The sequence below is a fragment of the Quercus robur genome, chromosome 6 (assembly GCF_932294415.1).
Source record: "Quercus robur chromosome 6, dhQueRobu3.1, whole genome shotgun sequence".
Lineage (NCBI taxonomy): Eukaryota > Viridiplantae > Streptophyta > Magnoliopsida > Fagales > Fagaceae > Quercus > Quercus robur.
Genome location: NC_065539.1, coordinates 31,646,638 through 31,707,585, shown reverse-complemented (window position 1 = coordinate 31,707,585; position 60,948 = coordinate 31,646,638). Strand labels below are relative to the sequence as shown.

The 60,948-nt window shown below is 35.9% G+C and overlaps 3 protein-coding genes across 3 annotated transcripts; 1 reads left to right on the top strand and 2 right to left on the bottom strand.

Annotated features, from left to right (window-relative positions):
• The first annotated feature begins 769 nt into the window (after positions 1 to 769).
• LOC126688438 (glutathione reductase, chloroplastic) lies at positions 770 to 21,719 on the top strand. Its single transcript, XM_050383136.1, has 17 exons — positions 770 to 1,115; positions 1,936 to 2,101; positions 2,584 to 2,648; positions 4,307 to 4,376; positions 4,978 to 5,049; positions 7,861 to 8,064; positions 15,288 to 15,361; positions 15,455 to 15,538; positions 16,070 to 16,157; positions 16,275 to 16,356; positions 17,252 to 17,325; positions 17,894 to 18,001; positions 18,119 to 18,183; positions 19,135 to 19,248; positions 19,838 to 19,937; positions 20,655 to 20,708; positions 21,344 to 21,719. Exons 2-17 carry the CDS (start codon positions 1,961 to 1,963, stop codon positions 21,437 to 21,439), a joined length of 1,491 nt encoding a protein of 496 aa, XP_050239093.1. The 5' UTR covers positions 770 to 1,115; positions 1,936 to 1,960; the 3' UTR covers positions 21,440 to 21,719.
• Positions 21,720 to 30,248: 8,529 nt separating this feature from the next.
• On the bottom strand, positions 30,249 to 37,303 carry LOC126688437 (protein disulfide isomerase pTAC5, chloroplastic). Its single transcript, XM_050383134.1, has 7 exons — positions 36,776 to 37,303; positions 35,802 to 35,897; positions 35,514 to 35,651; positions 34,236 to 34,482; positions 30,716 to 30,753; positions 30,506 to 30,595; positions 30,249 to 30,370 (listed from the first exon to the last, which is right to left on the bottom strand). The coding sequence occupies exons 1-7, from the start codon at positions 37,250 to 37,252 to the stop codon at positions 30,308 to 30,310; spliced, it is 1,149 nt and encodes a 382-aa protein (XP_050239091.1). The 5' UTR covers positions 37,253 to 37,303; the 3' UTR covers positions 30,249 to 30,307.
• An 8,763-nt stretch (positions 37,304 to 46,066) lies between these two features.
• On the bottom strand, positions 46,067 to 52,989 carry LOC126688436 (uncharacterized). Its single transcript, XM_050383133.1, has 11 exons — positions 52,720 to 52,989; positions 52,529 to 52,612; positions 51,241 to 51,336; positions 51,083 to 51,155; positions 50,881 to 50,982; positions 50,687 to 50,760; positions 50,426 to 50,533; positions 50,164 to 50,301; positions 49,199 to 49,304; positions 48,577 to 48,785; positions 46,067 to 46,587 (listed from the first exon to the last, which is right to left on the bottom strand). Exons 1-11 carry the CDS (start codon positions 52,786 to 52,788, stop codon positions 46,519 to 46,521), a joined length of 1,128 nt encoding a protein of 375 aa, XP_050239090.1. The 5' UTR covers positions 52,789 to 52,989; the 3' UTR covers positions 46,067 to 46,518.
• Positions 52,990 to 60,948: the final 7,959 nt, after the last annotated feature.

Below are 60,948 nucleotides of genomic sequence, written 5' to 3'. Positions count from 1 at the left end.
CAATTAATTTTTTTAATTTAAAAATTGATGTTATTTTAATTTTGGTCCTTAAAATTTGGAACTATTTTTATTTTGATATTTTAGGTTTTAAAATTTATATTTTGATTCTTCATGTGTCGATTTTATTTTCGTAATGACTATTACTTATTTCTCTTAGTAATTTAATTTATTTTTTTGAGAGAGTTTCAACCTATGACGTTCGCTTCTGATGATAACTTTTTATTATTAGACCAAGACATCGATCAGTTTTTGGTGTAGGCGAGGATTGAACCTCAGATCTCTTATACAACCATTAGAAATTTTACCAGTTGAGCTAACCGGAACTCACTTAGTAATTTAATTATTAAGTGCTCTTCATGAATACCTATTTCATAAAATACTATATTTAAAATGATATAGAATTTAGAGATTTCATTGGTTTAGCGGATTACTAAAAAAAAAAAGTTGACATAACAGTAGGGCCAATTGGAATACATAATCAAATATGAAGGACACAAATAAAATTTTTAAAATTTAAAGAGTCAAAATATGAACAATTTTAAACTTGGCCAAAAAGCAGTATACTATGGGGAAAAGTAGGGCCATATCTCGAAATATAAGAAACAGCAGTATTTTCTCAAAAAAAGAAAAAGAAAAAAAGAAACATCATTAGCAGTTTCGGCAATTTCTCAGAACAAAAGGACTGAAAAATAAAAAGGAGAAAGCAGAAGGGCATAAGAATAATAAGATAACCATTAGTCAGACAACTAAACTTCATGCATAATAGATTGATTGGGCTTTTGTTGAATGTGCCATCTGTATGACTGACGGTATGGAATATTTGAAATCAAAGCCCCAACTTCGCTTTCTCAACCTCCTTTCAAACCCCGAGCTCCATTCAAACCCCATAATAAAATATTAATATTCAGCAATTAGTGCCATTTTTTGCTAAACTGCAATTAGTGCCATACCTTTTGCTTTCCTAATCACCCACTTTATTTATATATATATATATATATATATATATGTAGAATAGAGAGATTTCATTTCATTTCCTAATCACACGGGCACAGCACTCTGTCCGTATAAAAACCTAAGAGCAACTATTGCTTTGCCATCTCCAACTTCGCGCACAGGTGAGAGAGATTTCGCGATTTTTGATCCGTTTGGTTGCTTGGAAAGTGTTGGAAAATGACAAAGAAATTAAAAAATTTCCTTTCAGAAAATGAAAACTGTACACTTTCCGTTTTGTACTGAAAGCTCGGTTGATGTGCTTTTATTTTTGGTTCTGATTCGGAAAAGTAGGATAGAGTTTTACCGTGTGATTTAATTTTCATTCAGTTTTCTCGGCAACCAAACAGGGCAAATTTAATCAAGTATGAAATTTAGTTGTTTGTTTTAGATTGCGCAGTGAAAGCACTTGAATGCTTAGTTCATCCATTGTTAGATATGCAGATTTTCCATGTGGAGAAGGAGAATGTATATATAAAAGTAATTTTTGAATCTTTCATTTTTTGGTTGAGCTCGGAGATAAAATCTGGTCGAAAACATTTTATTTTTTGGTTCTGATTCGAAAAGTAGAATAGCGTTTTATTTGTATAAGTTAACATTTTACTGTGTGATTTAATTTTCCTTTAGTTTTCTCGGCAACCAAACAGTGTAAATTTGATCACGTATTAAATTTAGTGGTTTGTTTTAGATTGCAGCGAAAGCACTTTAATGCTAAATTTATTCATTATTAGATATATGCATATTTGACAAATTCAAGAATTTCTTTATTTATTTTTTAATCTTTAACATTTTGGTTGAACGCCAAAATATAATCTAGTTGAGGTGCTTTCTGATTTTTGTGAACCAAAGTGACAAAACGTGTGTGATTTTTCTCTGCAAAACAGAGTGTTATGCCTTTTTGTTTCATGTGGTAATGATTGAACATTGATTTTGTGATTGGTGTAGATTCAGTTCAGTTTGTTATATAATCATGGCAAGAAAGATGCTTATTGATGGGGAGGTGAGCCAACCTAATGAGGAAGAAGCTCACTATGACTTTGACTTGTTTGTCATTGGAGCCGGAAGTGGTGGTGTTCGTGCTTCTAGATTTTCAGCTACTTATGGAGCCAAGGTATAGCCCTAGGATATTGAACAACAAGCTGTAAGAATAATTATGGTTTTGTACATATCAAAAAAAAAAAAAAAATTATTGGTTTGTCTTGTCTTTTGGTATTTTAGGTATTCTAATTTGTCTTATTATTTATTTATTTATTTTTTTTGACATTGTTTTTTTCATTGATGTTATAGCGTCATTAACTAAATGGGCAGGGAGAGATTTGAATGTTATTTGTTACATTAGTTTATTTTATGAGATCTAAAAGAACCAGTTATAATTTGTTTTTATAAAGATTCTTGATTGACTTGTTTGTCTTATTGTTGCTTATTGTGGTGGTACTAATCGATCTGATTGTCTTGAATTCTTGTGGAATGTAATTTTAGTTGTATCTGAATTCTACTTTGCTCTTCCCTTCGTTGTCACATTCATTTCCCTTTCTAATGGAAGCATTTGATAACTAAATGATGACTTATAACTTTTGGTAATCCTGTTGCAAGGTTGGGATTTGTGAGCTTCCATTTCATCCAATCAGCTCAGAAGTTGTTGGAGGAGTTGGTGGAACGTAAGTTGAAACAAAATCTAATCTTTAATGCTCTTCATTGGTTGCCCAACTTAATTTGTAACCCATGCACTGCAGTTCCTGAGTTCCAATTTTACTATTTTAGTTGTGATATTTACCTTGCTTTAACCACTTTGTTGATACACAATTTCTAGTATCTTTATTAACAATATGGATTCACTTTTGTCTGCAATAGGTGAGAGATTTAACTTAAAGCATAGCTTTGTACATGACATTGGAATATAGAATCAGTTCATGTAGCAACTTTATCTGTTTTCCTTTTCCTAATGTTTCCCACATCAATCATCGTGAAGAACTTTTTCACTGGTTCTAGGAATTTTAGTAAGTTGATGCAGGAATCATTAGTGAGTTGTTTGCACTTTTATGTTATTTAGTTATCATTTTCTTAGTGAAGTAGGTTAAAAAGACTCTGTAGGTGGGCATGTACAAATCTGATACTATTTTCTAATTACTAGTATCAGGACTTTTAAGGTGGTGCTGCCGACTGTTGATGTTGGGAAAATTTTGTTTACGCCCTTGTAGTTCATTCTCTGTTGAGAGGTTTACCTGGTCATGAGACAATGTTTCTTAGCTATTTTTATGTCCAACATGTTGCAGGTAGTAGCTGCTGTGTGTGTTTTTTATTTTGCATTTTCTGAATAAGACTAACCAATTTTAATTTGATAATGATGAATTGTTGATTGATTACCTTCCTTATAATAGTGATTGATTTGAGTCAAAGTAAATGAGAAATCAGCTTCTCTAAGTTGTATATAAATTTTTGGGTGGAGTTGCCAATGAGATTGAGCTGAAATGGCACCACCTCCCTTTGTAAGAGCAAGGTAGAGGGCAAGGTCTTGGGTTCGAAACCTATCAAGGATTCAAGGTGCATGTGGAACTTACCAATTAAAAAGATTTCTAGTTGGAGTGGTTGATTTGGATGTTCAACATAATTGTAAAGGTGGTATTTGTATATCAGGAAAAAAAAAAAAAAGAATAATATATGAAATTGCAGATATCTTACATAAATGGTTGATGTTATGCAGCTGAGAATCCTAGGTGTCAATTCTGGACTCATATTGTTCTAATGGCTTATGAATCATTGGTTTGTTAAATATGGAATAACGTTGGTTGAAAGTGGTAATTTATGTTCAGAAAACCCTCATTAGACTACCTAGTTCTGCTGCATTTTTTTACACATAGTGAAGTTTGAATAATATTGCTAGTCAGATGTTTAGACTTGATGTTGAAATGTAGTGACTTCTATGTTTAGACCTTATGAAAATGATTTCTCCCTAATAAATTACCAATTTCCCGGAAGGTTAAACTGTTAGGAAATGATGGTTTTAATCTTTTAACTAATATTTTAATACTCTACCTCACATGTGGGTTCAAACTCCCCTTTGATGAACATATGGGATTTTGTAAATTTTAAATGAGAGGCAGAGTGGTAATAAGGTTTGAACTAGACTACGTACCCAAGAAGTATGGACATTTCATTCGGGGTGCTATACCTGTTATACAGGTGTCGTACCCGCTATGTCATGTTATAATTTTTCAGAAATTGCTTGTGTTGTCGTGTCATACTTGTACCCGTACCTGTGTCCGTGCTTCCTAGCTACCTACTCTAATATTCTAACACTCATCTTTTGGTTTTCTAGGTGTGTCCTTCGTGGTTGTGTTCCCAAAAAGATTTTGGTGTATGGAGCATCTTTTAGAGGTGAAATTGAGGTGAGAATATAATATGTATCAATAGTACAATGAATTAATGAAAACTCCTGCTGAAATCATGTGTTCTTATATTGATTACTCATTTTAGTGGCAAAACTTTAAATGAAAAAAAGGTTTGTGAAATATTTTCTTTTGACTGTCTTCATTGCAATCATCATACTGTATCTAGACAATTAACTTATCAATTTTTCTATCAACATGGATCAAGTTCAATTTCTTGAATTTTGTTTTATTATTAATAGTTATTATAAAACAATCAGCTCTCAACCTCCAGAATTGGTTTGGAGTTGTCTGATGTTCCTTTCTGATAGGGAAACTTCAGTAGAAGGGTGATATGTGCCTTTAGGATGTAATGGAAATTTCATTTGTTCTTGGATTCATCAAGCTATACAATGGCTCCAAGCTTTTCTAGAAAGTGTGCCATGGAATAAAATTTTTGTTTGGCACATTGTGCTTCCTCTGTTTACTATTTATAGGAAAAAAAAATCCCCATGTTTGTGATGTACCAATTTTTTTGTTTTAGTATAATGTTATCATGATTTTTATTTTGTTTATATGTTGACCTTAATTGGTTTGCTGAATCCACTCTTTGGCTTTGTAGGACGCCAGGAATTATGGGTGGGAAGTGAGTGAGAAAATTGACTTCAACTGGAAGAAGCTTTTGCATAAGAAGGTATTTTTTTTGCTCTATTTTTGGTACTGTTTTCATGTTTCTCTTTTACCTAATGAAACTAACAGTTACTACACCAGTCAAAAAGTCAAGATGATTGCTAGTCAGCTAGAGAGCTAAGCTTTGGTTTGGTGTTATAGAACTTGCTATTATATATGGCAAATAAATTTATATTGGCAAGCTTGATATGACAAGTTAAAGAACTAGTTGGCTTTTGAAAATGTGAAACTGGGTCTGTTGATGGACCAGCAATGGATCAGTGAAAGATTGCCAACTGGCCTACTTCTGTGACTGATTATATGATTTAACTTGTGATTGCCTGGCTGCAGCAAAGTTTAGGTTTGTTTGAACATTTGTTGAGATCATGATTTGGTCAGTTTGCCACCTTGCCTCTTGATTGTTTAGATCGAAGTTGTTATTGTAGTCTCAATGAAGAAGGGGAAAATCTGTCAGTTTTCTTCAAAAGAAAAGAAAAGAAATAAATAAATAAATAAAATAAAGAATGGGAAGATTAGTTTGTATTGATTCATGCCTTTCACTTTGATTGATTCCCTGTTGCTTTGACTGCTCTTTTCATTTTTCCTCTGTTTAACCCAGTTTAGTAGAAAATGTATAAAATGTGTTTCTTAAGGGATACTTGACTATTGAAAAATGCTATCCTATACTATTATACCATCCCAAAAAGTCACTTTATTACTTATACCATCCCATTTTACAATACCTCCCACATCCTAAAACTCTATTCTTATTAAAATATTATTCTTTAATCTTTTTTTATTATTTCTTTTTAACCAATTTTTTTTTTCAGTTCTACTTTCCTACGCTTTCCAACCGTTTCTTTTTTTTTTTTTTCCTCAGCCTCCCTCAACCTCTAGCACCAGCTCCTCTCACAGAACCACACAAACCCATCAACAGAGCCACACACCGAGCAACCCACAACCCACCACCGATCAACCCACCGAGCAACCCACAACCCAACAACTACCCAAACACGACCCAAACCCCGGACCCAACCACCACCCACAACCCCTTTAAGCACCGGTCATAGCCAGGGAAAAAAAAAAAAAAAAAAAAAAAACAGAGAACCAACACAGTGACCCACACACAGCCGCACACAAACCATCAAACCAAAGCCAACAACGGCCACCACACCCACCACCGATCCGAATCCACACCGCCGATTTGAAACCCAGCCCATTTGAAACTCACCGGAGCAAACCCATTCAAAAATATCATCAACCCACCACCGATCAACCCACTGATCAACCCACAACCCAACCACTACCCAAACACGACCCAAACCCCGGACCCAACCACCACCCACACCCCTTTAAGCACAAAAACCACAACCACAACCACAACCAAAAACACCGAACCCACGCCGGACCCAACCAAAAACCACAACCACAACCTAAAACACCGGACCCAAGCCAAAAACAACCAAAAACACCGGTCACAGCCAAAAATCCACTTCAGCCCACTCCGATCTTCGATCTCCGTGACCCACGCCATGACCCACTCCGATCTTCGATCTCCGTGACCCACGCCATGACCCACTCCGATCTTCAACCCGGTTGGTATTGGTCGATGTTGGGGAGTTTCCTTGCTTTCACCACTTGAACGAATAAGTAGTGCATCTTCTCGACGAGATCGAATGAGGACTTCTCTATTGTCATGCTTTCTGTTGGATCCAACGGAGTAAAGTTGCTTCCATGTCCTGTAAATGGCCTCTTAATTGGTTGTGGACCTGCGATTCTCACTTCGGGCATTGATTTAGAAACAGATGCTGGATGATGTTTGGGTTTGAAAGAGGAAAGTGAGAAAGAGAGAATGAAGAGAGCGGAGAGAGCGGAGAGAAAGAGAGAAAGAAGAGAGAGAATGTAACCGAAATTTATGGGAGGAGAGAGAAATGTCTATTAAAATATATATATATTTTTTTTACAATTGTGCTACAGTACAATTCTAAAGATAGAATTGTACTGTAGCACTATTGTATAATTTTTTAGCATTTCTGTGTTTAGCATCCTTTGATGCAGCTCATTTTGAGACATAAAATGCTAAAAAGGACTGAAATATAGCATTAGCATTTTTCAATGCTAATGCTCTTAGGGAGAAGTATTTTTAAATATTCTATCTGAAGTCTGATATGGTTGTTGTAAGCTTTACCCCAGATTCAAATAAATCTGTATTATAGAACTTCAACTTCTTGAGTGTGGTTTGCATATGGATGATATGAAAGGTGCTACAAACTAGTCCAATCAGTTATAATGTTGGGCTGGGTATGATATGAGTGCTTGCTATATTTCCTTGGTTTACCTAGTACACAACCTGTGTACCTGGCTATCCCCTATTATTTTTATTAGCAATTTTTTTTACTTATTCAAAAACAAAATAGGGGTATTGTAATCTGGTGGTTTTGGAAATTTGCATATTCCATTTGTAAGCTATTTTGCTAAGGATATAGGTTGGATAGCTCATTAGTGGCCAGCTTCCTATTATTAATGGCTCTGGTTAGTTTTGTAGCTGTGATGATTTCCTGTCTTGGGGTTGCTTATATTTTGGTAACAATTCTTCCTTTGTGAAGCTATGTGTGGAAGTTCTTCAGGGATGGAGGAATCATATCTTTTAATAGGAAGAATTTAGTGTTTATACACACTTTTCCCGTTCATTTATTATTCTTTCCTATGATTCAATTGTATATCAAGTCCTGCTGATAGTTTGGATAACAATAGCAGTTTGTTGTTTACACGTATACTATTATAATTATATATATATATATATATATAATTTTTTTTTTCTCTTTTAAACTTGCAGACAGAAGAAATAGTCAGATTAAATGGAATTTACAAGCGGTTATTGAATAATGCTGGGGTTAAATTGTATGAAGGAGAGGGAAAGATTGTTGGTCCTAATGAAGTTGAGGTGACACAACTAGATGGCACTAAATTGAGCTATACAGCTAAGCACATACTGATTTCAACTGGCAGTAGAGCTACACGTCCTGCTATTCCTGGCCAGGTATTTTGTTCTACAATGGTTTTAATGGATTCACAATAGTAGACATTAATTGGCACTTTGTGACAATGCGCAGCTAGAGTAATAGGTTTAGTATTCTTTTATATGTTCTGTGTATTAGTCTGTTGAAAATGTTATTAAAGACTTAGTCTCTGTTAACTGTGAATTTCAAAAATGTTGCATGTGATCTGAGTTTGTAGTTTGATGCATCAGCCTCTAAGGGTCATACTTTTTTCCTGTCTGTTCTGCTTGATTTGGAATTCTTTTAATGTTATGTCACATCAGCGGCTGTTATTTACATGTTACCTAACTTATAAGTTGAACTAGCTTTGGCAAACCAGGTTGGTTCCGAATCAATGCTAAAATAGAAAAACTAATTCAACTTGGAAGTTAAGAACTGGTTTTAGTTTCTATTTGGTGTTTTTGAACTAGACATAGCAAATTCAATAACTTAAGAACTAGTTTGCGAAACATCCCCTTCATAAGATTTGTTTGTTTCATGTATGAACCACTACTTTGAATTAGCAAATTCTGCAGTGTAGCACCCAATTAAGTTTCTTCTAACCATGAAATTCCAGTAGATTACCATTAAATGTATGGTTTTCACTTCAGCAAGTAGGGTCCTTTCCAAATCTCCAACTTTTTTCTAAACCTGTGTGGAAAATGTATAACTACACCTAAGTTAGGTTAGGAGAACATAATTTGTATGGACACTTCGAATTTTGGGTCTTCAATAAGGAAATTAATGGAGATAGTAGATACAATGATTAAGAGGAGAATAAACATTTTGTCTACAAGAAACTAAATGGGTAGGTGAGAAATCTAGATAAATTGAAGCTCAGAAATTTTTCAGAACATTGTTTGAGTGGAGGTTTGCTCCAGGAACATATCCTTTCTCTAAATTATAATCACTGTAATCTTAGAAGTAAGCTTAGCTGTGTTGTTCATCTAGTATACCCCGTGTATTTGATGCATTATATTTTATTTGCAAACCTTATTACTTACTACAAAAAGAGAGCTACAGAAGCTTACCTAGATGTTTAGATAATACTGCTTATGAAAATTTTAAAGAGTTGAAGATGAGCAGAAAAGGCTGTCTGGGAGGTAAAGGCTTATGATGGGGTGATGAAGGATGGAGAGAGAATATTTATAAAACTTGCTAAGACAAGGGAAATAAAAACAAGAGAATTGAAGTGTGTCAAGTGCATTAAGGATGAAGATCAGAGAGTGTTTGATGCATGAGGCAGTGAGAAGACAGATTTATTATATTTTATTTGATTTTAAGTATCAAGGGCAATTTTGTAATTTTATAATACTCTGTAATGGGCTATGCCAACAGTCCATTAGATCTTCTTTTGGGTTATATTTAAGTTTGGTTATATAGTTGGTCTTAGTAGTAAAAGCCTAAGGAGTCCAAGTCCAAGTCTTATTAGGTTTTTAAGAAATCCTAGTTCAACTAGGATTAGGTATTAGTTTTCTATTTAAAGAGTTATAGTACTTTCTATTGAAGTGATTAATAATAAATGTTTTCAGAATTTAAGAGATATGAAGCTTTCTTTTATGGTTTGTGTGATGCAACCTTCTCCTAGGTGTGATGCTTAGGAAGTCTAGGTGTGATTCCTAGAATTTATCTATTTTCTTTAATTTTACTATTCACGGTTACTGTTCACATCAACCCAAATCTTGAATTTCACCTTTTGATTTCATTCCTAAAACCCTATTAATCCTTGTCCCTTTGGACACCCTATAATCCCCATTATTTTCTAGCCTATTCCCCACCAAAAACTAACCCTAATTCTTCAAAACCCAAGATATACCAGATCTGTCCCTAATGTTCTAAATCAGATTACCTTGTTCCCCCTTGTCCTACATTAGTGTTAGTAAAGGGACTTGTCCTACGGCAGTGTTAGTAAAGGGAGATGAGATTATAGAAAAAGGAAGAGTTATTGATGGCATAACCATAGCACGGTTTGAGAAGCAATAACCTCTTTGGAAACTTATGGTTGAAGCAAAGCCCAAAATAACAGTCCATGATAGTTAATTAGGTTTTTATATTTTATTTGGTTATTCTAAAGTCAAAGGGAATTTTAGTAATTTTGCGATTGTTGGGCATGGGCCATATTCGTGGGCCTTGGGTTTTGCTTATATTATTAAGTCTTATTTAGTTTATGGGTCTTTTATGTATGAGCTTTGGTTCAATTAGGTTTGGTTTGCAAGTCAAACTCGGAGTCCTAGTTCTATTTGGAGAAGTTAAGCTTTGGGTCTTATACAAGTTGTTATTGTACTCAAACAAGATAGAGCTTACCAATAAAATATTGAGTGCTTTGTGTATTAAGGCACGTTGACCTTAGTGTTCTTTTTCCTCTGTTCCTCTTCTCTATTTTTTTCTTTTGTGCAGTTTTGTTCATAGGTGCTATTCATTGTTACTGCTCATGGGCACAAGTAGACAAATTCTCCAATTTTTCCTATGATAGTTATTTTGAAAACTTTCTAATGTAAGAAATTGGAGTGTATTGAGTAAGTAAACTGAGGATAGAAACTATTAGGGGTGTGCATGTGTTGAGTTTGGGGTTTTTGTCAACCCAACCTACCTCATTAAGTTGAGAAATTTCCAATCCAGCCCAACCCAACCCACCCCAACTCGTAGAGATCAGGTTCGGATGGGTTTAGTAGTTAGGTTGGGGCTATTTTGTCAAGCCCAATGGTGTTGGTCCTTATGGTGTTGGTTTATGGAAAAATATCAGTCAGGGATGGCCTTCTTTCTCTCACCATATTATGTATGATATTGGCGATGGATCTAGAGTGAAGTTTTGGCAAGACCGATGGTGTGGAGAGACTTCTCTTGCTGTTAGATTTCCAGACTTGTTCAGATTTTGTAGGAATAAGGATGCTAGTGTGGCTGAGCTTATGATGTTCGCTCATGGTGTCCTCTTTTGGGATGTGAGATTCATTAGGAGTGTGCATGCTCGGGATCTAGAGTCTATGTCCGACTTCATGGCATCTATTTATGGTTCGCATATAAGGGGGCGAGGTGAGGATAAAATGTGTTGGATTCCTAACAAAGTTAAGGGTTTCCTGGTTAGTGGTTATTATAGAATTTTAGCTGGCACCGCTTCCATTGGGTTTCCTTGGAAAAGTATATGGAAGCAAAAGATTCCCTCTAGAGTAGCTTTCTTTGTTTGGACTGCTGCTTTAGGGAAATGCTTGACGATTGATAATTTACGTAAAAGGAAGGTGTGGATTCTGGATTGGTGCTACATGTGTAAGAGAAATGGTGAATCGGTTGACCATCTATTTCTTCATTGTCCTTTTGCTTCGGATCTATGGTCTATGGTTTTGGGCCTTTTTGGAGTTTCTTGGGTTATGCCGCACTCTGTTCTGGGGCTGTTATGGTGTTGGCAAGGCAGCTTTGGTCGTCATCGAAATGGTTATATTTGGTCCATCATTCCTCATTGCTTATTGTGGTGTCTTTGGAGGGAGAGGAATAGTAGATGTTTTGAAGATACTAAGAATTCTATTCCTGCCCTCAAGCTTCTCTTTTTTAGAACTTTAAGGGATTGGTTGTTTGCTTTGCAAGATAAATCTTTCCCCTCTTTTATTGATTTCCTAGACTCTTGTAATTTTTGTATTTGATTTCTTTTCCCTTGTACACTTCCTGTGCACTAGGGTGTTCCCTTTTTTATCAATATATCTTTTACTTATCAAAAAAAAAAAAAAAATTTCTTGGAATTGTATCTTCTCTTTTCTTGTATTCCCATGTATCTATTTTAACATTTTCATTTCAACTAAATTCATTTTGTTAACATCTTACTTCTTAATAGCCTAAGTAGGGCTGTCCATGGGTTGGGTCGGATTGGGTTTGGGGTTGACCCTCAACCAACCCGATTGAATTGGTGGAAAATGGACCCGCGGTCGACCGAATGTTCGGGTCGGACCCAGTGGCACGGGTCATCGATTGAGCGGGTTGGAGCCATTAGGTGATTTTGGGTCTAAAGCACAACAAGATAGAAATCAAAATCAAAACCCAAAGAACAAAGAAATCAAAATCCAAATAACACAAACCAAGACCAAAAGCACCAAATCCATGAGACTAAAATGAAAAAGAAAGATAAGACTAAACCCACACCACCACCACCACTCCCTCCCCCACCATCACCACATCCAGCACAATATCATTACAATTTATAAAAATAAAAAAAATAAAAAAAACTTTTTTTTTTTTGCCTAATCCACCATCAGATTGCACAAGATTAGAGTCTAAGATCAGAGTCTCAAAGGAGATTTCATGTAGATAAGAGGAGGGATTCATCAAGAGTGAGGAGTTTGAGACCCAACCTAGGATGGCAAGTGCAACAGTGGCAATAGGGCTGGCCAACTAGGCGACGTCGACAGTAAGGTGGCTAGGATTAGATAGAGAGAGAGAGAGAGAACTTTCTGAAATGGTTGAGCGTAGTAGAAACCCATGTGTTTTCCTTAGAAGTTAAGGGACCTGGACTGACCCGAAAAACCGATTTTTAAAATAAACAGACTTGCACCCGACCTGCTTGGGCATTCGGATTTGCCCGTGGGTTTTCGGGTCAGATCGGGTCATATGGGTGGGTCAGGTTTGACAGGTTGATGGACAGCCCTAAGCCCAACATTTAGTCCCTTCAACTTAATTGTATCCTACAATCATACACAATAATCATTTTGTTTTGATAGCTAAGAAAAAATATATTCAAAAAACTGCTAGATGCAAATTAGCACCAGCATATCAAAAGTACGAAAAAGATGGAAAAGCAAAAAACCTAAAAAGACATTAATTACAAAGAAAGAGAGCTAAGGAATAGAGAAAGAGAGTCACTAGATGTGAGTTCCCAAGCCCTAGCCCAATCAAACAGGGATCCAAAAAAGAGAGCAAGCATTTGGTCCTCAAATCTATCCAAATCCTCAAACGTCCACCGATTGCATTCCTTCCAAATACACCACATCAAACACAACGGAACTAAGTTCCAAATATAAGATGAATGCTTCCCCAACCAATTCCACCAACTAAATAGAAAATCTGACACCGTATATGAGGGAACCCATGAAATCCCAAAAGTCCTAAAGACGAAACACCACAGCCAATAAGCCTTTCCACAATGTAACAACAAATGATCCATTGTCTCACCACAACAACAACACATAATGCACCGGTCAACAAAATCAAAGCCTCTAAGCCGCAAGTTATCACCCGTGAGGATCCTATTCCATGCGGTTGTCCAAACAAAGAAAGAGACACGCTGGGGTGCCTTAACCTTTCAAATACCTTTCCATGGAAAAACAACGGAAGAAGAGCCATGTAACTTATGATAATATGAGCGGATAGTAAAATCCCCATTTTTTGTCATCTTCCATCTCAACCGATCACCATCAGTCCCTGAAGGTAAATTGGCTACCAAGAATCGAAAGAAATCAACCATCACATCTGCCTCCCAATCATTAGGACCTCGATTGAAACGAACATCCCAAGTTTTCCCATCCCCTGCTCCTTGACATACCAAAGATGATTCTATGGAAGCCTCTCTGTTTGCAGCGAAATTGTACAAGACTGGAAAAGCCAATTGGAGAGAGATCTCCACACCACTTGTCTGTCCAAAATTTCACTCTATCCCCCACCCAAACCTTATACTGGACATTTTTGTTGAAAACTTCCCAGCCTTTTCGGATGCTTCTCCACAAACCACAACCATGAGCACCCCTTCCCAACTTTTAGAGGTCCACCCTCCCATTCTTCCCCAAATTTCAAAGCTACCACCCTCCTGCAAAGCCTATTCTCCTCAATCCCAAAACGCCAAAGCCACTTTCCAACAAGGCTTTATTGAAAGTGGTCAATTTCCTAATACCTAGGCCACCATTAGCAATAGGCATACACAAAAATCATACACAATATTCGTGATGCACTTCTCCATTTCATCCACCATACTATTATTTAGGGGTGGCAATTCGTGTTTGCAGGTTGGGTTTGTATCGTGTTGAGCCATGAACATTCGGCTGTATGGGTTGACCCGAACCTGATCTGTTTAGCAAACGTGTCAAAAATCCTCAACCCTAACATGACTTGTTTATTAAACAGCTCAACTCGACACGACATGTTTAACCCGTTTAAATAACAAGTGATGTAAAGATTAATACAAATGACTCATTTAATAACCTGTTTGATTAGGACAATAACCTATTATCAATCCCCATATATCTAAAATTAAAATATAGTTACAACCATAAATATAGTAATAAACATATAATTACAACAAAAATTAAGCAATAATAACAAAAGCTAATACATTTATAAGCTAAACGGGTCAAACAAGTTCACATGTTGAACACGAACACGATCCGTTTATTAAACAGGTTAGCCGTGTCGATCTGAATATGATCCGAACCTGTTTAGCCTCAACCCATAATTTGTTTATAAACGAGTTAGTCGTGTCGGGTTGCAGGTCATGTCAGATTTTGCCACCCCTACTATTATTCTATGATTTTCATCATCTTCGATATCTTAATTCTTAATCCAAGATACTAAAAGCCCTCACTATTTTGTAAATCTTGACCCTCAAGTTTTACAAATCTTTCATCTTTATTTCTCCTTTTACTAAGCTTGCCCTCCATGTACTGTACTCTGCTTCTCTGTTTTGGTAATCCTAATCATTCAAACAAACCTACAGTTTCTATATATATATAAATATATATAAGTTTATTGAAATGAAAGTGAGTATGTTCTCCATCTATACAGGGAGTGTCCATATTAAGACCTTTTTTTTCTGCTACACACCTGGTAGGTGTTATATAATATGCTTCGTTGAATGCATATGTGATCGCAAGTCCAAATGATACTGATCACATAGAAGTGCAAAAGGTTCTCTTGGACTGATATTTTCAATTTCTTGATTTTTGCTTGAAGTATTAGTTTTGTGATTTACTTGTGCAGTTTATGGTTTTTGCTGGATTATGTTGTTTATGTACCTTTTCCTGGATTCCTGAGTTTGTACTCTAGTTCTACCAGTTGGATTTATAAAGTTGATCCTTGAGGTGCTTGGCGACCTTCAGTTGCAACTGTTGCTTTACATAATTAATAACTTAATTGATAAACTACTTGACACTCATTGCTTTAGTTGATGTAATCTGTGAGATGTGATATTACTCTTGCTTACACATTTTCTTCTTTCCTTTTTTTTTCACCTTTCTTTCCCCTTTTTATTTTGTAGGAGTTGTCTATAACCTCTGATGAGGCATTGAGTTTGGAGGAGTTACCTAAGCGTGCTGTGATACTTGGGGGAGGGTGTGTCTTTGTCTCTTTTATCTGTGTTGTGTAATACTTTCAGCTGCATAACATGCTCAATAGTCTCAAATGATCATCCTATCATTTCATCAGGTACATTGCTGTTGAATTTGCTTCAATATGGAATGGGATGGGTGTGACCGTGGATCTATTTTTCAGAAAGGAACTTCCTTTAAGGTTGTAAATGATGATTTGATTCTTGCCTTTTCAATTTAGACTTTGTGCAACTTTGATTCCCTAGGCCCTGAATTTCTTGTACATTGTAATAAGAAACTGTAATCATGAACATACACACATATATAAGTAGGAGCTTTGTCCAGGAAGTGTAGGATAAGTGGGAGCTGAAAGGCGAAAGTGGAATACCACTATTTTTAACGTTATTTTCATGGTTTTAAAAACTGGACCAGGGGCAAAACCATTTTTGCCTCCGGTTCCCGGTTTTCACCAGTTTTGGGGTTTTTCTTGGACCGGACTGGTGGCCGGTTCCCGGTCGGACCGGCCGGTCTGGTCAGGTTTTTAAAACCATGGTTATTTTACTTATTCCGTGAATCAGAAGCGGGGGCTTTGCACCCTCTTTTTGGACCCAAGACTCGCCTCTGCTGGGTGGGGGGGGGGGGTCTGTGAACTGGTGACAACTTTATGGTCAGTATCTCTTTCTTGCTACTGCCATACTGATTCCAATGCAACTGTTTCTGAATTCTTTGGCAGAGGCTTTGATGATGAAATGAGGGCAGTGGTTGCAAGAAATCTTGAAAGCAGGGGAATTAATTTGCACCCAAGGGCAAATTTGTCGGAGGTAATATTACTTCTGTAAGGATTACATGGATCCATACTGGTGCAACAATATCTGACATGTGTGTTTGTATATATCTCACATTCAAACTTGTGCTAATAATGATTTCTGTAATTTCAGTTGATTAAAACAGAGGATGGCATAAAAGTTATCACAGATCATGGTGAAGAGTTGATTGCAGATGTTGTACTGTTTGCCACTGGTAATTACAAACCCTTTTAAAATTACAAGGCACTTCAAGTTAGGGAGCTATGATGCCTTTGGTTACTATATATAATCTTGCATCAAAGATTAAAGGCACATTGATTGCACTGAGTTTGAGTTTCTAATTATCATTGTTTTTCTTTATTGAAATTCCTTTGGTGGTATCCTGGTGTCATGGACTGTCATTTGTTGTCTGAAGCAAGCTTTGGCTTATTAACTATGATTAATAATTGGCACAAATGTGCAAGTTGTATGTGATATTTAATACCAAGTTCAAGTTTATGGCTTGCTATTAAGCATATAATATGAATTGTCCTTGTTCTTTAAAAAAAATCAAAATATTATATGTTGATGTTTTAAATTTACTTACTTTTGAATCCCTTTTCTGCACACGAGAAATTATTATTTCTTAGAACTCTTTCAAAAATAATTTTGCATTTTGGTTGCCAAAATGAGTTGAATCCATGCAGCTGGTCTTCAAATCCTCTGGTGGGAAACGTTTCCTGATCCTACAAAGATTCTGCAGCTTTCTGCAAATGGAAAGCACAAATGTGTATACTAGGAATATAAGTAAACTAATTGTCCTAGAGACTGTCAAAATAATGCAGGGGTTTTGAGAGATCACTTGTATCTGCCAATAAGCTAACTGGTTGAAATGGTCATGATTGGTTAACTTACCATATTATAAATTTGTAAAGGTTTAACAATTAATTGTCAGTAAACTTGGACTATGCCAGCATTCTAATCATATTACTTTATATATATATATATATATATTTACTTGCTTTATAGATTTTAAAGTTGCATAAAATTTCGATGTGGTATTGTGGTTTAATTCTGCAACATTTTTTTTCCCCTTACAGAATTCTTGAGTGACTGCTCTTTTTTTACAGGTCGATCTCCTAATACAAAGCGGTTGAATTTGGAAGCTGTAGGTGTGGAACTTGATCAGACAGGAGCTGTGAAGGTCACTAGCTTTCTTATATGCTGCTCCTTATAATCATTGAATATTGTAATGTGTTTCTACTTTGACTGGGGATCCGTTGGGTTGATTTTTAGCATTAGTTATGTGCTGGATTTTCCATTCCAGACACATCTTAGTCTTCATTTATTTGTGCACCCTCTTTGACTATGTTATGGTTTGCAAAATATTAATACATATATAAAAAGAGACGGTTTATATTATAATTCATTTATGGCATATGCATAGAAAGGTAGGTTATGTTAGGAGTTGGCACCAGTTGGGGTGTTATCCAAACCAACTGATGGGGCTAGTGGGGTTCAGCACTAATCTATTTTTTGGTGTAAATGAAAAAAGTATGATAGCGTTTGAAACCATATAAAAGTTGATATGTTACTTATTGGTATGTTACCTTAACCTCATCAATCTGTTTCGTTGTTGTTCTATTGCTATATTACAATGGACTGTCTAGTGATGGCATGGCAAAATTGCTTTCAATATTTATGTAAAAAGATTGTGTATGCTATGAGAAGCGCTCATGCCGTCAAGGTCTTTGCCTCCATTTCTCTTGCAGGTAGATGAGTACTCACGTACCAATATACCTAGCATATGGGCTGTGGGTGATGTTACAAATCGAATGAATCTTACCCCTGTGGCCTTAATGGAGGGAACATGCTTTGCTGTATGTGTTCCATTTAGATCTTTTTTATTTTACTTTATTCAGTTTTCTATGCTTTTGTTCTTCCAATATTGATTTCAATGTTGTTCAATGTATTCATTTATTTTGTTCTGTCTGCAGAAAACTGTTTTTGGTGGGCAACCTTGCAAACCGGACCACAAAGATGTTGCCTGCGCTGTGTTCAGGTGTCATGAATCTTCTGATGCTTGTTAAATACATTTAAAATAGGTTATTATTATTGAAAGAGTCTATTACTAATTAGAAAGGAAAATTGTTGTTCATAGGTTCTTGAAAAATTGTTCTCATTTATCATCCTCACTGGTTGTTTCCTTGCCAGAAAGAGTTTGCTCCGTGAGTGGCATGTCACATTAGACGAAGTTCTGAGTTTTTCTGCTTTAGCATCTACTTTTTCTTTCTCTCAATGGTGTGCTAACCATGCACAGTTCAGTTTATATAGGGTTGGTTTTTGGTCTCACTCTCCTTGAATCACTGGATATATCTGGCATATGTCACTTTTTAAAATTGGATTATAAGGGATTTGCTCATAGTGGCACTATAAGATCTTGGGAGGAAATTTAGGAAGGGTTGTTTTTTTGGGTCTCCCTCTCCTTGAAACACCAGAAATATCTTGCATATGTTACTTGTTAAAAGTGAATTACAATGGAGTTTTGCTTATAGTGGCACCATAATATCTTATAGAGGAGAGATTAGGGTTTGAAAAACAAGGGTAGTTTAGCGATTATTCTCAGCAGAGCCTGGCTTAATTGGGTGGATTCAATCTCTCTGCTTCAATAATAACCTTTTTTTTCCTCCCTATTGTACAATTTTTTATCTGCAATTTTTTGTTATTCATCTAATTTTAAATTGGTTCCTTGTTCTATAAACATTAATTGAATTGCAATTCTGTTGTCTAGAGTTTGCCTGTGTTGAGTACCTTGTTCTGTATGAACATTAATGCTCATATTTGATACATAGCATGTAAACAGTGTGACATTGTGAGCACTATTATTTTAATGCTTTTACCATTTTGTTGTTTATAGTTATATTGAACATATGGAACTGAAGTAAAATATCTTATTAGCTATTTGGATTTTCTTTATAAATGTTAAATTTGCAATTTTCTTGCCAATTTGCAGCATACCACCTCTTTCTGCAGTGGGCCTCAGTGAAGAGCAGGCAATCGAGGAAGCACATGGTGATGTCTTGGTTTTCACATCAACCTTCAATCCAATGAAGAACACTATCTCTGGGTATGTATCATGATTTGGAGTCTGTCTTTACCACATAAGTTTATAATCTAACAAAGAAGCAGATGACCCTTTCATCTTTGGAAACTAAAAGAATCTTATGTGTGATAGAATTAGAGCACTTGAACTTTGTTATCTATTATCTTGCCTCTACTACTACTTACCCTGCCTATTCTTCTGCTAAATAAGTAAGATCAATTTTCCTTACTATTGAGTATGTACTTATCAAGGATATGGGGGGTAGCTATATTCATCAGCAAAGATGGTGTCATTTCGTAAGATCTATAATGGAAGACATATTGTTGATTTTATATGTATAGAAATTTGGATAAGTAATTACTGGTTAACTGTTATGGACTTATCTGTGTATACTAAAATCTTACAGCATCTTCATTGAATTCTAAATATATTCTAGTTAACTGGACATTAAATTGTTTCAATTAATTAATTTTTAGCTTGTACCTTTGGCCTGTCATTGTCATAATAACATCTAATATTTGCAAAATTTGTATCTCTGATGGCATTTATATTTGAAGATTCATCTCATATAAATCTACTCACTCACCATGTTTTATTCTCTTTTCTGTTCCAGGCGACAAGAAAAGACAATTATGAAGCTTGTTGTTGATGCTGATACAGATAAAGTTCTTGGAGCATCCATGTGTGGGCCAGATGCACCTGAAATTATACAGGTATGCTTTGTTAGCTATTCCATTTCAGTGAGTGGTTCCTATGCTTGTCAATTTTATTTATTTATTTTATACAATAGGTAACTTGCATGATATGTACAATTGTACATTCACATTGAGTGGCCATTCCTATTCTTGTTCTTACTAATTGGATTTTTAGCACATCAAATCAAAAATGATATTGAGGATACTGTGGGAATAGAATTCAGCTGATTATAAGATATATAGAATTCATCTATAAAAAAGTTCGGCCAAGTAGATTTACCTGGCACTGAAGGCACTGGTGTAAAGAATGGAGCAAAAGTTGTATGTAAAACTGTAGTCATCATTAACAATAATAGTTGTAAGTGACAATGTTTCTTGAAATTTTAAAATGTTTATGAACTATGATGTTGCTGCTGTTGTCTAAAGCTATGCTAGACACAATTCTGGTGCCTTTTTTTTACCCTCGGATGGCATAGTACAATTCTTGAATTTGTACTGAGCTCTAAAAAATGAACACCTAGAAATTTCTAGAAATGTCCAGTCCTCGAATTGTCCAAAATAATTTTAACAACAAAGCCTTAGTCCCAAAATCTTGGGGTCGGCTATGGATCCTGGACTTTAAGTAATAAGTTGCACATAGCAGTTAATGCAAAATCTCCCTTTTTCTCTTATTTCATTGTCTATTTTTTTGCTTGTGCATTTAATTCCTGATATTCTTTGTGATTTCCTTCACAGGGCATTGCTGTTGCCGTGAAGTGTGGAGCAACCAAGGCACAATTTGACAGCACGGTGAGCTGAAACTTTTTTCTTTACACCCCCTAGTCCTTTTTCGCCAGAGGAACTGGTAATATAAGGGGGTGTTATCAACATTGCATGCCATTCAACCTACCACTTAAAATGTAACAAAGTGACAATAAGGGAGAAACCTGAAAAATCTGAAATAGCTCTATGGTGGTGGCCTCATCGTGGCTCTTCTTTCTATTACCCTACTATATTGTACAACTCTCAGTCAAGTACGTTTTTCCAAATTCTAGCGAAGGAACTCCATTGCTCATAATTTTGTGCTGCATGTTGAATCTGTGTGCTGTAAATAAATGGTATATATGGTAAAATTGAAGATATGATTGAGCACCTGTTATCTCATACAACAAGTAATAACTAGGTAGACCAATCTGCACTCCTTAATAATCTGGAAGTGCTGACCAGAACTAATCTTTGCACTTTTTATGATAGACTTTTCTGATCATATTTTTTATTCCACGATTGAAGCGTAAAATTTGTGTCCCCCCCCCCCCCCCCCCCCCCTCATCCCGTATTTCTTGAGAGTTCAATTCCCTGACTTCATGTAGGTTCTTATTTTAATTTTTTCTCTCTTCATAATGTATGGCTCCTTGTAACTCATAAAGTTTGACTTTTTTCTACAGGTGGGAATTCATCCTTCTGCAGCAGAAGAATTTGTGACAATGCGGTCAGTGACGAGGCGTGTTTCTGCTGGTAGCAAGCCAAAGACTAATCTGTAAAGATACTAAGATTAGAAGAAAGGAAAAAGAATGCTAATATGCAATTGAAAGAGGAATTCTCATGGTCATAGGTCATAGTTTGGTATTTCGCTAAAAGCAAATTTGCGTACAGAATTCAGAAAGCTAAGTTAAGTTGGTTTTTGTCTCAATAAATGTCTCATCACATCACATGTCATGATGTAGCAGTGACTTTTTGGTTACAGAATATGGCAGTGTTAGTATAGATGATGAATGCACAAAACAATGTCATATGTTATATCAATTGATTTGGATCCACAAACCTATATCTTCTAGCGTGAATGCCATTTTTAACCTCAAGCCACTACGATTGTGCCCTCATTTTTTTAAGATTTGCGAACTAGGGCTCACAATATAATCATACTTTTTGGACCCTTGGTATTTTATGGTTGTGTTGATTTTTTTTCCTCGATTCACTTGGAAATAAATAAATGTGTGGCTTCGGGACACTATTGAGCTACAAGGCTATTTACTCGTTATGCTTTTTGATTGTCTTCCTTTTTTTTTTTTTTTTTTTCACCTGAAAATAAATAGATGTATGGCACCTCACTACCAGTGATCTTCTCCTGCTCCTTTGCACATCTCTCTCTCTCTCTCAAATTTTTTTTTTCCTAGCAGGTTGGAAAAAATGGCCAGAAGTGAAATTGGGGAGTCATACTTAATGTCTATAATTTCACTTTCTTAATTCCAAAGATTGCTTTTATATAATATACTGTTTACTTAAATAGAACTCAGTCTAACATTCGCTATATGTTGAAGGGGAAATATGATTGGAAGGAAAAGGTTTGGCTATAACTACTAATAAAAAGATGATGTGTTTTGTCGTGTGCAATGTGCATGACTCACTTGGTTGGTTGGGTTAAGTGAGTCATATGCATTGCACATAACAAGGACTAATGTCATATTCTTATTGATGGTTGGAGTCAAGTTTCCAAACATGTAGTGCCTAGAGGTGTGTAGGTTCCAATTGGAATTGAAGATATTGATTGAAGTCGAGTTGATCACTTGCACTCTCTTGGTTGTTGATGACGACATACGAATCAAAGATCATTTTTTTTTTTTTTTTGAGAACCACATATCGACTAGTGTGGTTGATTTAATTTAGACAAAAATCACGTCAGACCGAGCCCATCAAAATGTGTCAAGCAAATATGTTTCAATTTTGTTCACAACAAAAATCACTTCACACCGAGCCCATCAAAATGTGTAAAGCAAATATGTTTCAATTTCATTCACAAAGCATACCCAGTAACACCTCCCTTCGAAATGATTCAAATATGCATTTGCCATTAACAAAATTCCAAATCCACCAAATCTGGGGAGCAAATCAAATAAAGGTGAGAACCATGACTGTGAAAACACCAAATTTGGTGAACAGAGGGCTATAGTAGTAATGCTTGTCGCTAATAGCAATTGGTGAAAAGTTGTGGAAAGTAGAGCTTGAAGATGATCAGTCATGGAGGTTCAAGCTTTGTGGTGGGCCTTTTTTGCAACTGCAGGCTGGGCTACCTCTTGCCACGCTATGGCCCAATGGTTCTGGATAGGAAGTCAGGACTGACTTGACTACAACACTCTCCAAGCCGACTTGTGCACAAACTAAAGCCCCTTTGCTAAAACTTTGGTCACATGCCCATGACAGAGGAAACTGTTACAAAAGAGTTATGACAGGCAGGTATAATATAACAACAACAAAAGGAAAATGCTTACTGTCAGCCAGAAAACAGGAAATACCAAATCATGATTTTAATAAAGGAGGAGATAATGCATCAATATAAATGCACATAAATAAGATGGCAATAATAAAGAAATAGAAATAACATCGATGCTTAATCAATAAAATGGAAAGAAGAATGGTTAGTCTGTCATGCTTGATTTCCCTACGGAGTTTAGTCCAGGAAGGGAACCACTCTTCAATGTGGGCAATCCCACAGGAAGATCCTATCACGAAAATTACCCATTTTGAGAGAATGGGCCTAAATGGCTTATCCTCAAATTTCTTAATCCTTACTAGAGGGTAGGCTTTTAGAGGGAGAGAAATGATTAGCCTATTAGTTCATGCCTACTATCACACTCTTGCCTATTCTCTGTTTTTCTCTCTAACTCTTTTTCCTTTCTAAGTTTTCTACTCTATTTTTACTTTCTTGTTCCGTTGTTCTCTGTGATGTTGTTCTGTCTCCCTTTACTGAGCACGACTGAGCCCCTTTTATACTGCCTGCCATGATTGGTTTTTTACTATTTTACCCCTTAACCACTTTTGTCTTGGTGTAGGTGTCCTTCCCAGACCACCCACTGGTTTGTCAGCTGCCCAGCCACCACCACTTACCTGTGCTGGCCGTGCCACATCCCATTCCCAGACAAAAAGTCTTATTTTGTTTGCTTGCTCATCGTGGCATTCCCATCCGAATGAGGGTGGGCATTCTCTCTCACTATTCCTCATGGCATGCACCTAGTGATTCCAACTCATCTTTCCCTCTTTTGGGTGGTATGTCATCCCAACAAGACATTTCCCCCAAAAGAGTTAAAGGGGAACCCTAGAATAGGCTCTCCCCTTCTCCCCACCGCCAGACCATACCCTATCTTATCTCTAATCCATGGCCCACCACTCCTGTATTGGCTAGGTACAAGTTAGTGGTGCCTGAACCTTATGCGTGCTCCACTTCCATGTGTCCATGTGTGTCCATAGCTTTTCTACTGTTTATGTGTTTACCATGACCTGAAGGCTCGTCTGCACATTCTGCTGCTTATTCTTGACCTCTTGTGGCGTGAATAAGTCTCTTAGTTTTTGTTCTTTATGTCTTACTTCCCTCTTGGGCTGGGCCTTGCTTGATTGTGGGCTTTTCCTTTTCTAATTCATTCTTTACCCCTTTTGCTAGTCTATTAGCATTTCTACCATGCCATTATGTTATTCTTGCCATGCTATTATTTGACTCGTGCCTGTTGGGCCTCTTTTGGGTCTACTGTATGTTTTCCCCTTGCTTAATTCCAGTGGCCCGGTATTATCATTAGGTTAGTATTCATGTTGTTTTGGACCTCTTTGACCCGTTTCATCACTTCCGGGTTTCCTTGGCCTATTTCATTTCCTTGGGCATCCTCGGCCTATTCTAATTCTTCATTCCCATGGGTTTTTGCTAAGTCTTTTGGGCTTCCCTAGCCCAAATTACCATATCCTTTACTTTTAGGGTTTATGGGCTTTTCCACCAACCCCTTACTCACTTAATTCATTACTTTGGGCCTATTTGGCCCATTCGTGCTTGCTTTCTATTTCTCATAATGCCCATGGGTTTACTACTTCTTTCTTTGGCCTCCTTTGGGCCCGCTTGCTTTCTTTGAGGCCCTTTTGCTATTTTTTAGGCCTATGGTCCATTATTCCTGCCACTCAGGTTTAATGGTTTTCTTCTCAGTTTACTAACTCTTTTTCTCCCATATTGTTAGGCTTCTTCCTGCTATTGGGCCTCCTTGTCAAAATGGGCATCAACAAGCTTAACCATGGAGATTTGGCTAGAGAGAGAAAGAGAGGATCAATGATGGCCCAAATTGAAAGAATCGGTCGGATCAAAATAGGTTGATCACATTTAGTCACACCATATTAATTCACAACATACATTCATGATCATTTTTGTTGTTGTTTTATTTTATTTTATTTTATTTTCTAAATTCCTACATAATAATCTAGAAATCAACCCTATTAGCACGACATATATCATCTTTGAAACCCTTTCAAAAATCTAAAGCATGCTCTTTTTCGCTTAAAAGTTTTGAACCAAATCATCAATTGTATTTATTAGAATCAAACCACAAGTGATATCCAATTTAAAATGAACAATAGAAACCAAGCATTCAATCAATTAAGATGATCCTACATCATGAGAAAAACATGATTGAACTCATATCTAGAATTTCATCTTCATCAATTAATGTGAAGCAAAAACAATATAATCGTTAAAGAAAACATCAATATGGATAAAATCAAATGTTAGGAACCCGGTGGTTCCTAATGGGGAAGGATAGGAATTATAGGGGAATTGATGAGAATTGAAGGAAATTTACTTAATTTGAGATAGTCACCCTCCATAGAGAAATATTAAGAGAGAGAGAGAGAGAAAGAGAGGAAATACTCTAAGCAATCAATTGGTTTATTCTTCAATGATGGAAATATGATTACAAGTAGGTATTTATAGAACCATGAAACTATTATATTGGTCCACATAGCCTTATTCTAATAGTCCTATTATTCCCTATGTGCATTAATAATTCCAACATGTGTTAAATGTGATTAACATGCTTGAGATTGTAACTAACCAACTAACTAACTAAATGCATTCTATACTCAAATGTGGGTTCCTAACATTTCCCCCTCCTTCAAAACACCTTTCCCACAAGGTGTTGTTATAGTTGACATCTTCATGAGGGGAAACCGGCCACTAACCCAATACTCCAAAGCATCTTGAACATTGAACACTCCAACTACTTCCAAGCACCTTGTCACAATCCATAACTTGAGCATGTAGATCTCATCATTAAATAGATCAGCAAAGGAGCACCAAGAAATCTATATGTTGTGGCCTTTCTTTCTATCAAATACCAAGTCTCTAATCATAAACATCCAAACATATGACCACCCACGCAACTCACGTGGGTAAGGAGATGATAGTCCACAAACTGCAAATAATGTAATAAACGGGTCCAACTGATCACATTCCCATGAAGCTGATATTTAGGATAGAGAGATTTTCTTGAGAGCAATTTATATATCTTCACAACCTTTAAGATCCCAACTCACACCCAAGTCCTTATAAAAATTATGATCAACTTGATTATAGAATCCATCATTTATCCCACTACAACCACTAAGAAAAGAATCATCTAATTCAAATTCACTTGCATTACCACCAATGTTAGTGGCTATTAATTTCATGCCTTCATTCTTGATTACATGAACAGCCCCATCTGTTGAAGTACGAGTTTGGCCACAATCAAAAACCATTGGATCACTTGTATCCACACCAACAGCAACAACTTTATGCATTGTAGAATCTTGGATCATCATCACCTTCTTTGTTGGTTCTTTGGATTGAACTTCAAGGCAGCGTGTACGTGGATATCATCATCTACTTTGACACAAAAATCAACGTCCCGGCTTGCAACAACAACAATAGATTCTTGGAACTTAATTTGTTCTTCGAGTTCCATTGTATCAAGAGATTGTAACTCATCTTCTGTCATGTTCTCAAGATCCTTTTGTAATCTTGAGAGCTCTTCCTTCATGGCCCTTTTAGATTCAGCTAAGGCCTTGACTTTCTATAAAACTTCATTCACCATTTTTTGTAAGTCCTTCAAGATTTCTTGTTAGTCATATTCACCCGTCTCAAGATCGACAGCTCTGATACCACTTGTTAGGAACCTCATAAATATATGTCGTTACTCATTGACAAGGCTTCATTCTCAAACTTAATTGATATTTTTAGCCTTGCATGGAATCATGATACATGGAAGAATATGAATAAAAAGAAATAAAGAGTAGTAGAAAAACTTAGATATCAGAAGCATGTCATTCTATGCAATTGGTCTTCTCCTTCACGTTATGCTCTTTAGCCTCCATCAAATTTGTCTCTTTTTTTTTCTCTTGTTTAGGCTGCCTCCTCTTTTCTCTTTGTTTCTCACGCTCAACACTCTTTTTATATCTCCAATCATTGTAGAGAAACCCTAAAACCACCCACACCAAGACACCCTCATTGATCGCTTCACACACAAAGGTGAAGGTCAAATTGAGAGAGAGAGAGAGTATTTGATAACTTATTAGTGATATGTTAATGTGTGTTCCCGAGTTAGATTTATTCAAAAAAGAAGCATTAGTGTGTTATTTGTGTTAGATACTTAATGGAAAGTATGGGTAGTGGGATACAATATAGTGAACACCATATTGAAATTGGCGTGACTTGAATTTGTCTGTGCTTCTATAGGTGTGAACCTACGATTAACTTGTTGATTTGTTGTGCCAATGAGTTATTAGTAATAATTTTATTGTGTCAACAAATTATTAATATTATTTTGTTACGGCTTGTGCGGGGCAGTTTCCCTCTCTTTTTTATTTTTATTTTTTTAGTAAGTAATCTTGGCATAATAGAACTGTTATAACATATGGAAGTAGTGAAACATATTCAAATTAAAGAAATTAAAAATTGAAAACATTACTTTTTACATATTCGGATTATTATGTAATATAAATTCCTATTATTAATATAACTTATTTGATTTGTCCGATCATGGAAAAGTTAACTACAATTCTTTATATTTTCAAAAGAAAAAATACAAATAATTCAAAAGGCATTATTGATTACATAGGGTTGTCAACCTTAGTATTGATGGAATTTTTGAAAATCCTCAAACAAAGCATAAAAAAAATCAACAAAATTGATATTAGTTCATTGGAGTGTGATCCCAGATTGCATATGCAAATATGAGGTTATAATGCTTATCCTTTATTTGGTCCGCAAATATCAACATCATTAAAGCTTCTTTTTGGTTTATACTTTGCCCTCCAAATTTAAATCCTGGTTTCGTTACTGTCTGTCACTGTAAATTTTGCAGCTGTACTCTTAGACTATTTGGAAATGTCGCAACAAAGCACAGTTTGAAGGAATGATGATTAATGTCACCAAGAGTGCAAGAGCAGCCGACCAGCAAATACCAATCAGGATAATGTGAGCCCTTGGAAAAGTTTTAGTAAAGGTAAAGAATGGCAAATCCTGGTTTTAGTTGACCGAAAGGAGACTATTTTCTATGCAAAGATGGACTGGGAACAGAAGCATTGGGGAGTGCCTTCTAATGCTCTCTACAATTGGCAAACATGGCTGATCCTCTACGTATTACATGGTGATTTTTTTTTAGTAAAAAAAATTATCTTAACCCCCTATTTACCTAGTCCAAAATAATAATAATAATAAGGCAAAAATGCACTTTTGGTCTCTACATTTTGGGCATATTCTCAATTTGGTTCCTAAATTGATTTAGCTCCTAAGTCAGTCCCTGATTTTCAAAAGTCGTTTTTAAAATAGTTCCTATCGTCAACCCAATGACAGAGAATGTTGAGGTGGCAAACGGAAGTGCCAGGTGGCATGTTAGATCTGACGTGGCTAATAAAATAACATTAATAAATACCACATCAGCATCCATGTCAACATTTTAATGACAAGTCATCATTTTAATTAATAAAAAAATAAAATTAATTTTAAAAATATTAAACTGAAAAAATTCAAAATCAAAAACAAAAAAAGAAAAAACTTTTTCAGAAGAACATTGTTCTTCTTCTTCCCCAGGACATGAACTTCATATGCTTCATGTTCTTCCCCAAATCAAACCCAATAAATCCAAGAAATCAAACCCATAAACATCCAGTAAATCAAACCCATGGCTTATAATTTCTCTTCTCCACACATAACCTCTCTTCTCTTCGACCCTCACTCTCTCTCTTTGGCTCTCATGCACTCCGACTCTTCTTTCTCTCTCTACCCTTCTATTTCCCTTCTCTCACTCCCGTGACTTGCGATTGTTCTTGGTGGTTTCGTGGTTGTGCTCCGGTGATTCGTGGGTCTGATTTTGTGGTAGTGCTTCGGCGGGTCGTGGGTCTGATTTCGTGGGTTTTTGTTGGCTATGATATGGGTTTGAACTTTGTGGTGGTCAGACTCATGGGTGAGGACGTGCTCGATGGTGTCGCTGTCGATTTGGCCGCGGGTCATGGGTGATTGTGCTTCGATGGTTCTGATCGATTCGTGGGTTCGACTGGTTCATGGTTCGTGGGTTTTTTTTTTTTGCCATGGATCATGGCTGATTTGGCCCTAGGTCGTGGCTGATTTGGTTGATTTGGTTCATGGGTTTTTTTTGGTTGTGGGTTGTGGTTCTTGGGTTTTTTTTTGTTTGGCTGTGGTTGGTGGTTGCAGATTGAGAAGTGGTGGAAGAGGAAGGTTGTTGGGTTGTGGCTACTGTGGTTTGTGGTTGTGGCAAGTGGGGCAACGGTGGAGGTGATTTCGTTGAAGCAAGATGACCCAAACAAAACGCCAAAACCGATGGAGCTTCGGTCAATCACAGATCCAAACGAAACCCAGATTTAAACTGAAAAAGCTATGGAGATTCGGGCATGGATCTTTGTTGAATTTTTTGGATTTTTTTTTTTTTTTTTTTGTGTGTTTGTTTCCCAAGAAAATTTCTAGGTTTGGGTTTGTTGGAGATTAGTTTGTTTGTTTGTTTTTTTTTTTTTTTTTTTTGAGTTTATGGGTTTGATTTGCTGTAGAATTTGGTGTTGATTGTGTTAGAATTTGTTGAGTTTGATTGTGTTAGTTATGTTAGGGAAGAACATGTTCTTATGTTCTTCCAAAAAAATCAATGAAAAGTAATTAAAAAAAATACAAATTTAATTATTTTATTTAATGAGATTTAAGGTTTTGTTTTTTTTATTTTATTTTATTTTTAAATTTTCTGACATGGATTTTTTATTATTAAAATGCTGATATGTTATTTTTTAAAAGTCAAATAAATTTTTTATTATTATTTTATTAACCACATCAGATCTAACATGCCACCTAGCACTTCCCGTTTGCCACCTCAGCATTTTCTGTCACAGGGTTGACGATAAGAACTATTTTAAAAACGATTTTTGAAAATCAGGGACTGACCTAGGAACTAAATCAATTTAGAGACCAAATTGAGAATAGGCCCAAAATGTAAGGACCAAAAGTGCATTTTCGCCTAATAATAATAATAACAATGATATTAATAATAAATAAATAAAACCCTGTTTGTATGACTTGTTTTGGCATTAAAAAACAAAGAGTAGTGTTTATTACATGGACCATTTTACACCATCACACTCTGCCATGCCGCTTGTAAGTACCTCATTAAAAACTTGATCCTCCACTTCTATATCACAAGTTGTATGGTATTTAGCAGAAGATAAAAGATTTAGTAAGTTGTATAGTAATTAAACGATCATGAATTATGATACACGCACTATAGCATATGAAGCAGATGAGAAAATATATATCATGTCTTAACTCGTTGTTTGCCTCCACATACGTCGCAAACGGTATAACCAAGGCCCTCGCAATATGGACACTTTGTTCCCTCCTCTACCCATTCCATAAACTGCAATACGGAACTTTATCATAAGGGTCAAATCTTGAATAATGTTGGAATAAATCAGACAGAAAAAAAAGAAAAAGAAAAAAGACATCTCAAGGATATCATTATCAATAACCCTCTTACCTGTGGCTCAATGTTTGGCTCGCCTGTTCCATCACATTCTGCACCAGACAAAGCTTAGTTAGCCATAGGTGGTCTAAATGGCAGCTGGTGGTCATTTATTTGATTGGTAAGTTTTCACACACATCTAGTAAATTTTCAAGCCACGGTCTTATCCTCCATCCTCTCTTATGGGAAAAGGATGTGCCATTTGAGCTAAAGCTCATTGGCTGGTTATCATTATAACCTCAAAGTCCAATTTGTAACCTTGTCATATAAGAAGCAATGGCAACTCTGAATAAATCAACTATAACAAAATAGTTTACAATATGTTTTCAATTTTACACTCAAAAGCTTGACATACACACTAAAAGGACCACTTGGAAACAATGAATGTGATCGGGGATCAATTTCTACCATCAGGGAAGGAAAAGAGATCCCCTCCAATCGAAGGTCGGTAAACCTTTGTCAATGTCAGCATTACTCTCTCAACAGCTTCATACTTCACAAACATGAAGGGTTATGGGTAATGGTCTCTTTCTGTTAAAAATTAATATTTTGATAGGTCAAATGGCTTCTTGACAAACTAAGGCACACTGTTTTGTACAAATGAATGAGTGAGCTATGCCAAATACTCAGTAAATTATAGACCACTTCAAATGTTTGAGTCGATATAAGAAATTATCTCTCTAAGAACTAAAATGCAATTTTCTCATCAAAACTACAAATAAACAAAGTCATTGTACCTAATGAAATCAAATATCATGGAGGAAATTACCAACCCAAGTTTCATGAATTCTCCTTGACATAAGGTTTCTTTACCCTTTACTACAAGGAAACCTACTTTCATTGGTTTCTACCTTTTCTCCTTTTACTTTTTCAATCACACATTTGACCTACTTTTTATTGGTTTCTACTTTTTCTCTTTTTACTTTTCCATATCTGACATAAAAAAGAAAGCCTTCATATTTTTTCTTTTCTACATCACGTGGTTCTTGTCATTTTTGAAATCCTTAATATCTCATGACTCTTGCCACTTTTGAAATCCCAATATCATGGGCTAGTACTCTTCATAACAACTGAAAAAATCAACTCCAATCCATGAGAAAAGGAAACCACATTGCGACCATTCACTGGAAGTTCATGCCAACCAACATCCTATAAAGCTTAAACAACTTGATAATTTTTATAATAATTGAGAAAAACCTCATCGAAGCCAATGTCTTTATTTTTCAAATAATTAATCTCATCTTGGATATAAAAAATACAATTACTTGTCTCCCCCTCATCAAAAGGCAAAATATTCCCAAAACTCAGTCCCACATTCTGTAATAGGCCTTCTAACATGAGGGTCGACAATCTCTAATGAAAAGGGTTGTTCGTACTCAACAACCTTAAAATATTTCATGTTATTGCAATAAATTATTGCCGGCTTAATATCATTATATTCCTCTTCACATATCTCTCTCCCATTTGTGGCATTTTCACATAGAGAAAATTTTACTTTCTTGATAATAGAACCATTGATTCCAAGTCTAAGCTGTGGAGTCCTCTCAAAATCTTCTCATATTAACCCATTGTCATAAGTCTTTACATGTGTCTTGTACATAATGCAACGAGCATTCCCTCTTGCTCTTTTCCACCTTCCATTACTAAAGTGACTATAATAACCTACCTAACCCATGGGATGCATAGAAAATAGATTAAAGCCTAAGCCAACAATATGTACCACATTCTTTAATGTCAATGCGCAACCAACATTGGTTTTAATCCACACATCACTACAGTCTTTGAGTTGCTAGAATTACCTATCTCATACTACCAAAGTCTCTTTCTTTGTATGTGGTGAAGAAATCAGTGGTAGAAATTACATGGTGGGAGGTTGCCAAATCAACAACCCACTCAATGTCATGTTTGCAACATGGTTATACTCTTCCTCTTCAAACTTCAATAGAGGGCTCTACCACTTTTTCTTCTAATTATCATTCTATGGATTTTAAACCCTTTCTGTTCAATTTTTCAAAACCCATTTTTATATGACCTATCTTCCTATAATTGAAGCATTCTCTACACCCCCTCAGCTGAGATGTATCACTTGTTTTTGATCTATCATCAAATTTCCTATGACTATCAAACCTTCTACTCTTACTTCGACCCCTGTTCTTTGTGACAAGATCTTGTTCTCATGCATTGTTCATACCCATATCTTTCCCCCTAATTTCCTCATAGAATAAGCTATCTTTCACAATGCTCAACAACTGCACATCATTTGGAGCAGAGTTATTCAATGTCACAACTAAAGTTTCTTCACTGTCAAAACAAGGAACAAAACCTGCAATCTTTTTTTCTTTGCCACCACTTTCACATGGGTTGTAATCATCAAATCATCTAAACACTGCATTCTGGTTGTTCAGATCTGTTAAACCTCATTATATTATGGTTGAGTCATCAAGTCAATCCACATTGCATAAGGAGTCATGCCAAGTAAAAACAAAAACATGACTACAGATGGTCAATTGTTACAGTTCATGCTATATATGACTAACAGTGTGCTAACCTACAATACAACCATTTGATTCTGAAATTATAAAATCTCAAATCCCAGTTGTAAGAATTTTCATATAGTAGACAAGCTTCAGCTCCAAAACTTGATTCCATACATGTTACATTTGTGACAAAAACAATATATTCTGTCGTGATCAAACCTTAATTTAGCACCAGTTCAGGCGGTAATATAGGAAGTCCGTTTTCAAAATAAAATAGTTTTTTGGATAAGAAGTCAATTTAACTGGGAACTTCAGCCTAAAATGGTTTGGGGAATCAAGTAAATTTCTTAAAGTTTTTATTTACATTTTTTGATAATTAAATTATGCTTATGTTTAAAGCAGTTAAATTATTGCTTGTGCACTGGGTATGGCCTTCTAATTATGCTTTTTTATCCATGTATGCATGACACAGGCATATATAAGCTTGATTTCTTTTTTCAAAGGCCTTAGAACCATCTAATAAAATTTGGTCAACAAACTGGAACAGGCTGTGCCATTTGGCTGTGCAAGCATAAAGTTCCTTCTGTCTGAAACGTGTGCAATAAAGTGATATGTATCCCTATGTAAAAACCAAATCATTGGTAACAAGTCCATTTCCAATCTCCGTCCTGGTATACATAGTGAGAAGAAGTATGTTGTGGGTACTATTTCAGATGCTTCTGTCCACAGGACAGAAAATAGGCCGGCCTCTAAAAATGCTGATTCAATCAACCACAAATACATGTTAAGAATATATATGCATCCCCAGGTCAGTTTCCCACGTGTATGACATTTAACCTCTATTCACTTTGTAATTGCAGATTACTAAATTGCCCATTAGCCCAATATCTAATATGTATAAGTTATACATTGCTCTCATCATATTTAGTTGTAAAATATCATATTTGACAAAATAATCTATGCTGGGGCTCTGCCATTAATTTCACGTGTATGGTTCAACAATAAGCACTTTCAAAGAACTATCATTATCAAAGATCTATATTGTGACAATTATGTACCTGTGCACATTAAGCGGCCCTCTCCACGACATGTAAGGCACTTTGTTGTGGTATCTTTCGTCTTGCTATTACCAACTGGTTTGTTCCTGCCTACAAGTCTGGAGGGTTCTTCCCATCGGTTCTCTCCTAGGAGAAAAACTCGATGTTGGGATACCTCCACTTCTGTAACACTTTCTTCATTCACAACTGTCTGCTTAACTTCTGAAATATCCGTTATAGAAGCAACTGGAGCTCCATTTGCACCTTCCTGAAAAAACAATGAGCCTAATCAGATCTTTGCACACAAGATAACGGCAGTATCGTTAAAAGGATAAATTATTTGGCATTAGCTAAAATAGAGTTGCTTAGTTTGATGTTCAAAAGACGTAATCCTTCCACTCACTAATCTGCCCAACATGCTACCATCACCATAGAATGCATCCAACAAAAACAGAAAGCCAAAAAAAAAGAGAAAAAAAGAAAAGAAGAGCTGAATTATGTTAACCATACAAGTGAAATCCTAATACTCCATGCAGTTAAAACTGGTCACAACTGCAGAGTCCTGCATCTCTGTGATATGTAAGGCTGTTCTTGAGATGGATTCCAGATTCAGGAAGACTCCACACCAAAATGGGGAAAATAATTTTACATATTTTGGGGTATCAGAGCAATATGTCTTTCCATTTTCTTTTAGTGTTGGTCTTTATTAAGCCAGCCACTAACAAAGAAAAAAAAAACCAATTCTCCATATCGATCTCAAGCAAAAAAGACACCAAAAAAAAAGATAGAGAAAGGAAGTTGCATTATCATCTACACGCAGTCTAAAGCCATCCTGAATGTCAGTCAAACCTTTAAAATTATTAAAAAAAAAACTGCAGCTTGTTTGCCTCAGCCAGCTTGCTACTTCAACAATCCTAATGATTCAAAAGGGTAAAACTTAAGTACAGTACCTTAGGTGCAATACATTCAATTCCTCAATTGAATTCAAATACTTGGTTACATTAACCAATAAAAAACAAAGTGTTATCTTTTTCAAGAACAATTAAATATAATGCAATTAAGTGTTTGAATTTAACTAGGGAACCTAATGTGCTGCACCTAAGGTACTATAGCTTTACATAATGCAAAATATACTTCTCTTATGTATCAGAATATCATCCATCTGCCAGTGCATGACCACCAGAATAGCTACATATCTTTGAAAGGCTTCAGTGCCAATACCAGAATAGCTAGTGAGAATTCAGCTGATGCATCCCTTAATATAGTAAAGCGTTGCAGCGAACGGTGATATCAACGTACCTTTGGCGAAACAGTCAAGGTGCTCCCCTTCTGATCTGCATCTACATTTGAACCAGCACCAATAATTTGTTGCTCCACATATAATCTTTCAAGCAGCTCTGCAGTCATTATCCCATCTTCAGGGGCACCTAGTGAGGCCTGTCAAGCAATATGAAGCACTGTAAGAACCATGGAACAGAATAGTAATACAGCATTGAATATTCTATCAGGGAAAGACTATTTTTACCCTTGATGATTCTACAGAGTTTTCCTATAAGTAAGTTCCACAAATATATGTTTGCAACTTACTTGCCAAGTCTTCACAGCACGCTCGGTCCCAATTGAGAAACTTGAATATTCCATGTCTTCCTCTCCTGAGTAAAATCCAATTTTTTGCAATGCCTCCTGTCATACTCAAATGTTAGAACAAATCAAAGTATAAGACATGCTCTTACAAAGTTAGTAATGCATTTGTGAGTTGTGACAGCGCGCATGGGGCAACTGCAGAAAACCCTATAAAAATTTCAACTTTGAAATTCACATATATGATAAATACAGGGAATTTTGGAGATCTAACTGTGCATAGCGAACAAAAACAATGTGTCCAATCAACTTCAACTACATTTGAATCTAATCAGTGAGCTAATTGCCCATCTTATGTGGTACAATATACCATTTTTATGTATAATTAAAATCAACTTAATTAAGCCCATTTACTTGTACTTAAGTAAATAACTTTATTGTAGTGCCCCTAAATTATTGGCAATGTAAATAATAATTGTACACAAGTATTAGTTAGGCTAAAACTTTTTTTTTTTTGTCCCTAAAGTTTGAATGAAGTTCGTTTTGTTTCATCCCTAAACTATTGAAAACATTACACTTTTTATCCTTAAACTTTAAAATGATTGAATAAAAGTTTATTTTTTTGCTCAAAAACTTTAAAAAGATCTTTCATATAACCAATACTTTACTCACTTATTTGCCTAATGTGTGTCCTTATTATTATTTATAAATGTAATGGTTCATATCAGACATGTCAAATTCTTTAATGCTAAAAATAATGTGACCTAGTGTAGTTACACTTACACACATGAGATAAAAATTTAGGGAGAGTTAGTAGAAGGACAGAAAAATGAATAGTGAAAAACGAAGTTGATGCAAACTTCTTTAGGAATGAAAACGATATTTGTTTTGCCTATCTATCTGTTGTATTTTCTATAAAGGAATCACAAAAACAAAAACTCGCCTTGTGAATTTCATAGTATGAGTGAATGCGAGCAGACCTGCATCGCTTGAACCTCGGCGCCTTCCGATCCTTTCCGCAGAGTCTGCTTCTCCGAAACCCTAATCACCTCCTTCTTCTTCTTCTTCTTCTTCTCCTCCAACCCGGTCTCTGCAATGAGGCCTTTCTCCTTCAAACCCTGCAACATTAATCCTAGGGCTTCTAACACCGATGACGCTCCTTCTAGGGCTTGTATTTTGAGCTTGAGGTCAGAGATTTCGCGGAGGAGTGAGTCCCGCTCGCGAGCCCAGCGTTGTTCCTCACGGAGCCAGCGTTGCTCTTCGCGTAGCCACCGCTGTTCCTCGCGAAGCCATCGGATTTCCTCACTGGAGGAGTGGCAAATGTGGGACTTGAAGAGGGAGAGTGAGGGTAGTTTGGGGATTGGGAATAGGAGGAGAGTGGAGTGGGGTTTGTGTTTGTGTTTGTGTTTGTGGTGAAAAGGAGGGTTTAGAGAGAGGAGAGTGAGAGAGGAAGACATGGAAACAAGAGAGAGAGAGAGAGAAAGAAGAAGAAAGAAGTTGAAGATATTTGGAATTGGTGCGCTGTTGTCCTTGTGGATTTTTGTGTGTTGTTTTGAACCACACGTTTGGTACCAGGTGGCGGGAAGATAATTTCGGTCCACTCCAGGGTAGACTGCTTGCTTTGAATTCAAAAAACTTTTAACTGTATACACTTACACTAGCACTACACATGCCAATCCAATCATTTGTGATTGATACTGTTTAGTAGAAGAGTTTGAATAATGTTGTTTATATTTTTTTGAAATACGTATAAGTGAAAAAATGTGTAAAAATACGTGTAATATTGTTTAAAAACTAAAAACATGTATTTAAGATGTTCTACCAAACGAGGCCTAATTTTCGACAAAAACATAGTTTTGTTCCCTATGTTTTTTTTCTCTATTTTCTATTTGATCTTCAAGTATTCATAGTTTCTATTTTGGTCTTTATATTTTTAAATTTATTATCATTTGGTCCATGTTATATTACAGTACTAGTTTAAAAATAGTGTTTCTTGAGATTAAGATTATCCACACATCAGTTCGAGTCAAGTTTGGATACTACTTGGACTCAACCCAATTTTGGCAGGTGATAGAACAGAGGATTCGCACTGTGAGTACCATTAGTTTGGATCAGGCAGTTCTTCATTCAAATTGAGTCAGTTTTAGTTAATGTTATTAATTTGGTTTTAGAACTTTTCATACCAGTATGTAATATAAAATGGTAATACTACCCGTTCCACCTCGAGTCAAATTCCAGTCAATTTCGAGGTGTTTTAGTTGTTCTAATCAAGTTCAAGCAAAATGGGAATTTTGGCTGGTACTGGTTTTTGCCCTTAAAAAAAAACTGTTTGAAATAGTATTCATAACATTGGTTTAAATTGAAACCGAAGGAGGAGACACCAAATGAGATCTCACCGGATCTCAACAAATCTAGCCCAGATCTAGTCGAATCTTGACGAGATCTCAATGGATCTGAGAATAAGAGAAAGAGGGAGAAAGAGAATGGCAGTTACCAACATGATTTGTCCATCAGTTTAGTTTCCATCAGGTTTCAAATCTCTAACCCGCCACTCAACCCACTCCCATCGATTGTTGATGTTGGAGATCCAATGTCGGCCACCTCTCTACTTGGATTAAGTTGGTTTCAGTTGGGTGGCACTAGGTCAGATGGTTTAGTTGTGTTTTGGTTTGCTTTGGAAAGTCCTAAATAAGATGATGACAAGGACCAAAATGACAACGTTTAAAATGTAAGGATAAAAAAATAAATAAAAAACCTGTGAAAATTTGATGTTCAAATTAAAAAGGCGAAAACATAGAGAAAATGGGTAAAATACAGTTAACATATCTAAGATTCAAGACTAATGCAAATCAGGTTCAAAACTTTTCAAAACTAACAAACTTGGTCCCTAAACCTAACTTGAACCCTAAACCGTTATCATTTTTTTCTGCTCTCTCACGATGATTAGGGTGCAAGTTGATCAATTTTGAAAAGTTTTGAACCTAGCTAACTTAGCCCAAACCTTAAGGGTGTTAATTGTATTTTATCAAAAAATATATATATTTTTTTACTATTTTGGAATGGATTTAACTATACTTGGGCTTTCTAAAAAAATGTATTGGTCTCTTTTAGGAGAAGTATTGGTTCCCTCTTTTCTTGAAACCAAGTCACACATGACTCATGACTTGGGCTTCCTTCTAGGAAAACATATATGGGCTTCAGTTTATTGGATTGATAGCTTCTATTTAACTCATGGATGGAAAAGCTTTATTTTTGACATTTTCTAAGAAAACCTGCCCGAATTTTTCTTTCATCACACAACTCTTTTTTTTTTTTTTTTTTTGATAGGATTCATCACACAACTCTTAACAACCGAGTTGCTTTTTTGATAAATGTGAATATTTGATTGAATGAACAAAAGAGATACATTTCTTTCCCAAGCCTTCATGACAGCAAGATGAAGGGATGTACAATTACAAAAATATCAGATATTTGAGTACAAAACATACTTGTTTAGTTCATGAGCTACAAAGTTAGCATCCTTTTTGATCCAACAAAAACAACCCACAAAAGAATCAGCCAAGACTAATGCATCGTTCAATGGTGACTAAATCTCCAAACATGCCTCCAAATTCTTATTTATGGCATCACCATAGAGCTTAGAATCACTCTTAACAATTATACTTCAGAACTTTTTATCTTTAGCTAGTTGCAAAGCCCAAATTATGGCAGAAGTTTCAGCAAAACTATGACTACACGACATTATACTTCAAGCCCACACCTTTAAAATATTTCAATTTTCATCCCCAACTACCACAGCTATAGTCTTCTCATTTAAACACGCTGCATCAATATTTAATTTTATCACACCATTTGGTGGAGCCTTCAGCAAGTTACATCTTCATCTTGTCTTGGACTTAGCTGCGCACTGCGCACTGGTCTTAGCTGCAAGAATGTGCTCCTTAAACCTTCTTTCTAAACTATGGAGCTCAACAAGTAATAAAGCTTACCCGCCCATTATTTTGCACTACTTTGTTTCTCAAGGATCATACTGTCTCCAATGTAAGTGCCATGTAAAGCGAGCACTGTTGCTTTACTTTTAGTTTTAGGTAGTAGATTAATCAATCTAAGAAAAGGCCCAAAACAGTAACACATCCAGTCTACTTAGTGTCATTATTTCGAATTAAATCAATTACTATTCAATAATAATAATTAGAGCAGTGTTTCTTATACACTATTACACACACTTAAAATAATCTGAAATCAAGTCATGATTTTCAAGTTAGACCAATTTCAATGCATTTCAAGTGTGTACTAGTATTTCCCTGATTGTGATCAAGCATTGACAACATAGCACTATTATTGAAAATATAAAAATAAAAATAACATAAGGAGGAGCGAGAGACCACAACGGTCAAGGTCAAGGATTGAAGGTGATTCGGTGACATGGATGCGCCACACGTAAGCAATGGGGTAGGCCGCTTTAGCATGGAGGCAGTGGTCAGGGCAAGGGACAAAGTTCAAGCTACATACCTTTGAGTGACTACCCACATGACCGATGAAAAAGTTGTAATAGGACATTACCAACGTCCCGAGCTTGTAATACTTTAGCTTCTAAGGATCTTTTTATTTATTATTATATAGTTACGTGCATATATATATATATATATATATATATATATGTATACAATTAAAAACAATTATAAATTATTAAAAACAATTATAATTATATATTTTTAGAAGAGATTCTAATTATATATAGTATGAGCTTACACTTTTTTTAAACTATACATTTTTAAAATATGTAATGGTTTCTCATTATTTATGTATACTAGTTAGGGTAGCACGTGCCTTGCTGAAAAAAAAAAAGAGTAATGATTAAGATCAATTCTAGATTTTATTTATATCACAAAAAAAAGATATAAATCATTTGATTTTTGAAGTACATAGAGATTTACATTAATCAAAAGAGACATTAATTTTAAGAATTTTGATAATTATGTTATAAAAAGTTAATCTCATTTGTATAAGAATTTTAATCACACACAAAATTAGGGTAGCTATTTAACATATAAATATTTATTTTACTATAATATTTTTTTAGTACTTATTTGCTGAAGGCAATATATTCACTCACTAAAAACTTCTAAGAATAATAACCAATATTATTATCTTCCAACAATAAGCAATTGAGTTTTGCTAAGAAAAAAATAATAATAACAAAAGGCATGTGTCATCGAATTTTCCATTAGATAAATTATAAATTTCAAAAAATTTAAACCTAGAAAATCTATGTTCTTTAGATAACAAATAAAATATCTTATATCATCATTCCAATTTTCCAAAAATTACTACTATCTAAAACTCAAATTACATGAAGAAAATTTTTGGGATGTTAAAATTTAGTGAGAGTATTTTAGACATTATACAATAAAATATTTTAAGAATCATAAGTTTTCATTAGGGTTTAACTGAGAGAATAACAATATGACATATTTGCTCTTTTCCAAAATATTAAGGGAAAATTGCTTGATTTAACTCTCTCTCTCTCTCTCTCGTGTTTTTTCTCTTGAGTGGTTTTCTCTTTCCTCTATAGGAGCAGTCTCTTAGGCCTTAAATCAGAGCTTTTAGTTCTGATTAGGTGGCCTTCAAAACCATCGAAAACCTTGAAATCACACTATAATACGCACAGTCATGGAGCAAGAGCTAATAGAAGTTTTGAAGAATTTGCAACTAATGGAAGAAGAAGAGTTCCAGATCTCAATTTCAAAAGAAGATAAAACACAAGTAATAGAAGAATGCTCTCTAAGTCTGATGGGGAAACTCTTGACGGACAGAAAGCAGAACCTATGTGCTTTAAGGAACACACTAAGGATCGTTTGGAAAATAGGCCAGGATTTGAAGATTGTAGAAGTTGGGAATGACATTTTCCAATTTAAGTTTGCCAGCGAATTCCAGCTAAGGTGGGTTGAAACCATTGGGCCATGGAATTTTGAAAATAATCTCCTCTTGCTCAAAAGATGGGAGAGGGGAATGACAGCAAACAACATCACTTTTATCCATTCCCCTTTTTGGGTGCAAATTTGGGGTTTGCCTTTTGATATTATGACAAAGAAGATAAGGAAGGAGATAGATAGTAATTTGGGGATCTTTATGGAAGCAGATGCTAGATCATGGATGTCAAACTAAGCAAAATTCATAAGAATAAGGGTGAATCTTCCACTGGAAAAACCCTTAAGAAGATGTGGAAAAGTAGCTAGCCCATAAGGGGAGATTGTCGGTGAATAGGCAAGTTGATCAAGCCCCTTGGGATGACTATCCTCCCATCAAATCACACCAAAAGGGAGTCATAACTAATCAAGTCCTCATGTTTCAAATCAAATTAGGTCGAGATACATGATCTTTGCCCTACTGCCTTAGTCTACCAAGACCCTCCTTACATCGTGCCCTCTAATCCGAAGGGTTACTACTAAGGCATAAGCATGCGATTAATAAGTTCCAACCTTGTCTTCATCAGAAAAGCTCAAAGCTAGTCGGACTTCCAATCTCCCTCGTTTAGACTCAAGGACCGAATCCTCGGTATTTGGTCTTGCTATGGAGATAACCCTAGAAAGGCATCCCTTAATCTGACCTGGGGCTGTAAAAATAACACTAATTGTTCCCAGGGATGGTCTCGAGACAGACTCCCTCTGGTATGCCGACCTAACCTGACTCTCTTGCCTAGAGGGTTGATGCATAAAATGTCTTAGCTTCCCTACCTTGACCAATTGTTCCAAGTAATCACAGAGAGTTCTACAATCCTCGGTAGTCTGTCCACGATCTTGGTGATACTGATAGTAAAATCAGAAAAGCTCAAAGCTAGTCGGACTTCCAATCTCTCTCGTTTAGACTCTAGGACCGAATCCTCGATATTTGGTCTTGCTATGGAGATAACCCTAGAAGGGCATCCCCTAATCCGACCTGGGGCTGTAAAAATAACACTAATTGTTCCCAGGGATGGTCTCGAGACAGACTCCCTCTGGTATGCCGACCCAACCTGACTTTCTTGCCTAAAGGGTTGATGCATAAAATGTCTTAGCTTCCCTACCTTGACCAATTGTTCCAAGTAATCACGGAGAGTTCTACAATCCTCAGTAGTGTGTCCACGATCCTGGTGATACTGATAGTAAAAAGCCTGATTACGCTTCGTGGGGTTACCTTCCATTTTGTTTGGCCACTTAAAGTATGGTTCAACTTTTATCTTCTCAAGGATTTGATGAACAAGCTCCTTGAACATTGTACTAACCACTTGCGCACTAGGATGCCCAGTATGTCTAGCAAAATCCCTCCTAGGTCGGCTGTTATTATATCTCTCCGACTTGAAATCTCTTCGGTCAAGAGGAGCAATCTTTGCCTTCCCCTTCCTTTGCTGTTTATCCTCCTCAACTCATTTGTGCTTATCAATCTGATCCGTAAATTGGCGCATGCTTTGCTCAGGTTTCATTGTTAGGGACTTCATCAAATCATGCTCGGTGGAGAGGCCAACTTTAAATTTCCTTATTGCCACGTCTTCAAAATCTTTGTCTATCTTATTAAACGTTGCCTAGTACCTATCTGAGTAAGTTTTTAGGGTTTCACCCTCTCTCATTATCATAGATAGCAGGGAATCTAAAGGATGAGGAACCTTGTTACACGTAACAAATCGAGCCTCGAAAGCCCTAGTGAGCTCTTCAAAAGAGCTAATTGAGCCCTCATCCAACCCATCAAACCACCTTATTGCGACAGGTCCCAAGCTAGAGGGAAACACCTTGCACATCAAAGTTTCATTCCTAGAGTGAGCAGCCATCCTCTAATTGAAATGACTAACATGCTCTTCTGGGTTGGTCCTCCCGTTATAAATAGTAAAAGTGGGTTGTGTAAATCAGCGAGGGAGTTTAGCCCTATCAATCTTGTGTGTAAATGGTGATTTAGAAATCTGACGCAAAGCCTTACACATCGTGTCATTCCCCATACTCCTAGGGGTCAGTCTTTTTATTCTTCTTCCTATGATATTGCTCCTCCCTATCCAACTGTGAAGATAGAGAGAAAGATTTACTAGGGGCTGTTCTAGACCTTGGGTTTGTAACTGCCATCTCCACTTGAATCAATTCCGGAACTAAAAGGGGATGCCTCTCGTTGTTTACGACGTAATTTTCTACGCAAATGGTCTATCTCCAATCTTAGGTTCTGTGATTCCTCCCCATGTGAGACATGACTTCCAATTCTAGAGTGACTCTTGCTAGTATGACTTGTACGTACACTAGGAGTCCGGTTAACCTCATGATCTCTCCTTCTTTCCAGATTAACAAATTGGTCTTCACATTATGATACCATATATTCTTCTTTATTTGGTCCTGAACCCACCATGGTTGGTCAAAACTGCAAGTGCTTCCCTAGTTCCCACAGACGGTACCAATTGTAAGGACGTAAAATGAACTCAAGCCCACCAAGAACAATGGACAATGGCCCACTAAGCCCAAAACAATGTATTTTGTAAGAGAATGGATTGAGCCAGGGAACGACTCTACAAGAAAAGTGACCACAGTTGATAGGACTTAAGACAGTAAGATTAGAGACACGGATTAATGGAAATAACGCTCCTCGGTCAAGTTCGAGGATGAGATGTTCTTATATTCAACTCAAGTCTATATGAATACACTATCTTTCTCCTTTTTGTTTTTCTTTTTTTAGATTACGTGCCCCATTTTTCATGGTGATCACTTCCTTATATAGTCCTTCAACCTTTCATCCCAGCCTTCCCACCTGTTGATTTAGTAGAAAATCTCTAGGATGCTTGTCCCATCAGGACCTCTTGGAAGCTTTGTTGGTAGCTGTGAGCAGAGTTGCCACTGTTCAGGTGTCATTTCTTCATAAATACGGCCAGTTCATTAAGTGCAGTGCATTTAATGTGGTGGTGGCAGCCTTTCATGGTTGACTGAATTTTGTCTTTCATGGTAGACTAAATTTTTTGCTACTTTACCTAAAACTTATCATTCCATAACGGTTACCTCCTTGAACCCCTCCCGAGGTGGCTCAGCTCCTCGGAAATCAAAGCTGATCCATTATTCTTTTCCTTTGTCCTCGGCCCATTGATCAAGGCTTAACAATCTCGTTGACCATCCTCGGGCTTCTGTTTATCCTTGGGCATGGCCTATAGTCTGACACGCCTGCTCGGACCTCCTATCGCCGCAATATATATTGGATTGTAAAAACCTTCCAACCTAATCCATGTACACTCTGATCATTTTGTGCTCTATAATGACTAACAATTAAAGAATTAATTACAATTAATAAGAAGTCATTAATAACAATAACAAATAATTATGACACAAATAATAACCAAAAGACAAAAAAAGGGGTCTTATTATTACTATTATTATTATTAGTATTAAGAAGTTGAAATCATAAGAATGAAAGAAATATCCATATTGTTCTTTTTGGTAATTTATATCTCAAACCGCAATTATGATAAGTGCTAGCCAAATACTCAACTTTTTAAAAAAACATTTTTTAACGAACACTATTTTTAAAAAAGGCTCAATTTCATATTGCATTTATTCAAAAAGCTGAATCAGATTCACCCTGTGTCATATTGCACTTATTCAAAAAGCTGAATTAGATTCACCCTGTGTCGTCTTGCAATTGCAACACTCTAACTGCTACACAAGAACGCAAGTCTCCTTTGTATTTGGAAAAGTCACTTTTTTACAACAGGTATTTGTTAAGATTTACCAAACACGCAGTTGCAGTTTGTTATGAAAAAAAGTGCATTTACATGTTTTCACAATTTACTTTAATATCTTTTATGTCCAAAATAATGCTAAACTTTGTATCTAAAAATAACAATGCTAAACTTAAAATGAGGAATACCAAGATTAGTTACAAACAACTAAACAAAGTTCTAGAATGGATCAGATCCCCTATCCCAAACAAAAAAGATCAAATAAACAGATTACGTCAAGCAATAATCTTTTCTAAATTTGACATGAAAAGTGGATTTTGGCAAATCCAGATTCACAAAGAATATATATACACACATATATGTGTGTGTGGGGGTTTTTTTTTTGGGGGGGGGGGAGGGGGGGGGGGGGGGGGGGGGTTGTTTGGAAAATCCTAAACCAAGTGCTACACTGAGTTTCTTCATTTAAGCACCGATCAGCACAATTGACCCCAGAAGTGGCAGTCAATTGAGGTCGGCATTTGAACACCCCACTGCGGATTTAGTTTAGAGGCTTGCACGCAACGTGCACATGCAAGAAGGATAATGCTAATCATTGAGGAGAAATAAATCAAACTTACTCACTATTTCAAAACTCAGAAAATAACAACGTTGATCAAGAAGTCCATCGTCAAGTACAGTTCAAAGCGGAATCACCCTCATATATCCAAAATGCACATCATCATAAAATCATCTTAAGTTCCCAGTTGTCCCCCTCCCACCCTATGGTGCCCAGGACCATGCTTTACATAAAACAACCTTGTGTCTTAAAAATTTACTTTTATATAACCCCAATTCTCATTGATCTAGCCCCTAACGCCTAAACAAAGAGAACATCTTATTAGCTATTAGATACCACAGAACAACTTAGGAGGGAGATATTCATGAACAACAAGGACATTGGTAATGAGACATCTACAAAACGCCCCCATGCAAAATAAGTTTCACTGGCGATCTGGTGTAATCTGTAATCTGGCAGGTGATCTATCAAGTGTATCCTTTTCAGGCTTAGTCGAGCTTCACATTAGAATACAGAAGGGTGTCCTTTGTGATGGGCATATTGAGAAGGAAGTATACCTGCAGAGAAATAAAGACAAAGAAGTTAATGACGATCTTGCCACAAGTCAATTATAAATGCTATCCACTTAAATACCATTCTAGCCCTAAACATAGAAAATCCATAATATGGTCTAACCATCTCCTACTTGCAGCATCCAACTCAAATGCAAAAAAGCTCACATGATCCACAAAATCGATCAAAAGACACCAGATAAACAATGTACACATAATCATTAAAACAACAAGCCTAAGTCCCAAATTTTTGGGGTCATCAACAGATCCTCAACAAATTAGTTAGGGTCAGCCACATGTATTCTTTTCCTCCATTTTATTATATTTGAACTGCTTCTCAAAATGTTATATCTGAAGTCATACACTCTGTTGCTTCCCTAATTGTCATATCTTATTTTTTTTACTTCTACTAACGTTCTTTTTGGTCTTCCTCTACTTTTTTTTCATTCCCTCAACTTGGATACATAATCATCAAAAACTACCTAAGACTTGCCTTTGATTTTTTTTATTAGCAAAGAAACTTCTAAAGAATTACAATCTGAAAATTAAAAGATCAATAATTCTACCAAAGAAGAACAAGAACAGACAAACACGGATATCCAACCATACAAAGTTCTCAATATTTGGGTACTATGTGAATTTCCTAGACCAAAGTGATGGCTAACAGTACCAATAATATAATTTAAACTGTTGTTGAATTATGTATAAAGTCACCTAGTTCTACAAGATCATATATATAAATCAAAAAATAAATTGCGATGCCCCAATTTGATTGATTGTGTGATGTGTGTTGGTGTGTGATGAGTCCCACATCGGGTATTTACTGGGTAGATCTGGGTTTTATTAACAACTGTAAGGAGCCTCAATTGTGACTAGTCCTTTTGAGGTATATCGCAGATGTGGCTAGCGCTTTTCCTTGGGTTGTTATATATGGTATCAGAACCGGCCCGATAACCCTGTGTGGGAGAAGAGACACTACCCCACAAAATGGGCCCTAACGAGGACGTTAGGGATTTAAGTGGGGAAGATTGCGATGCCCCAATTTGATTGATTGTGTGATGTATGTGGGTGTGTGATGAGTCCCACATCGGGTATTTACTGGGTAGATCTAGGCTTTATTAACAACTGTAAGGAGCTTCAATTATGACTAGTCCTTTTGAGGTATAGCACAGATGTGGCTAGCGCTTTTACTTGAGTTACATAAATAAATAAATAGATAAATAAGAGAAACTGCATTGGATTTTGACATCTAAAATGCATTGCTTTTGCTAGTCCTGTGTTTTTTAACAATCTCATAGAGAAAATGCTGGTAGCAAATCAAGAATTGATACAATCTGCGGATTCTAAAGTCTACTTTGTAGCCTTAAGTCAATTACTACGGAATGTGACAAGTTAATTTCAAATGCAGGGCTGGTTTTCTTTTTGACCAGAAGCTCAATAAGACTCATTTAGAATGCACCTAACCATTTCATTAGTTTACAATCAATTATTTTTTCCTAGTTCCCTCAAGTATTTATTATTAGTAAGTTAAGCATGCACCCAATGGGTCTTGGACCCATGAGGGGAGGAGGTGCCAGTTGGGCTAGAGCTCATTGGCAGTTCCCTCAAAATTAAAGATACAGAATAAGGAAACTTGTGCTTTTTTGTAGCAAAATATGTGCATGCATGTGTACATAATGTGTGAACACACTCATCTTGGGTTGCATTGCATAGAGCTTTTGACCAGTACTGGTTTTCAGTTTAAATTGTGTAAAACATGTTGGTAAGGAAAAAAGTATTTTGTATCAAATAATATCACATCATCCATATCAAAATCCAATAAATGAGAAACGTATGCAAAAATAATTACCCACTAACATGTCTTTCATTTGTTAGTGAGGTAGTTATTTCTTCCAGACATGTCTTTCACTTATTGGATTTGATACAGTTGACGTGGTATCATTTGATACCCAACACCTTCTCACTAGTAAGCCTTTATTTAATTTCCAATCTTACCCCTATGAAGGTTGAAATGAGAAGAATAATTCCAGTGAGCCAGGCAAGTGTCCACCTAACCAACACCACTTGTGGATCAAACTCACTACGGGAGCCTTCTGTTTCCACCAACCAGCGTGCAGATGGCTGAGAAGTATACATCACATTCAACAGCTTGCCCGACTCTGTGGGAGGTGTCCCATGAAAGAAGATGACTCCAACAATTTGACCTGTCATATTATTAATTACCACTGATTTAAATGATACGCGGGGGGAAAAATTTCAACCAATTTGAATTTATAAGGAAAAAGAAAAGGTGATCACTAAATAAAATTTGAAAGATAGCAGCGATCACACATGATCATTAATCTTCCAAAATACATAGTTGCATCAAAAGGGATCTGCTCATATGAAGTTTGTGTTTAAATTCCACTAGTTTACTATTCCACTCCTTTACATTAATCAAAACCCAAGGTTATCATAGAAACAGAAAAAGAAATTGTAACACTGATAGCATTATGTGAAGCCTATGAGGTAATTTGAGAGTTTTATAGTTAAATTGGCATGGCAGCATGGCATGACAAAAGCCACAAAGCTAAAGCTTAAGATCATGTAATGACTTCAAAGAAATAAGATAATTGACCTTTGTATGCTTCTTGGAATGAATCAAATATCTTGGACAATGTAGCTACCAATAGATCCACTCCATGCTTAGAAACACCATCAGATCCATATTGCTCTGAGAAAGCCTGTTTTCATTGTGAAATTTATAAATAAATAAACAAACAAATAAATATATATATGTATGTGTGTGTGCGCGCGTGTGTGTGTGAAGCTAAAATCTATAAATAATAGCACAAATAGTAAGCATAATAGACACACACATATACACAGTGAGAGAACACACAGAGAGAGATATATTATCACTGACAAATCTCAATAGTCTAAGTTAAGCAGACAAAGAGAGAAGAAAGATCAGTCAGTCCCCAACAACTAAAAAGAGGGCACCACTTGGCTCATCCCCAATCATGATAAAGCAATGCCCTTGAAAGCCTTATGAAACCAAAGATGCTAGAAGAGGTTCTTACTTTGCTCTAAACCTCAAGAGGCATTGAGCTCATCTCAACATGAATCCTATCATTTTATTCTTCAAAGGTCCACAGAATCACATAAAAAATAACAGCAAAGGCCACTTTCTTTCAAAGATCAAATATTTAATAAGTCAACTACACAGGTAATTGAAGCAAGGAAATTCAGGAACCCCAGATCAAATTACACATAAGATGCCGCAAGCTACAATGAACAAATGTGTACATCAAATTTTCCCAGCTAGTACAAAGTCACCTACTGAACGCTTCTAACAAGGAAGTGGAAGGCTACCCACATTGTGTAGTCTACTGTTGTAGTTTAATTAATAAGACAATAAAATGTACTTAACAGAAAATAGGAAAATAAAATGTAAAATCTGTAAAGGATGTTTCCAAGAATAAGCCTCTTGAATCTAGCAACTGTTGTTCTTGTTATTCAAACTCATAAAAATCTGCAGTAAATTGGATTGCATAACAAAATTTAAAAGATTAAAACTAAAAGAATAATGGGGTGTACCACCTTAAAGCCATCAAAACAGCCTGTTATCAACTCAGCTGGACTTCGTGTACTTTGTGCCAAATCTTCATGCAACTCTACTGCCCTTCTAAAATTGTGAATCAGAGACAGAAGACTTACAATAAAATCCCTTTCTGCTTTCTGAAAACAAATGAAATTTAATTTTTTGAATCAAATGCGAGAAATTTCATTACTAAAAAAAATAGAATCATCTCTCAATAATAAAATGGATAGACATGTAGGGAAAAAAAAATCCTTAGTAAACCTTTGACATATGGAGATTCATGTTGGCACCATCTGCCAAGGGGATGGTTAAATCCCCATTTAATGGCTCCAGGGAATCGGCAATATAAGAACCATCCATCCAAGATGCCTAAACAGAAACAAATAAAAATAAAAATAAAAGTATTAGAAGAAGAAAGCTAGGTCCCAGATGTGAAGTTGTGAACAAAATGAAGCAGTACAAGAAAGGGAAAAACAGCATGAAAATGAAATCCAACATATAATAACATCAGTGATGACTCACAAATTCACCAATTTCCTTGTCAGTATAATCTGCCAAGGGTTCATCCAGGGACAACACGGAGACTTTGTTTTCATCTGTGGCAAATCATACAAGTTAAATGTCAGCAGCTTATGATAAAATGATCTAGATGTAAAAATATCTCATAATCTTAAATTATATTTTCCAATCATAAATGTTTAGAAAAGATTACGTACCTGGAAGTTGAATGTCAGCAGCTTTCTCCAAACCAAAACTAACCTTTCTCTCAGACGCACTGCTGAACATGGCATTATTTGAGTTGACCACTAGCTTAGGATCTGAAATTATAAAAACATTAATCTAAATACTAGGCCAACAAAATTACAATAACATAATAAAACTGAGAGTTATAGTTGTCCAAAATGCATTTCAAAAAACCTGTTCCTTGGACTTCCAGGATAAAAACCGCACGAGGCCTATCAAATGGATTAGGCTTGAGAACCTCATTCAACTGCAAAAGACAAACAAAGTTGTGAACCAAGCCAAACATGAAGACAGTTGAAAATCCCATTTCACTTAATAAGAATTTCAATAACCTTAGATGAACCAGCAGCTGAAAGTGTCAAGGGTGGTGAAAAACCAAGTAAGACTGATACTGCAGCTCCAACTTCTGAGGGCAACATTGAATCAGGCTGTGAAGAGTAAAAATGGGTACATATGGTGAGAAGATCATATGAAGGCATCAATCGATTATCCCCTGCTGTGAATAACTAAATTCATGTGCTAGAAGACAATATCTACCAAAACACCATAAAATTCAAACATTTTTTGATTTGTTTGGACATAGATGTTTAAAGGGAAGGATTTGGATTTCAATTTTAGTTTAATAACTTGAATAAAGTATGAGATGCCGAATTTTTTACTATCTATCAAGTTAACGGAGGGATTTGAGCGTAATCAATATGTGAATTTGAAATGAATAGGTGTAAGATGTCAATTCAAATCCATAATTTCAAAAGTGTTATTGTTTGAGCAAAATCTCAAAAGCTCACATAATCATTTTTTGATAAGTAAAAGCAACAGTCCTACAAGCCAACAACTAGGCTATTAGTTAAAAAAGCTCACATAATAATGTGTTATGAAATTTAATATTAAGCAATTTAGTCCAACGACTGATTTTCAAATCCGTGATTTCAAATCGACAAATCCAAACATACCCTTTATGAATATATATATATATATATATATATATGATTATAAATAGACTGAAAAACAACCTTTTCTAATTTTCTTGCTTTTTCAAACATTAATAAAGAATTTTCATACCTTTCAGCCAAGAGCTTTGTAGTTTAACCGGTTGGCACTTCTTGGTGTTTCTATAGGAGACATCTAGATTCCCCATCCTCCAATTATTGAATTATAAAATTATAATAAAAAACGAAATTTCATACATTTGCAACTTAATAAAATGCCAGAAACTCAGTGTTTCTTAAGATTGAATTATAAAACTACCGTTTCCTATAGATATTGTTCTCCAACAACAAAACATTTATGATAAAAAAAAAAAAAGTTTCTTTATGAAAAAAAAGGGGTATATGAACAACAGAGTGATCAGAAATGGCATTGATGCATGAAAAAAAATTAAATTAAAATTATCTAAGTTTGATGCCCAATTCTTTAAACTCGAAACTAAACCACGACACATACGAAACACTAAAAAGTCAATAAAATTCCTAAGCACCGCACAGGATGCACATGTAACTCAACTTGTTCAATCTAAGATTGAATTTACATTTCCGTAAGAAAACAAAAAAAGAAAAAAGAAAAAAAGAAAGTAGCGCAGTTGATAAAGAAAAAAAAAAAAAATTAAGAACAAGGAATGACCTGAACGACATCGTTAGATGATGGAGTGCGAAGAAATTGGCGAGTTGAGCTATCGATGAAGAAAACGGAAGCAGTATCTTCAGCCTGTAAATCGAAATCAACCAAATTGAAACGGAGAATTGAATCAATAGATCCAATCCAATTTCGTAGTAAATTTAGGCAGAGATGAGGTTGAGTGAGAAAGAACAAACCCTAGATTGCGAGCAGAGAAGAGAGGATAAGACGAACAGGTAGAAAATGCTGCCAATGCGAAAATCCATTGGAGAGAGAGAGAGAGAGAGAGAGAGAGAGTCTGATCTGGTGGTTTCCTGGGGACGATGAAGAGGGCGAGTTTCGGTTTCGGTTTCTTTACGGCTTTAGGCTCGCAACGACGTCGTTTAAAGCGAAACGACGAAGTTTCGTTTTGTTTTTCGGTGTGTGGGGTCCGAAAAATTGGAGTTTCTCTTTTGTTTTTGGTAAGTACTAGAGAAAGTTGGAGTTGGCATTTGGCAACGTGTCTCTATTTGAATGGGTTTCCAACCGCGCAAACGCAATAGTTAGCCCGTTGAGTTTGGGCCTCTTTGGTGGTGTTATGAACTTTCAAAGCCCCCAGTTTATACCAAAGTGATAAAGATTTTTTTTTTCTTTTTTTTTTTTAAGTGAGAAATGATAATAGATGATATTATAAAATTTCATTATGTATCATAATTATTACGCATAAAAACATACAAAGTGTTGTTATTTTATTTTTTAAGTACTTATTTTAATATGAGATCTTTTTACATCTATAACAAAATCTCATTATATTTTTATAACAAACTGATGTGTTAATATTTCATCAAACCTTTATCGGATTGACCATGCAACAACATATAATATTGATGAATCCTATTTAACACCCACACACATATCTACCACAAGGCTATAATTGACAATTTTATTGAAGATGTTATGTCAAAAATTGGCTGTGATATCACTATTGGTCCCAATGGGTAGATGGTAGTCTAGTGAAAGTGGAAATTATGTCAAAATTTTGTCCAAAGGGAAGGAATGGAATGAAGTTGCTTAATAACCTTATGCCTATTTATAGACAACAAGGTACCATTTTAGGGAGAATACAATTCTTTGAGCAGTTTTCCTTTTTCAACATTTGTGACCCTTGTAATATCTCTCTCATGGGTTGTGGTTATTCACTTGGCAATATCTCTCTCATGGAAATATTTTCCTTCCCAAGTAGCTCCTATAGTGTGTGTCAGGGGCGGTTTTTTACGCGTAGCCACGTGTCTTTAGTTGGAGGTGTGACTTTGCTAGACCCGGATTTGTTTTGGGGAGTCCAATTTGGAACTCGACATTGGGCCGCATAGACCAATGGCTTTCGGTGCATTTTAAGCCTACAAAATAGATAAGGCCCAAAGTCTCAGAATCATGATAATGGTTGAAATATATAAATAATATGCTTAGCATGATAGTTTTGATTAAATGATGAGTTGATACGTTATTATTATGTTTATTAAGTGATGTCCAATATTAGAAAGGGGTTAATTAAGTGTTATATATTCGATAATGGGATGAGTCCAATAGTCCAAATCCAACTATGATTCATGGTTCATGTTCAACATAATAAGGTATGTCCAGCAGTAGTTCATGTCCAAATAATATATGTCCAATGGTAGTTCATTTCTAAAAAAAATATGTGTCCAATGGTAGTTCATGTCCAAATAATATATGTGTAACGGTGGTAGATCAATTTATTAATATGTATGTTCATTAATGAAGTATCAGTGAGATCATGTTTATTAAATAGTAAGATAATATTAAAGTAACTTGCATTCAACGGTACAATAACAATAAATTAACATGTACTTAATAATGTAATCTTGAAGATAGAGAGATTTTGACTTATATTGTATGTTTCTTACTCCAGCTGTATAGCATCACTTTGTTCTTTATATGATTTGTGGCTCCAGTCGTATAGCGTTAGTGAGCTGATAACATTCCAGCAGTAGAATAATATAAGTACAACAGTACAATGATAATAAATTAAAATATACTCAATAGTATAATTTTGGAGATAAAAATATAATGACTTATTTTCACAGTTTTTAGCTCCAGCCGTATAATAGCAGTGGACATAATATTTCAGCAACATGATGAAGTGAGTCCAGCGATGTGGTATGATATTATGAGTCCTTTCATGGTTACTTTCATGATTGAAAGGGAAAAATGGGAAAAATGGTTAAGTTTGCCCCTTTAATCATGCACTTAAATGATTTTCCCTATGTAATGCTCTTTTAGTTTTTAGTTAAGTATGAGTGATATTGTCTTCCATAGGAAGGGCTTTTAATTTTATAAATTTGTGCCTTTCATATGAATAGCTTTAAGTATTAAAAATGTATGTCTTCAATGAGAATGACTTTAATATGAAGTCTTTGTGCCTTTTAAGAGAAAGACCTTAGTATTGATGTTCATATGTCTTTCATGAGAAGAGCTTTTATAATATGTTCTTAGAAGAGTGTTTGACATCTTTTAAGATGTATGGAGATAGTAAGAAATATATATATATATATATATATAATATATATATATATATATATATATATATATATATATGTTTTGTGAGATATGGTGTTTGTAAGACAGATTAGAAATATATGTGAGAAATATGTATAGATAGTTTGTGAGGAATGTATTTGTGAAATATATGAAAGTATGAGATAGATAATATGAAGGTTAAATATAGTAAATACATGAGCTTATAGTTACTGTTGGAGTGGTTTTTTATGTTATGTCATGAGTTATGTTGCTTTCTAAGAAGAGAGGTATTGTAAGAGAAATAGAGAAAGAGATGGAGAAGTGTTTTTGTTTAGCAAAATGATGAAGTTTCAGAATATTAAAGTGTGGGAGAGATGAGTAGTAGTGTGTGTAATAGGTGTTATCTAAGAAGAGGGATTTTGTAAAAGAGATGAAGAAAGATATGGAGATGTTTAGAGATATAGCAGCAAAGTGAATGAAGTTTCAAAATAAAGGGGTGAGAGAGGGATGGATAGTGGTTGAATTAGTGTGTAGCTTGGTTCTCTTTATATAGAGCCAAGTATGTAACTATATTATAATTAGTTGAAGAGAAATTTAGCAAATAAGGAAAAGTCTTTGATAAAGTAAGTGGTTTCATTAGTGAGTTTTTTTTTTTTGTTTTTTTGTTTTTTGTTTTTGTTTTTTAGCCAAAAGAAGAAAGTTTAAGACTTTAATGCTACTGGGGTTGCTGTTACAGCTGTCAGCTCTATAGTAGTAGCTGCTAGATGATGTCATTTGGATGACATCTTCTGCTGGAGGAAAATATTTGGCATTAAATTCATGGTTTGGATGAAAATGGTAAGATAACCTTTATAGGACCTTCCGGATTTTTTTTGAAAATAACTATAAAAGCCAAACTATTTTATTAGTTGTAGGGGCCTTTTCTGTGTATGGTGTATTGGGCTTGGGCTGCCTCCTGTGGTAATGGGCTAGGCTACCTTCTGCGGTGACGGGCCCGAATATTTCTGAGTAAGGGAGTTGGGGCCGGTCTAATTGTAACTCAACTTGAGCCGGTTTGTGCACAAACTTATGCCTTGTCTGCCAAGAGTAAATTTACGGCAAGCAGAACTGTTGCAGATGAGTTACGGCAGACAGATATAATAATAGTAAAAACAGAATATTCTTGACTATTTAAACAAATGGCTATATAATCCATACTTATAAAACATGATTACAATCATGATAATGTCAATCACAGAGAAAGATGCAGAAAATAATACTAGCTAATCAAATGGGCATAAATCAAATTTTAAGCTTAGTCTGCCGCAGCAAAGCCAAAGAGGAAAGAACGCCTCTTCTCAATGCAAATAATCTCCCAGGAAAAAGATCCTGCTGTGGGGATTAATGGCTTTGAGAGAGTCGGACCTGAATGGTTATTGCCCAAAAAAAGAAAGAGTCCTTGTTTACGTTTTGGAAGAAAGTAAGATTTGAAGGGGGAGAGAGGAAAATCGATCTATTGGTGCATGCCCATTGAACTAACTCTCCTTTTTCCTTAGTTTCCTTTCTTTTCTTCTCTGTTTTCTTTCTTATCTTTTTTTCTTTTCTTCTTACTCTGTTTTTCTTTTCACTCCGTAAAAATACTCTGTTTTTCGATCCCTTTTACAGGGCATAGCAAGAGCCTTTTTATAGTGCCTGCCGTGACTAAGGTTTTACCATTTTGCCTCTTAACTGCCTCTGTCTGGTCTGGGCGTACTTGCCGACCACCAGAGGTGTGTGCCACTCACTCTTGCCAGACAGAGGCAGGTTTCATTTCTCCCTCTACCGTAACACTTCTTTCCTGCCACGGTATAAATGCTCTCTCTTTCCACTCTCAAGGCATGCACCCAACGACTCTCCCTCAAACTTGCATCTTTTGGGTGGTCTGTCATCCCAGCAAGACGTACCTCCCAAAAGGGCTTGGGCAGGAGCCGCAAATAGATCTTTTCCCCTCTCCCCACCACCAAACCATACCCCCCTACCACCAAACCATACCCCCCTTTACCTCTTACCTCTGGCCCATGGCCCCACCATGTCCTATATTGGCTGGGTACAGGCTGGTAGTGCCTGGGCCTTGCGTATGCTTCCCTTTCAGATATGTCCAAGAGTCTGCCTGCTGCTCATACGTCTACCGTGATCTGGAGACTCTCCGTTTGCGTTTCCTGACCCTTTATGTGGGCTTTTCTTTGGTTTCCCGTTCCATTCAGGAGCTGGGCTTTGTATGATGATGGGCTTTACATTTCTTTGGCCCACTTTTGATTTTCTTTATTGCCTACTACGTTGAACTGTTATTTCTGCCATAATAATTTAATCCTACTGGACCTCTTTTTGGGTCAGCCGTTCATCACTTTTCTCAGTGGCCTGTTATGGGCACTGTTTTGCTTTTACTCATAGGTTCCTATGTCCTTTTGGGCTTTCCTTTGGGCATCCATGGCCCGATTGCTTTCTTTGAGCTTCCTCGACCCATTTGCTAATTCCACACTCCCATGGACTTTTTACTAACTTCATTGGGTTTCCCTGGCCCAATAACCTTATTCTTATCTTTGGGGTTCATGGGCCTGTCATAAACCTCTTACTTTCTTAGTTTGCATTGCCTTGGGCCTGCGATGGCTTTTTCTCACTTTTCTACCTCATATACTGCCCATAGGATGCTATTTCTTTATTTTCTGGCTTCTTTGAGCTCACTTGCCTCTTCAAGACCCATTTATTTATTTGTTGGGCCTGTGATCCATTATTCCTGCCGCTTGGGCTTAATGGGTTATTTATCTTGTCAATTCTTTGTAGCCCTCATTATTGGGCTTTTCTGTCTGGCTAGGCTTCCACAAATGGCCCTCAACATTAGTTAGCCAAGGTTTGAAACTATTTTGGTATCTAACAACTCGAGTGTAATAAACTCGATTTTGGATTGCTAAATCGAGTATAGTAAACTCGATTTCAACATCATGTTGCAGTTGACGTGGAAATTTGTCCACGTAGACATAGAACTCGAGTTAGACGGACTTAAGTTCAAACATCTAGAAATTGAGTCCATAGGACTCAATTTAGTTTTGCTTCAGCAATTGAGCGACTTTCTTGTTCTTCCTTTCCTTTTTTTACTTTCTCCAAATGTTGTTCCACTCTCCACTTCTAAGCCCCGAAAACCCATGAACAAATCAAATACAAAAAAAATCAAACCCACTCTCCACTCCAACATGTTCTTCTCCTCCACTGGAGTGGTGGCGAGAAACCACACGTCCGATCTGATTTCCATCGCCTGAAGCTTTCGCCGCTTGGGTTTGGTCAGAATCGGCACATGGGTTGTTGGGTTTTTGCATCGTTGCTTCTTTCTTCCACTGGAGCAGCGGTGAGAAACCACACATCCGATTTGATTTCCATCGCCTGAAGCTTTCGCCACCGAAGTTTGGTCAGAATCGGCGCCTGGGTTGCTGAGTTTTTGCATTGTTGCTTCTTTAGGGCTCGATTTCTATATGACATAATCGATTTCCATGAACGAAAACCGAGTCCAGTAGACTCGATTTCTATAAACAAAAACTGAGTCTATTAGACTCGATTTCCAAGCCTACATGGACAGATCCTCCAGCTCAGCTGCTGGCGCAACTGGGAAATCGAGTATGATGTACTCGATTTATAACCCAAAATCGATAGTAAAACACTCGATTTGTTAGATTCCAAAATAATTTCAAACCTTGGCTAACTAATAAAATAGTTTGGCTTTTATAGTTATTTTCAAAAAAAATCCGGACCTTCCTATTTCTGGTATTGCAATTGGAGGCTAAGGATCTTAGCTTAAAATTGTATGATTTCTTTTATTAGACCCTTACTTCTTTGGGTATGACAGCAAGCTGCTGGGATTGGACATTAATGGGCAAGTGATGTCATTTTAGGACATGTGTCAACTACCTAAATTGCTACCGAAGCTATTGCAGTTGCTGCTGGAGCTGTTGCAGCTTCTGCTGGAGCTGTTGTAGCTTCTGTTGGAGCTGTTGTAGCTTCTGCTGGAGTTGTTGCAGCTTCTGCTGGAGCTGTTGTAGCTTCTGTTGGAGTTGTTGCAGCTTCTGCTGGAGCTGTTGCTAGTATTTTTGGCTAAATTTCCTCTTTTGGAAAATTATATGTTTAATCCATATATAATTTTGATAAGTAATAGACTAGTTGGTTGATATTTGATGAAATTTTAGAGATGTAATTATAGTCTCTTTGTATATCTTGAAGAGTAAGGGGAGCATTTAATGCTAGATATGAGATATTAATATATATTTAGCTATGTGCTTGGGATTGATGTAAATGAAAATAATAATATAATTAATATGAAGTGATATAATTACATTTTTAAACTTATATTATATGATGGACATTAATTTTTATGTAAAAAGTATGAGGAGTTTTATCATTTTAAGTGTTATGTGATATAAGAAGCTTACCAAATGTTACCTATTGTACACTGACCCATTAGAGTTCAGGAAATTGGGGAAGACATGCTAAGCAACATGTTTTCTTTTATCAACTTTGAACCACTAGAGCTTTACTGAACATATTTCTTGGCCTTCCAAATCACGACTTCCAAAATTCCTCTGATGAGACTCATGAGCTTGGATCATGAGCCAAAAATGAGATGATGTGCTATGAGCTTGAACCATGGGTTTTGACGCATTTTTGTGTAAATATGGGCTCTTTTGGGCTTTAAAAGAGATTTTCTCAAAATCCATAATAATGTTGATGTGGTACGGGTTGCCAATGAAATGAAATCATGTGGTGTGAAAAATTTATCCTTAACAGTGTTTATGCATACACCATTGTTATAGTATGATAACATCATCACATGCCTTGGCAAGGCTACTAATTTTCCTTTACCGGCTACACACATGACACCATTTTTTTTTTTTTTTGGGCAAGTTTGAATCTATACTTCAAGTTTGATTCTACAGCCGAACTAAAAAAAATGAAATAAAAGAGCGATGAAAAAAAAAAAAGAACTATATTGAGTAATTAACAATAATTATTTCCAATAAATACAAGATTCAAGGTAGAAAAGATTTAATATTACTGATTAACTTTATTTTAATAGCATTTTCTGTGTGAAAATGAGAATCTCATGGACCAAAGCCTTTGATATGTATTAAAGTATAGACAAACTGGCATGAAGCTGAAAACCCCTTTTGAACCAATAAAGGCCAACTATTTTTTTCCCGGCCTTATGAGTTATATGACTCATCATCCAGAAAATTATACAGGAAAAATGTCATTCAGTAAACTACCTACAACATTTGATTTTTTGGGGAAAAAAATATCAACAAAATATGCTTGATAAAGTGAAATCATGCATAAACATCATAAACGTCATCCTCAAAGAAAAAATGAAAATAGAAAAAGAAAAAGATGGAAAAGAAAGAAAAGAAAGGAAAGAAAAAAGAAAAAGGAAATGCGGCACGAGCATATATTAAATTACAATTGACAAGCATTACCCTAAAAGTTAATGATACAACGTGAAAGATCAGAAAAGCAAGCAAAAGTAAACTTCTGAAAATACACTGTTTCTATCTTTTTGCCCCACCATTTTAATTTGCATAATTGTGTCCTTTTATATCGAGAAACTTCTTCTAGCTCGTACATTAACTATAGCAAATCTTCGTGTCCAAAATTCTCTTGTAACAGTAAGTGAGCTATATATATATATATATATTATTCAAGAGTTTTAGACTATGGTGCAGTGTGCACAAACTATGGAATTCAATTTGGCTTAATGAGTATGAGTACTGACTACTGAGTAGGAGTGTAGGACTCAAAAGTGAGAAACTTTTAGTTAATTTTTTGGGCCATATGTACATCGTAGTTCATGTTTGAATTGGGTGTTTTGCACTCTAAATCTAACTGCCACAACCGCATGTAAATGTAAGCAG

Excerpts from the sequence above, each read along its gene's own strand:
- LOC126688437 (XM_050383134.1), bottom strand. The coding sequence starts at position 37,252 with ATGTCTTCCTCTCTCACTCTCCTCTCTCTAAACCCTCCTTTTCACCAC. Across the intron at positions 34,483-35,513 it reads CCTTGACTGTTTCGCCAAAG|GAAGGTGCAAATGGAGCTCC; the intron begins GTACGTTGATAT and ends TTGTTTTTTCAG. Across the intron at positions 30,754-34,235 it reads GGGCCGCTTAATGTGCACAG|AATGTGATGGAACAGGCGAG; the intron begins GTACATAATTGT and ends TGTCTGGTGCAG.
- LOC126688436 (XM_050383133.1), bottom strand. The coding sequence starts at position 52,788 with ATGGATTTTCGCATTGGCAGCATTTTCTACCTGTTCGTCTTATCCTCT. Across the intron at positions 51,337-52,528 it reads CATCTAACGATGTCGTTCAG|CCTGATTCAATGTTGCCCTC; the intron begins GTCATTCCTTGT and ends TACTCTTCACAG. Across the intron at positions 46,588-48,576 it reads TCATTTCAACCTTCATAGGG|GTATACTTCCTTCTCAATAT; the intron begins GTAAGATTGGAA and ends ATTTCTCTGCAG.
- LOC126688438 (XM_050383136.1), top strand. The coding sequence starts at position 1,961 with ATGGCAAGAAAGATGCTTATTGATGGGGAGGTGAGCCAACCTAATGAG. Across the intron at positions 16,357-17,251 it reads TGTTGTACTGTTTGCCACTG|GTCGATCTCCTAATACAAAG; the intron begins GTAATTACAAAC and ends CTTTTTTTACAG. Across the intron at positions 17,326-17,893 it reads ATCAGACAGGAGCTGTGAAG|GTAGATGAGTACTCACGTAC; the intron begins GTCACTAGCTTT and ends TTTCTCTTGCAG.